At 47.6% G+C, this 72,089-nt stretch overlaps 1 protein-coding gene across 1 annotated transcript; it reads left to right on the top strand.

The window, feature by feature from the left end:
- The first annotated feature begins 20,574 nt into the window (after window positions 1-20,574).
- ECM1 (extracellular matrix protein 1) lies at window positions 20,575-45,449 on the top strand. The gene is made up of 9 exons (XM_075331213.1): window positions 20,575-20,689; window positions 26,020-26,097; window positions 27,952-28,017; window positions 28,673-28,735; window positions 30,631-30,971; window positions 32,478-32,945; window positions 33,512-33,732; window positions 34,725-34,812; window positions 44,835-45,449. The coding sequence occupies exons 1-9, from the start codon at window positions 20,626-20,628 to the stop codon at window positions 44,991-44,993; spliced, it is 1,548 nt and encodes a 515-aa protein (XP_075187328.1). The 5' UTR covers window positions 20,575-20,625; the 3' UTR covers window positions 44,994-45,449.
- The last annotated feature ends 26,640 nt before the right edge of the window (window positions 45,450-72,089 follow it).

The following is a 72,089-nucleotide window of genomic DNA, read 5'->3' on the forward strand; positions in this document are numbered from 1 at the left end:
ACTGTAAGGCTCAGGAGTGAGCTGTGATTAGAATGGATTTCTAGGCTCAGCCCATAAACAGGTGTACTGCTACTCACTGTCTGTAAAGAGGAGTACCGCTGCTCAGTGACTTCAAACAGGAGTATTGCCATTCGCAGACTGCAAACAGGAGTACTGTCGCTCAGTCACTGTAAACAGGAGTACTGTCGCTCAGTCACTGTAAACAGGAGTACTGCTGCTCAGTCACTGTAAACAAGAGTATTGTCACTTACTGACTGTAAAAAGGTGTGCTGCTGCTGCTCACTGGCTGCAAACAGGTGTACTGCCACCCACTGACTGCAAACAGGAGTATTGGCACTCGCTGACTGCAAACAGGAGTATTGCCATTCAGTGACTGCAAACAGGTGTACTGCCCCTCACTAACTGTAAATAGGAGTACTGCCGCTCAGTCACTGTAAACAAGACTATTGCCACTTATGACTGTAAAAAGGTGTACTGCTGCTCACTGGCTGCAAACAGGAGTACTGCCCCTCACTAACTATAAATAGGTGTATTGCCCCTCACTAACTGTAAACAGGAGTACTGCCCCTCACTAACTATAACTAGGTGTATTGCCCCTTACTAACTGTAAACAGGAGTACTGCCCCTCACTAACTATAAATAGGTGTATTGCCCCTCACTAACTGTAAACAGGAGTACTGCCCTTCACTGACTATAAATAGGTGTATTGCCCCTCACTAACTGTAAACAGGAGTACTGCCCTTCACTGACTATAAATAGGTGTATTGCCCCTCACTAACTGTAAACAGGAGTACTGCCCTTCACTGACTATAAATAGGTGTACTGGCAATTATTGACTGAAAACAGAAATCTTGAAAATAAGCAAGAAACTGGTACTTTTCATATTATAGTCCTATACAAGTTCTATGATTTTCTGGGGAGGACATCTTCGTGTTTATCTGTGAATGTCAGTGAGGAAGGAAACCTGTGCTCGCTGACAGCTGACACGATCTCCAGTCTTCAGCCAGGAAGCTTTACCACAACTATTCTGGTGTTGGATGTATAACTGTACAGCGGGCAGAGGTTTAAGGGGGGGCGCCTGTGCTACTTAGACACTGACAGATGCCGCCCCTAATTGTGGGGCTTCCCATCTTTTGGATGTCAAAATGCAAAATTTGGGAACAATTTTAAAGGGGTCATATGACATTATAAGAGGAACCCTGCAGCTCCAGATTTTGTTAATATCCTTACATCAGATTTAAATGTATTCTTTTTCATCATTTTAACAATTCTGGTTTTGATATATATTTTTTCCCATATTAACCCCTTCCCTGAATGGCCAATTTCAGGTTCTTTTCGCGTTTTTGTTCTCATCCTGCCCTTTTTCCAAGAGTCATCATTTTTTTTATTTTGCTGCCCACAGTGGGACGAGTTTTACTTTTGAAAGACATAATTCCTTTTCCCCCCATAACGTAGTAGAAAATGGGCGAAAAAAAAATCAACGTACAATTACAGCGACACGTTACTTATCAAGTTTTTTTTTTTTTTTAAGGGGTGAAAAACCAAAAATTTGGAACTTTTCTTTTTAATTGTGTCAGGATTTTCCGAGAGCGGTAACGTTCTAATTTTTTGCTTAATAGAACTGTGCAAAGGCTTATTTTCTGCGGGGAGAAATTACATTGAATTTCCATAATTTCAGGATACATATGATATTTGATTTTTTTCTTATAGCAATTTTTTTTTTTGGAGGGGTGACCAAAAAAATCCGCAATTTTGACATTTATTTTTTCCCCGTTTTACTGTGTTTACAGATTGGGTTAATTATATTGATCGGACTTTTCTGAATGCGGTGATACTTTATGTGAAAGTGATTTGATAATTTTTTTTTGTTTAACTTTTTATGGTATTTTTTAACTTTTGAAGCCCAGACTCATGGCTTTGCACTGGTGCCCCGCGGTTGCCTCATGGAGGCCCCATTCGGTGCATAAGAATGACTTACCTCCAGCCATATTCAACAGCTGTGCAGAGCTTCCTCCGTGGCTGTTGGAGGCAGATGCTGACTGTGTATCACATCCATTATCTGCCATGTATGAGGCCCCCTGAACCCGCTCCATATGCCCCCTATTGACTTGCACCAGTTAACGGCTGTCATCCACTTCTCAAACTCACACACAAACATGACAAGGGGGTACTAAAAACAACTATTTTGACAGAGGAGCCCCCCTGGCTTATCCAAAAGCCACCCCAGAAGGGCAGAGATTCTCAGGCCTCCTGATTAGCCGCAGATACTACTGGCTTGGACACTGGACCAAGGTCAAGCAGATCAAGCTCATTTATAACTCCAATGTTTCAAATGTTATGCTATTATCAAGGGAGATCACATATCCCATACCACATTGGACGTCCATGTTCTCAAATACTATTGCGGGATGGGCTATGTAGATCTAACATCAAGACTAGTGATGAGCGGGCACTACCATGCTCGGGTGCTCAGTACTCGTAACTAGTGATGAGCAGGTACTACCATGCTCGGGTGCTCTGTACTCGTAACTAGTGATGAGCGGGCACTACCATGCTCAGGTGCTTAGTACTCGTAACTAGTGATGAGTGAGCATTACTATGCTCATGTGCTCAGTACTGGTAACTAGTGATGAGTGGGCACTACCATGCTCGGGAGCTCAGTACTCGTAACTAGTGATGAGTGGGCACTACCATGCTCAGGTGCTCAGTACTCGTAACTAGTGATGAGCGGGCACTACCATGCTCGGGTGCTCAGTAGTTGTAACTAATGATGAGCGACTACTACCATGGTCGGATGTTCGGTACTTGTAACTAATGATGAGCGACTACTACCATGGTCGGATGTTCGGTACTTGTAACTAGTGATGAGCGGGCACTACCATGCTTGGGTGCTCTGTACTCGTAACTAGTGATGAGCGGGCACTACCATGTTCGATAATTGTAACGAGCAGTTGGATGCTCAGATGGGCACAACTTGAGTACCGAAGTATAATGGAAGCAGGCGGTTAACCTATGAGTCGCCGGGCCGTTTTGGGTCGGGTCAGGAAATGTCTCGGGGGTTCTGTTGCCCCGAGGCGTACAGTAAATGGTGGGGGCTGCAGGGTATTTGTGAAAGTTTGTCATGATGCCACCTGTGGTATGTGGCCAGTAGTAGCCGCCGCTGCAGGATTCCTCGCTGGGGCTGGTGTTATGGCAGCCAGGATGGTGTCGCTCCCCACAGGCGGAGCGGACCCCGGGTGGATGATGAAGGGTATTAGTAAGTGCAATGGCCGTTGGTGCCTAAGCGCTGGGCGGTGGTGCCGGTAATGAGGAGCCAACACAGTTTCTGGGAGTTCAGGGTGTAGTTTACTCACAACTTCAGCTGCCAGCCCGGTTACACTGGTCACTGCCGTGATGGGCTCTGGTCAATCCCAGATCTGGTAAGGGATCACCACCGGTGTTTTGAGAGAGAAGGAGTGAGAGTCCTATTTCTAGGGTGTCCCCCTCCGCAGTTAGGTACCCTGGCTGAGCTCCCGCTCCAAGCCCCTGGGCCCAGTAAAGTCCAAGTTTTCCAGATGTTTTTACCAGAACTATGGTCCTGACAGGTCTGTTTTCAATGTGAGTGTGTTGTGCCTATTTTCTACCCGAGGTGGAACCCGTCCCCCAGGTGGCTGGCTTCAGTGACCGGGAAGTCCCATGACCATTATGACCACCCCCTGCCTACCCTGAGCCAACCCACCCTGGGTGAAGGCTCCTAAGCTGTATGTAGTGTGTGTTTGTGGAACACTGGTGATTAACCCCTCCCTTACCTGAGATAGATACCGCACCTTAATTGAGGTGCAGGATCCTGTGGCGACCAGAGCCTCAGGGGTGCCACACAAGCACTACAATGCATGTCCTACGTCAATCGCGCAGCAAAGGCAATCTCTCTCCTGTGCAGGCGTACTTCCCTCTGTCTTGCTGAGAATAGAGCAAATTACAGTAATGCGCATGCGCCGGCTTTACTTTTAGACCATCGGCGCTCTTTGATCTCTTCCAACGCATGCGCATTAGAGTACTTTGCTCTACTCTCAACAGGGCAGAGGGAAGTTTGCCTGCACAAAGGTGAGATTCCAAGTGCTTGTTTGAATAATGTTGTAAACATCATCCACATCAAGGAAAGCAGGAGTACAGCTATTCCGAGCATAGAGGAGGTGCCAGCGATGCCCATAGGACTGGATTGCACATTATGGGAGGAATATAAAGGCTATTTTGGGATGTGGAGAGGGGGATAGGGACTTGCATACAGGGTACCAGACTGCTGGAAAAAGAGACATTAAAAATGGTAGCCTTTAGTTTATATTGAGAGAACCTGGTGACAGGTTCCCCATGAACAAAGGACATTGTAATCAATAGATCTTAGAAAAACAAGTCCCACAATTGTATGTTAAAAAAATGTTCTGGGTAATGACTGTGTATGAACATGGACTGAGCATACCACATATCATGGTCTAGGGAAAGGAAGCAAAAGCGAGTATACAGAGAGGGAAGCATGGGATTTCTTTCTGTGAGGTAAAACATATTTAAAAACAGGCAGGCTGTTTTACCTCACAGATGGCAGCAACTGCAATCTCATGCTGTGCTACGCTTTTCTACCAGTTTGACTGAAAAGGTCAGATACGCTTTAAAGTATTGATATCATATCATCATTCTAACATTTCAGTAGAAGGCAGCTTTGTTCTTGGGAGTGTTTCTCTAGTGTATTATGGTATTTGCCTTGCTCCCACATTGGCAGTCGGACAATATTTCATGCTGGATTGCCTTAAATCAAACATGCTCGCTCTCAGGATTGTTGACATTTCTTTCTCCTTTGAGTCGAGTGGTTTATCTTGTAGACATCAAAATTACAATCTGTTAATGTAAGCTAAATCCCTTAGGTACCATATTACCGCCCCTCACTCCATGATAAGGGTGTTCGTAATGGCCATTAGTGGGTTATATTCATCATACATATAGAGGTCAAGAAGAGACTGAGGCTGAAGAGACACTAACCGTCGAAAGAACTGCTAATTCCTGAAGTGGAGAAGTTGTCATTTGTGGTTGAAATCTGAACGACTGTATAGATATACACGGCACAGCGAGCACGGAGATTCTGGAAATGCAACTGTCTTCCTACAAGATCCACCACATCATCAGTAAGTCTTCATCCTACAAGGTCCACCACATCATCAGTCAGTCTTCATCCTATAAGGTCCACCACATCGTCAGTAAGTCTTCATCCTACAAGGTCCACCACATCATCAGTAAGTCTTCATCCTAAAAGATCCACCACATCATCAGTAAGTCTTCATCCTACAAGGTCCACCACATCATCAGTAAGTCTTCATCCTACAAGGTCCACCACATCATCAGTAAGTCTTCAGCCTACAAGGTCCACCACATCATCAGTAAGTCTTCATCCTACAAGGTCCACCACATCATCAGTAAGTCTTCATCCTACAAGGTTCACCACATCATCAGTAAGTCTTCATCCTACAAGATCCACCACATCATCAGTCAGTCTTCATCCTATAAGGTCCACCACATCGTCAGTAAGTCTTTGTGCCGCCCCCGTGTCAGCAGCCGGGCTGATGGGATCCAGATCCACGGTGGCTGGAGGGGCGTCCGGACCTGGGGGGGGGTCACGTGGCCACTCCAATTAAGGGGGTATTTACAGGGGATGGTGTATTTACAGTTCGTGACACCACCCATGGTGTGTGGTAAGGTGGCGAACCACCGCTGCAGCTGGGGAATACCCGGGGGCGATGGAGTGGGCAGCCAGGTGTTTAACCCTTCCACGGGTAGGGGGGAATACCCTGGGACTCTGTGATGGTGACAGGGATGTGCCGTTGGGGTGGTAAGGGTCACTTGAGTACTCACTCAGTCCAATAACCCTGTAGACTGTGAGCCCTCGCGGGCAGGGTCCTCTCTCCTCCTATACCAGTCTGTTTTGTACTGTTAATGATTGTTGTACCTATACCCTCTTTCACTTCTAAAGCGCCATGGAATAAATGGCGCTATAATAGTAAATAATAATAATAATAATAATGCTGACACTGACAACTTAGTAAACCAAAGTTCTGGACACTGCTGCTGCTGAGGGGGAGCACACCTGGGTCCCGTTTCTGCTGGTGTTGTCTGATGATCTGTGACCTTTCCCTTGGCACCTTGTTTCTTTCTGGTTGGTCCCTGTAGCCTAAAACTAGTCGGGTCCCGCTCCCCAGTATGGCTAACTGAGGGAGCTTGCTCTCAGGGTTCACGCTTGGGATTTCTTGGACCGTATTTGTGGAAAGTCCTATCCCTCTCGTTGCGGTAGTACCAAGATTTTGGAGCGGGTGGAGAGCGGATCTTGAAGGCTCCGTTCTCGTCAGGTCAATTGTCAGGTTGCCTGAAGCTACTCCCTGACCTACGGTCCACGTACCCCATCGTGCCCTGGTCCCAGCCCGGTGATGATACAAGGCCGCCGGCAGTCCTGGTGTGTCTGGTGCAAAGTGTTACTAGGATTTTGATTAGCGGTTTTTGGCAAGACCATTGGTTAAGGACAAGGTGGATATTGCACAGAAAAGCAGATTGCACAACGCCCTGTGAGGACCTGATAGGCCAAGGCATCACATCTTTATCTTACAAGGTCCACCACATCGTCAGTAAGTCTTCATCCTATAAGGTCCACCACATCGTCCTTAAGTCTTCATCCTGCAAGGTCCACCATCGTCAGTAAAGGGTGCTTTACACGCTGCGACATCGCTAACGATATATCGTCGGGGTCACGTCGTTAGTGACGCACATCTGGCGCCGTTAGCGAAATCGCAGCGTGTGACACAAATGAGCGACGATCAACGAGCGCAAAAACGTGAAAAATCGTTGCTCGTTGACACGTCGTTCATTTCCTTAATATCGTTGCTGCTGCAGGTACGATGTTGTTCGACGTTCCTGCGGCAGCACACATTGCTATGTGTGACACCGCAGGAACGACAAACATCTCCTTACCTGCGTCCACTGGCAATGAGGAAGGAAGGAGGTGGGCGGCATGTTCCGGCCGCTCATCTCTGCCCCTCCTCTGCTATTGGACGGCTGTTGTGTGACGTCGCTGTGACGCCGCACGAACCGCCCCCTTAGAAAAGAGGCGGATCGCCGGCCAGAGCGACGTCGCTGGGAAGGTAAGTACGTGTGACAGGTGTTAGCGATGTTGTGCGCCACGGGCAGCGATTTGCCCGTGTCGCACAACCGACGGGGGCGAGTACGCTTGCTAGCGATATTGATATCACTGCGTGTAAAGTACCTTTAAGTCTTCCTCCTACAAGGTCCACCACATCTTCATCCTACAAGATTCACCACATCATCAGTAAGTCTTCATCTTGCAAGGTCCACCACATCGTCAGTAAGTCTTCATCTTGCAAGGTCCACCACATCGTCAGTAAGTCTTCATCCTACAAGGTCCACCACGTCATCAGTAAGTCTTCATCTTGCAAGGTCCACCACATCGTCAGTAAGTCTTCATCTTGCAAGGTCCACCACATCGTCAGTAAGTCTTCATCCTACAAGGTCCACCACGTCATCAGTAAGTCTTCATCTTGCAAGGTCCACCACATCGTCAGTAAGTCTTCATCAAAAAAAATCAAACAATGCTTTAAGCCTAAATAACTACTGCAGTCAAAGATTCCAATCTTGGAGACCCTCCAATTACCGTATCCCAAGCCCCTACAACACTAGAACAGGAGGAAAGTCGTGTGAGCTATTCTGTGCAAAAAAGAGCCACCATAATTCAATAATTTCTAACTCTGAAGGCAAAAATGGGTGAAATATTAATCCAAAAATCTGTAATTCTGAAAAATTCTCTACATTTCTATTTCTTGGCAGTCACAGTTTTGAAGTTGAGATTTTTAAAGAACTCTAAGTACACTATAATAAGCAAAGCAAAAAATAGTCTAATAGATGGGAGGCACAGAGGGGGGATTTTATGGATAGATCGGGGGGTACAGGGGGTGCTTGTACTGATGGATGGGGGGCACAAAGGGGCGTTTATTGATAGATGGGGAAGGAGCACAGAGGGAGCTTTTATGGATAGATGGGGAGGAGTTCAGAGGGGGATTTATTGATGGGGAGCTCAGAGGGGGATTTATTCATGGATGTGGGGAGCACAAAGGGGCTTTTATTGACAGGATGGGGAGCACAGAGATTTTATTGATAGATTGGGAGGGAGCTTTTATGGATAGATGGGGGAACTCAAAGGGGGATTTTATTGATGGGGGGCACAGAGTGGGGTATTATTGATAGCTGGATGGGGGGAGCACAGATGGCACTTTTATTGATAAATGGGGGGGCACTCACTGGGGGATTTTATTGATGGGGGCACAGAGTGGGGTATTATTGATAGATAGATAGAGAGATAGCTAGATAGATAGATAGATAGAGGGATAGATAGATAGATAGAGGGATAGATAGATAGGGGGAGCACAGATGGCACTTTTATTGATAAATGGGGGCACTCAGAGGGGGATTTTATTGATGGGGGGCACAGAGTGGGGTATTATTGATAGATGGATGGGGGGAGCACAGATACCACTTATATTGATAAATGGGGGCACTCAGAAGGGAATTTTATTGATGGGACACAAAGTGGACTTTTCTTAATAGATGGAAGCACAGAGAGGGAATTAATATAAGAGGCAGAAAGGGGGCATGTATTAATATATGGGAGCATAGATGGGGATTTAGAAATAGATGAAGGAACAATTATTAATAGATGGCGCTCGGATCCGGGGGTGGTGTCAGTTTATGGCTCGAAGGTCTCCGGACCCGGGGGGCTTAGGGGCCACACTCTAAAGTAAAAGGGGGGTATTTACAGGGGAGTTATTGTTCGTGACGCCACCCGTGGTGTGCGGTAACTGGGAGTACCGCCGCTGCCGTTGGTAGTACCCGGGGTGATGAAGCGGGGCAGCAAAGTGTCGTTGCCCTCCACGGTTCGGGGAAGGCCCCGGGACTCTGGATGGTGCTACTGGGTGCCGTGAAGGGGGGGGGGGTCACTCAGGTACTCACTCAGCAAATAAGCGGACGCTGACAACCGGGTAAACAAGTCTCTAGGTGCCGCTGCCTCTCAAAGGGGAGCTCGTCTGGGTCCCGTCCCCTGCAGTGCTGCCTGGTGATCCGTGACCTGCCTCCTGGCACAAAGTTTAGATTTTCCATAGTAGCCCGGTAGCTTGAAACTTGCCCGGCCCCGCTCCCCACTGTGGCTAAGTGAAGGAGCTTGCTCTCAGGGCTCACACTTGGGATTTCAGTGGGCTGCTTGTATGGAAGGCCCTATCCCCCTCGTTGCGCTAGTGCCCTCGATTCTGGAGCTAGTGGGAACAGTCTATAAAGGCTCCGTTCTCCTCAGGCTAATTGCCGGGTTTCTTGAAGCTTCTCTCTGACCTAGGGTCCGTGTACCTTGCCGTACCTTCGGTCCCGGACCGGTGATAGGACCAGGCTGCTGATCGTCCTCTTTGACAGGTCTTAGGCACCTAGCCTCAATCCCCTGCGACCGGGGGTCCGACTCCTCTAGGTCCAGACCACCGTCTACAATCTAGTCAGCTTCCCCTGGGAGCCACTACTCCCAGCTTCCTCTGACCTACTCTCAGCTCGAGGGCTACCATGCTTCTCCTTTTCCACTTCTCTTCTACACTCTTTACCTCCCCTTTTCTGACCCTTAGGTGGGCGACCCTATTCCGCTTAAACCGTCCACAGGTGTGTCTTGTGGGTGTGGTGCAGGGTGTATCTAGGATTTGATTTGCTGTTGGAGGCAACACTGTAAGATGGGGACCCAGAACCATGAGGGACTTGAATATTGCACGGAAGGGCAGTTTGTGCAGTACCCTGTGATGACCTGAATAGTCCAGGGGCGTCACAAATGTTAGCAACGTTACTGGGGCATTGGAGTGACAAGCAAGTGCTGGGGTTTGTAAAGTTGCCCTGGAGACTAAAAGACTCTAGTTACAGTAAGAACAGATATTCCTGCCCTCAGTAGTGTTGTATGTGATGTCCTGGAATCCTATTCTGTAAGGATTTCTGGAAATGACAAGTATAGTCAGGTCTCGGTAAGAACCGGTTTTGCATATTTCTGGCGGTGTGTTCTGTTTGCATACAAGCTGGTGTATATGATGGGTCCGCTCATTGGCACATGTGTGGGCCCCACCTGCTGCGTGTGTAGAAAGAAGAGCGTGCGTGGGGCGGCTGGAGGGCGCTTTGTCTGCAGATTTGCTCTATGCTATGTGACCCACATGACCTGTCAGTTCTGGAATTCCTAAAACCTGGAAATGGGACCTGCGCGGTGTAACCCTTTCTCTGCCAGAACTGCACCTCTGGGATACTCTTCTATGTCTGAATATATAAAGGTGTGTGTGTGTGTGTGTGTGTGTGTGTGTGTGTGTGCGTAGGGGAGGGGGTGTCTAAAATGCCAAAATATGGCACCTTTTACAGCCAAAAGTTAAAGGGGTTCCTGAGTGTTGCTGACCTAGCTGGCTTTTCCTCCCGACATCTCTCATGTGCTTCGAGGTCTCGCCTTCCCATAGGTGATAATCCAGTGGGAAAGAGTGGAGAACATCATATCGTGGGCTCCTTGACCATCTATCCACAAGATAGGTGATAACCGCTAGATCAGAAAGGGTCTGACCCCTGTCTCCACCACTTAATGCCAAAAAAGAGGTCCAATGTTGCACATGTGCACTGCTGCTCCATTCATTCGCAACTGGACTGAGACATGGAGCCCCTATTCTGGATGTCGGTGTGGAGGTCTCGGTGTTGGCCCATGCTAATCTAGCAATGATCACCTTGTAAAAAGGTGTTGACTTCTATACATTGGCTAGGGGTTAACTTGCGGCTCGCTCAGGACCTCCAGTGATCTTGCGCTTGGAGTTTTGCAATTTCAAAGACAGGTCTCTGACTAGAGCAGAGCGTCACATTCACAACCTCAGATCCATTAAGTTTTTATGGACATGCCAAGTTTGGCGCTTGGCTATTACTGGCAGTCCCATATAGGATAGATGGAGCATATATAGCTTGTCTATTTCTGGCAGCCCCATACAGGATAGATGGAGCATATATAGCTTGTCTATTTCTGGCAGCCCCATACAGGATAGATGGAGCATATATAGCTTGTCTATTTCTGGCAGCCCCATACAGGATAGATGGAGCGTACAAAGCTTGGCTATTTCTGGCAGTCCCATAGGTGACAGATGAAATGTACAGAGCTTGGCTATTTCTGGCAGTCCCATAGGTGACAGATGAAATGTACAGAGCTTGGCTATTTCTGGCAGTCCCATAGGTGACAGATGAAATGTACAGAGCTTGGCTATTTCTGGCAGTCCCATAGGTGATAGATGGAGCGTACAGCGCTTGGCTATTTCTGGCAGTTCCATACAGGACAGATGGAGCGTACAGAGCTTGGCTATTTCTGGCAGTTCCATAAATGATGGATGGAGCGTACAAAGCTTGGCTATTTTTGTCAGTCCCATACAGGATAGATGGAGTGTACGAAGCTTGCCTATTTCTGGCAGTACCATACATGATAGATGGAGCGCACAGAGCTTGGCTATTTCTGGCAGTCCCATACATGATAGATGGAGCGCACAGAGCTTGGACATTTCTGGCAGTCCCATAGATGATAGATGGAGCGTACTGAGCTTGGCTATTTCTGGCAATCTCATACAGGATAAATGGAGTGTACGGAACTTGGCTATTTCTGGCAGTCCCATACATGATAGATGGAACATACAGAGCTTGGCTATTGCTGCAGTCGCATATAGGACAGATGGAGCGTACAGAGATTGGCTATTTCTGGCAGTCCCATAGGTGATAGATGGAGTGTACAGCGCTTGGCTATTTCTGGCAGTCCCATAGATGATAGATGGAGTGTACAGCGCTTGGCTATTTCTGGCAGTCCCATAGATGATAGATGGAGTGTACAGCGCTTGGCTATTTATGGCAGTCCCATAGATGATAGATGGAGCGTACTGAGCTTGGCTATTTCTGGCAATCTCATACAGGATAAATGGAGTGTACGGAACTTGGCTATTTCTGGCAGTCCCATACATGATAGATGGAACATACAGAGCTTGGCTATTGCTGCAGTCGCATATAGGATAGATGGAGCGTACAGAGATTGGCTATTTCTGGCAGTCCCATAGGTGATAGATGGAGTGTACAGCGCTTGGCTATTTCTGGCAGTCCCATAGATGATAGATGGAGTGTACAGCGCTTGGCTATTTATGGCAGTCCCATTCATGATAGATGGAGTGTACAGAGCTTGGCTATTTCTGGCAGTCTCATACATGATAGATGGAACGTACAGAGCTTGGCTATTGCTGCAGTCGCATATAGGATAGATGGAGCGTACAGAGATTGGCTATTTCTGGCAGTCCCATAGGTGATAGATGGAGTGTACAGCGCTTGGCTATTTCTGGCAGTCCCATAGATGATAGATGGAGTGTACAGCGCTTGGCTATTTATGGCAGTCCCATTCATGATAGATGGAGTGTACAGAGCTTGGCTATTTCTGGCAGTCTCATACATGATAGATGGAACGTACAGAGCTTGGCTATTGCTGCAGTCGCATATAGGATAGATGGAGTGTACAGCGCTTGGCTATTTCTGGCAGTCCCATACAGGATAGATGGAGTGGGGGGCCAGGCATAAGCACCTCAGCTCAATTTAGGATGGTGTTGCAACATTCTTTCTTGGAATCACTGGGTCATTAAGGTATTCCCTATCTGTTGGATAGAGGATACAAGGTTAATTTCCTAAGTTAGGGTACCTTCACACTTAGCGATGCAGCAGCGATCCGACCAGCGATCTGACCTGGTCAGGATCGCTGCTGCATCGCTACATGGTCGCTGGTGAGCTGTCAAACAGGCAGATCTCACCAGCGACCAGTGAACAGCCCCCAGCCAGCAGCGACGTGCAAGCGACGTTGCGCTTGCACGGAGCCGCCGTCTGGAAGCTGCGGAGACTGGTAACTAAGGTAAACATCGGGTATGGTTACCCGATGTTTACATTAGTTACCAGTGTGAGCAGGGAGCAGGGAGCCGCGCACACTAAGCGCTGGCTCCTTGCTCTCCTAGCTACAGTACACATCGGGTTAATTAACCCGATGTGTAATGCAGCTACATGTGCAGAGAGCAGGGAGCCTCGCACACTGAGCGCTGACTCCTTGCTCTCCTAGCTGCTGTACACATCGGGTTAATTAACCCGATGTGTACAGCAGCTACATGTGCAGAGAGCCGGAGCCGGCAGCACAGGCAGCGTGAGAGCTGCGGAGGCTGGTAACTAAGGTAAATATCGGGTAACCACCTTGGTTACCCGATGTTTATCTTGGATACAGCTTACCTCAGCTGTCAGACGCCGGCTCCTGCTCCCTGCTCGCTTCATTTGTCGCTCTCTCGCTGTCACACACAGCGATCTGTGTGTCACAGCAGGAGAGCGGCTTTGAAGAAAACGAACCAGGGCTGTGTGTAACGAGCAGCGATCTCGCAGCAGGGGCCAGATCGCTGCTCAGTGTCAAACACAGCGAGATCGCTAATGAGGTCACTGCTGCGTCACAAAAAGCGTGACTCAGCAGCGATCTCGGCAGCGAGCTCGCTGTGTGTGAAGCACCCCTAAACAAGTGTCTGGTTATCTTAAGTAATGCAAGATAAAGTAAGGAGGATAGAGGCAGAGGTTGCACTGCACTTCCTGTCAATCTCATTAATGGTGACAATGAGTCATCTTTGTCCTCCTTCACTTGTAATTAAGCATGGTACATAATACCCACCCGATAATTACAGAGTGTAAATGTTTCATAGGCAGGGTGCTGATTGCCTTGCTAGCTCTGATTTGCTACTAATTGTCCAGGATTTTTTTTTACCTGCCCCCTAATATCCCGTCCACACATGGGTCCTGGAAACTAAGATATGTGGAGCTGTTTGATGAGGTCTCCCCACTGTAAAGCTACATTAGTTGCTGACTCCGAGCTTTAGAGGCTATATATTGTCTGCTTGCAGCCACCACTAGGGGGAGCTTGTTATGTATGGCACCAATTGAACGCTATAATAAATCTGTCTACAGTTAGCTCCCCCTAGTGGCAGCTGAGGGTACAACACTTTAAAATTATTTCTCATATTCTTCCAATAAGTGATACAGCTGTTGCAATAATTCATTACTAATTCAAGTAGTCATGATGATGAGTAAGCAACTAGTTGTAATAAGTGAATGCAGGATGGTGTTCCCTAGAGAGGTTTCCTGTTGTGTGCGTCTCCATAAACAGTTTCTGTAGGTAACGTCTCACAAGCAATCCAGTATCTAGTTGTGTCTTTTTCAATACCTTTTTATGCCTATAGTCCTGACTCATTTTATAGAACGCAAAATGTCCCAAACAGACTACACATTCCGACTGCCTGTAGCCACCACTAGGGGGAGACTGACTTGTTTGAACTCTTTAGCTCCCTCTAGTGGTGGCTACATGCTCCTTATGATTAAACGAGAGGTACAAATACGTTATACTACCACTACAGAAGTTTTCTATAATCTGAGGTTTCTGTTTTGCATACTATATGCATGTATTCAATCAATGTTGCAGGAGGCTGCAAAGACTAAAGTTATCTAAAATTCTATCAAAATGGTCTATATTGTTGATAAAAAACTACATGAATCAAGAGCAAGAGTTGAATATACAAAAATTTGCAGGAACCCCTCATGTTTGTGTGTTACCTACAGACAGGAGAGCGGGAATCCCTCGTGTCTGTGTGTTACTGTAATACTATTGTATGAACTGAGGATTTCGATAGCGTTAGGTTAATGACAACCAGAGACGGAGTCTTGGTGCAAACAAGTTTTATATGTGCAACCAATAAATGTGTACACGGGATATAACAAAAACACGGTATATACCTGCCAGGTTCAGAGCAAGGGGAACTCCCGGGACCGCGCACCGGACTCCCCCAGGGAGACCACCAGGAGCGAACCCCTATACAGTGACTGTCTGGCAATCACCCCAGAAGGCCTAAATGCGCAGCAGCCTGGACACGAAAGGGCAACAGGTCACAGTCCAAACATGTACGTACGTGATGTGGAACGTGAGTCCTAGAGCGGATATGAACCGGGCAGAAGTGCCGACCAGTGACTGCAGACGGAGTCCGGGACCAGCGAGGGCACAGCTTGATGAGACCAGGTGGAGTCCAGAGCCGGTGTCGGGTGTTTCTACAGGATCCAAATACAATAAGGAACCAAGAGCAGCAGGGCCGGAGTAGACAGGAAGCAGTATACTCAAGAAACTAGACTAGGCTTAGGGGCGGGCTTTTAAACAGATGAACAGGAAGTAGGGCAACAGAACAGAAAACTCCATGTTAACAAAGGGCAAGATCCTTCAAAAGCAAACTGGAAATCCCGGAATACTGACAGTTACCTGCAGACAGGAAAGCGGGAATCCCTCATGTGTGTTACCTACAGACAGAAGAGCGGGAATCCCTCATGTGTGTTACCTACAGACAGGAGAGGGGGAATCCCTCGTGTTTGTTACCTACAGATAGGAAAGCTGGAATCCCTCATGTGTGTTACCTACAGACAGGAGAGCTGGAATCCCTCATGTCTGTGTGTGTTACCTACAGACAACAGAGCGGGAATCCCTCATGTCTGTGTGTGTTACCTACAGACAGGAGAGAGGGAATCCCTCATGGCTGTGTGTTACCTACAGACAGGAGAGCGGGAATCCCTCATTCGTGTGTTACCTACAGACAGGAGAGAGGGAATCCCTCATGGCTGTGTGTTACCTACAGACAGGAGAGCGGGAATCCCTCATGTGTGTGTGTTACCTACAGACAGGAGAGCGGGAATCCCTCATGTGTGTGTTACCTACAGACAGGAGAGCGGGAATCCCTCATGTCTGTGTGTGTTACCTACAGACAGGAGAGCGGGAATCCCTCATGTGTGTGTGTTACCTACAGACAGGAGAGCGGGAATCCCTCATGTGTGTGTGACCTACAGACAGGAGAGCGGGAATCCCTCATGTGTGTGTTACCTACAGACAGGAGAGCGGGAATCCCTCATGTGTGTGTTACCTACAGACAGGAGAGCGGGAATCCCTCATGTGTGTGTGACCTACAGACAGGAGAGCGGGAATCCCTCATTCGTGTGTTACCTACAGACAGGAGAGCGGGAATCCCTCATGTGTGTGTTACCTACAGACAGGAGAGCGGGAATCCCTCATGTGTGTGTTACCTACAGACAGGAGAGCGGGAATCCCTCATGTCTGTGTGTGTTACCTACAGACAGGAGAGCGGGAATCCCTCATGTGTGTGTGTTACCTACAGACAGGAGAGCGGGAATCCCTCATGTGTGTGTGACCTACAGACAGGAGAGCGGGAATCCCTCATGTGTGTGTTACCTACAGACAGGAGAGCGGGAATCCCTCATGTCTGTGTGTGTTACCTACAGACAGGAGAGAGGGAATCCCTCATGGCTGTGTGTTACCTACAGACAGGAGAGCGGGAATCCCTCATGGCTGTGTGTTACCTACAGACAGGAGAGCGGGAATCCCTCATGTCTGTGTGTGTTACTGTGAAGCCCCTCCAGTGTCGTGTCGGTGCATTACCTTCAGGGACTCCACTCGGCTGGATCTTGTCACAGGTAGGAGATCTTCTTCTAGGATTGTCGTGACGCCACTCTCAGAATTGCGGTCAGTGGGGACCGCCACTGCAGATTAAGGGATGCCTGGGGCTGATGGTGGGTGCAGTCAGTTGTAATAGCCTCCTGAGAGTGAGGCAAGCCCCAGGGCCCTGTGTAGGTGTGTGGAACCACAAGGCGCAGAATAACTCAACACAAGCAGAATGTCTTTCAGGGGTTTTACTCACTGTTGATGGCAGGGTGAGTAACCCGGGCGTAGCTGGGATGAACCAGGCTGGAACCAGGTGTCCTTCAGGCTGACTGATGAGGGTGGCTACCGACTCGCCTTCCTTAGCCCTTCTGTGGTTTGTGGTAACCCCGACTTTTAGTCCCTATGGGGGTCACCCAGGGAAGTAGCTGCTCCCCTCGTTTGTTTGCCGTTTGCTTGTCGCCTGGACCAGATCACTCCAGCTGCTTGCCTCCTGTGAACTATGGGCCCTAACTGTGGCTACGTGGCTGCGGCCTTTGGGGTGTTGTGGCGTGGGCTTTGAGGGCCCCACACCGGCAGGTTTAGCAAGGAAAGGTGGATCTATCCCCGCACCGGGATCTGCCGCCCGTTTGGGCCTGGTACTCCCTGACAGTCTCTGTACTTTCCACTACGCTGCTTTCTCTCTAGCTGTGTGTGGAGTTCGGGCAGCACTACCAGGTGACCGTTCTCCCCCGTCGGTAGTCACTGCGCGGACGCTGTTAGACTGCAACAGCTCCAGGGGTCTGCTCCTGACGTCTGCTCTCCCTGGACTCTGCACTAAACCGGCTCACTCGTGGGACCTGCACTGCTGCTCCTGTCTGAGCTCCACTTCATGCTCCTCACTCCTCCCCTCTCTGCTGCAGACTGTTTACTCCTCCTTCTCCCTCTTGTGCCTGCCTACGCCACCTAGCAACCAGGCTCTCTACCACACCCCTCAATTGGAGATGGAGGCTCTGCCCCCTCCACCCTTCCAGTGGAGGTGAAGGCTTTGCCCCCTCCTGGGATCCCCAGGGGTCCTCTCAAAGGTACATGTGTGAGACCTGATCACTATGCGCCTGTGTAGTCACACCTCGGTCAGCCTTCTGGATTACCTGTATTGTACTGTCCCCAGCATGGGTGCAGTACTCAGTGGTGCCTGACCAGGTCAGGGGCGCCACATTACCTACAGACAGGAGAGCGGGAATCCCTCATGTCTGTGTGTTACCTACAGACAGGAGAGCGGGAATCCCTCATGTCTGTGTGTGTTACCTACAGACAGGAGAGCGGGAATCCCTCATGTCTGTGTGTTACCTACAGACAGGAGAGCGGGAATCCCTCATGTCTGTGTGTGTTACCTACAGACAGGAGAGGGGGAATCCCTCATGGCTGTGTGTTACCTACAGACAGGAGAGAGGGAATCCCTCATGGCTGTGTGTTACCTACAGACAGGAGAGCGGGAATCCCTAATGTGTGTGTGTTACCTACAGACAGGAGAGCGGGAATCCCTCATGTGTGTGTGTTACCTACAGACAGGAGAGCGGGAATCCCTCATGTGTGTGTGTTACCTACAGACAGGAGAGCGGGAATCCCTCATGTGTGTGTTACCTACAGACAGGAGAGCGGGAATCCCTCATGTGTGTGTTACCTACAGACAGGAGAGCGGGAATCCCTCATGTCTGTGTGTTACCTACAGACAGGAGAGCGGGAATCCCTCATGTCTGTGTGTTACCTACAGACAGGAGAGCGGCAATCCCTCATGTCTGTGTGTGTTACCTACAGACAGGAGAGGGGGAATCCCTCATGTCTGTGTGTTACCTACAGACAGGAGAGCGGGAATCCCTCATGGCTGTGTGTTACCTACAGACAGGAGAGCGGGAATCCCTCATGTCTGTGTGTGTTACCTACAGACAGGAGAGGGGGAATCCCTCATGGCTGTGTGTTACCTACAGACAGGAGAGAGGGAATCCCTCATGGCTGTGTGTTACCTACAGACAGGAGAGCGGGAATCCCTCATGTGTGTGTGTTACCTACAGACAGGAGAGCGGGAATCCCTCATGTGTGTGTGTTACCTACAGACAGGAGAGCGGGAATCCCTCATGTGTGTGTTACCTACAGACAGGAGAGCGGGAATCCCTCATGTGTGTGTTACCTACAGACAGGAGAGCGGGAATCCCTCATGTCTGTGTGTGTTACCTACAGACAGGAGAGCGGGAATCCCTCATGTGTGTGTGACCTACAGACAGGAGAGCGGGAATCCCTCATGTGTGTGTTACCTACAGACAGAAGAGCGGGAATCCCTCATGTGTGTGTGACCTACAGACAGGAGAGCGGGAATCCCTCATGTGTGTGTTACCTACAGACAGGAGAGCGGGAATCCCTCATGTGTGTGTTACCTACAGACAGGAGAGCGGGAATCCCTCATGTCTGTGTGTGTTACCTACAGACAGGAGAGCGGGAATCCCTCATGTCTGTGTGTTACCTACAGACAGAAGAGCGGGAATCCCTCATGGCTGTGTGTTACCTACAGACAGAAGAGCGGGAATCCCTCGTGTGTGTTACCTACAGACAGGAGAGCGGGAATCCCTCATGTGTGTGTGTGTTACCTACAGACAGGAGAGCGGGAATCCCTCGTGTGTGTTACCTACAGACAGGAGAGCGGGAATCCCTCATGGCTGTGTGTTACCTACAGACAGGAGAGCGGGAATCCCTCATTCATGTGTTACCTACAGACAGGAGAGCGGGAATCCCTCATGTGTGTGTGTTACCTACAGACAGAAGAGCGGGAATCCCTCATGTCTGTGTGTTACCTACAGACAGGAGAGCGGGAATCCCTCATTTGTGTGTTACCTACAGACAGGAGAGCGGGAATCCCTCATTCATGTGTTACCTACAGACAGAAGAGCGTGAATCCCTCATTTGTGTGTTACCTACAGACAGGAGAGTGGGAATCCCTCATGTCTGTGTGTTACCTACAGACAGGAGAGCGGGAATCCCTCATTTGTGTGTTACCTACAGACAGGAGAGCGGGAATCCCTCATTCATGTGTTACCTACAGACAGAAGAGCGGGAATCCCTCATTTGTGTGTTACCTACAGACAGGAGAGTGGGAATCCCTCATGTCTGTGTGTTACCTACAGACAGAAGAGCGGGAATCCCTCATGTCTGTGTGTTACCTACAGACAGGAGAGCGGGAATCCCTCATGTGTGTGTGACCTACAGACAGGAGAGCGGGAATCCCTCATTCGTGTGTTACCTACAGACAGAAGAGCGGGAATCCCTCGTGTGTGTTACCTACAGACAGGAGAGCGGGAATCCCTCGTGTGTGTGTTACTTACAGACAGAAGAGCGGGAATCCCTCATTCGTGTGTTACCTACAGACAGAAGAGCGGGAATCCCTCATTTGTGTGTTACCTACAGACAGGAGAGTGGGAATCCCTCGTGTGTGTGTGTGTTACCTACAGACAGGAGAGCGGGAATCCCTCGTGTGTGTGTGTGTTAGCTACAGACAGAAGAGCGGGAATCCCTCATTCGTGTGTTACCTACAGACAGAAGAGTGGGAATCCCTCATGTCTTTACATGCTGTGTATGGTTATAGGTCGAGAGCCTACAGAGGGGAAAGTGCAGGCTACAAGTCACATTATGACCAGAAATGGTCTTATTCCTCAAGAACACACAGGTCAGCCTAATACGTGACATGTCACCCCTCTGTTTAGACGTCTTTATCAGTTTGCACAGAGCCCTCCTGTAAATGGAGGAGGAGGGAACCCGTCAGCATGCTGCAATACCCACCACAGGTCCATGAGTCACTCAGGATCTGTCATTACACCTATACATTGTCAAGCAGCAGAAGCCAAACACCAGAAAGTGCTGCTGCAGCTGAGATCACAAGACCAGGCGGGCAGTGGCCCAGCAGCAGGCGTGACTCACTGACACATGGGTGTGGGGCTGCTCCTCATATACCAGAGAGGCTGCACTCCCTGCTCATTCAGGAGCACAGACACCAACAGACTGCAACCATGAGACGCCCAGTGCTGGGGGTAGCGGCACCACTGCTGCTGCTAATCTGCTCTGTGCGCACAGGTAAGACCAAAGGCTCTACTAGTGTAGGCATAGATGTTGGGAATTGTACATTTTATATATCTGCTATATCCTTTCACCCATTTATGTAATATTTGGTGGTGAGCGGGCACTACCATGCTCGGGTGCTCAGTACTGGTAACTAGTGATGAGCGGGCACTACCATGCTCAGGTGCTCAGTACTGGTAACTAGTGATGAGCGGGCACTACCATGCTCAGGTACTCAGTACTGGTAACTAGTGATGAGCGGGCACTACCATGCTCAGGTGCTCAGTACTGGTAACTAGTGATGAGCGGGCACTACCATGCTCGGATGCTCAGTACTGGTAACTAGTGATGAGCGGGCACTACCATGCTTAGGTGCTCTGTACTCGTAACTAGTGATGAGCGGGCACTACCATGCTCAGGTGCTCAGTACTCGTAACTAGTGATGAGCGGGCACTACCATGCTCGGGTGCTCTGTACTCGTAACTAGTGATGAGCGGGCACTACCATGCTCAGGTGCTCTGTACTCGTAACTAGTGATGAGCGGGTACTACCATGCTCGGGTGTTCAGTACTCGTAACTAGTGATGAGCGGGTACTACCATGCTCAGGTGCTCAGTACTCGTAACTAGTGATGAGCGGGCACTACCATGCTCGGGTGTTCAGTACTCGTAACTAGTGATGAGCGGGTACTACCATGCTCGGGTGCTCTGTACTCGTAACTAGTGATGAGCGGGTACTACCATGCTCAGGTACTCAGTACTGGTAACTAGTGATGAGCGGGCACTACCATGCTCAGGTGCTCAGTACTCGTAACTAGTGATGAGCGGGCACTACCATGCTCAGGTGCTCAGTACTCGTAACTAGTGATGAGTGAGCACTACCATGCTCAGGTGCTCAGTACTCGTAACTAGTGATGAGCGGGCACTACCATGCTCGGGTGCTCAGTACTCGTAACTAGTGATGAGCGGGCACTACCATGCTCGGGTGCTCAGTACTGGTAACTAGTGATGAGCGGGCACTACCATGCTCGGGTGCTCAGTACTGGTAACTAGTGATGAGCGGGCACTACCGTGCTCAGGTGCTCAGTACTGGTAACTAGTGATGAGCGGGCACTACCATGCTCAGGTGCTCAGTACTCGTAACTAGTGATGAGCGGGCACTACCATGCTTAGGTGCTCAGTACTGGTAATTAGTGATGAGCGGGCACTACCATGCTCGGGTGCTCAGTATTCATAACTAGTGATGAGCAAGCACTAGCATGTTCGGTAATCGTAACGAGCAGTTGGATGCTCAGATGGGCACAACTTGAGTACCGAAGTATAATGGAAGTCAATGGGGAACTCTTCCGTAAAAATGCTTGCGCCCCCCATTGACTTCCATTATACTCGGGTACTCGAGTTGCACCCCCCTGAACATCCAACTGCTCGTTACGAGTACCAACTTAGCTCCGGAGTAGCCGATGATTGCCCGGTCCGATAGAGGCTCTCGAAAGCCTCTATTGGCCCAATTTTGGAGATTTTCCATTTGAGCCTAACCGATTGCAAGGTATAGCCCCCTCATTGATCAAATTTGATCGGCAATGCTACCCAACTGCAAGTTTTCATCTTGACTGCAGTGCCCCCCACAGGAGATATGAGGTATTACAAGGCAGCAATAGAAATACATGGTTGTCCAATTTGGAGCCCACCAGATACCTAAAATATTTTCTTCCCGTCTATATACTTTGGCGTCGGTCCTTTCTCATTTACAGGTTTCTCGGCATGAATGGAATTTTAATGATTTAATTCGCCATCCTAAAACTTGACCTACCTTATTAAGGCCACACGCCCATTCGTTACTGGCCCCGTCTTTGATACTGATGACGTCCCAAAAAGTTATTGTAAAATCTTTACGCTGTGTTTTAATTACCGGTATTCGTAGGAGATGGGAGGGCGGGGAATTCCTTTTTTATAAGATTCTTAATCGTTTTTATTATGGAATGTTGGGTAATATTTGGTTACACTTTATTTGACTTTTGTATAGCTATTATTTGGTGTTCCTTTGTCCTTTTACACCACCTGGGGACAACACTTAAGTCTGTGACGTAACCACAGCCCTACTGAAGGGGTCAGGCTGAGGTTATACTTGTCATTTCGTACCCAGGGATTCACTATTAATGGAAATTCTATGACTGTCTTGCTGTTTTAAAAAGAACCTGTCACTTACTATAAATATGTCATTTTATTTTTCCCTGGTGTAAAAGCCGCCGTTCTCCTGAATCCGGCGATGTTTTTCTTTTCTTCCTGCGCCTCTCCGTTCCCGAGATATGGCCCTCTCTTCCTTTTACATAAATCTTTGAATAATTATCCAAGTGAGTGTGGCCTGCATCTCTTCTGTGGGCGTTTCCTTTATAACAACGCCCACTTGGCTAAAAAGACTACATTTGTAAATAGAAGGAAGAATGGTCCATATCTCGGGAACGGAGAGGCGCAGGAAAAAAAGAAAAACACCGTCGGATTCAGGAGAACAACGGCATTTACATTGGGTAACAAAAAGGGCATTTGTCCAGGAATTTAGGGTGCCAACCTCTGTGGCAAGGTAGGGTGCTGGATTTTTAAACTCGGTCAGCTCTTTCAAAGTATCCTCCCTATTAGCTAGTACTGACTCTAGTTCCCGGGATATGGACCATTCTTCCTTCTGGTCTTTTTAGCCAAGTGGGCGTAGTTAAAAATGAAAGATATGCAGACCACACTCACTTCATATTTCAAGATTTATGCCCAAGGAAGAGGAGTGGACTGCCACTCCTCGTCCTTGGGCATAAATCTTGAATTATCAAGTGAGTGTGGTCTGCATCTCTTTCATTTTTAACTACGCCCACTTGGCTAAAAAGACCAGAAGGAAGAATGGTTCATATCTCGGGAACGGAGAGGCACAGGAAAAAAATAAAAACATCGTTGGATTCAGAAGAACAACGACATTTACACTGGGGAACAAAAAATATATTTATGGCAAGTGACAGGTACACTTATGTAAATAAGCTTTCTCTGAATTTTAGTGCACAATGTAAAAAAAAACAAAAGTTCACCGCCGCTGATCCAGTCTCTGGAATTTTCTGATACGTAAAGTTGCTCCTAACTGGGGCACAAACATGAAGCTTTGTACAATAGTCAGATGATGTCTCCTCTGTGATCTGCAGGCTTCCTGCAGACCATCACAACATTCCAGAGCAGGGGGAAATCTGCGCACACGTGGTCTCCCATTGGAAACCAGCAAGTGCTGTTGTTCTGTAGCCACCTGCAAACAGCTGTGGAAAAGCCCAGTGTTTATATACTCAGCAATTCTGTGTTATGTGACAGCAGGAAAGCTCGCCAATGGTTAACGAAAGCCCGACAGTAACAGATCAAAGGGTAAAAAGTCTATAACTTCATTATATGACCCTGACCACACTGTAGCCGAGATGTCACCCCCCCCCAGTAGTCAGAACAAAGCTCACAGCCATGACTCTCATAGATGGGACTCATTCACGCAAGGCTGGTAACCCCCAAAAGGCCCCCATCACCCCAAGTAGTAACAGCACATCCCCTAATCCAATAGTCGCAGCATGACCAATTTTAGGAGTCACTGTCTCCACCTTTACGGCGCTAAAGATAGGAATGTGTTTTGCAGTTTCAAGACAATCAGTGTTTTATCAGCAGGAGATTATCACTACAGGACTAGCTTCTTTGTGCTTCTTAGTCCAACCACGCCCCCACTACACCGAAAGCAACCAATCAGTGTTGTGGGTGGGGTTGCACAGCGCTTAACAACTGAGCTCTGCAGCAGAGAAAAGTGATTCCGTGGCACCCAGTAAACTAAGGGCCGTTTCACACATCTGGCATGTTGCCGGATCCGGCACATTCCAGTACAGTGTTAATACTGTACAGTGGCATCGCGGGAAAGCTATGGTCACATGACAGCATGTGACCGGAGGTTGCCGGGATGCCATTGTACTGTATTGGAGTGTGCCGGATCCGGCAAAATGACGAATGTGTGAAACGGGCCTAAGTGATACTTTGCTGGAATCAGGCTCTCTGTCCCTACCTCGTGGTGCTCTCAGATTACATAGCAAAAACCTGCTGACTGATTCCCTTTAGTGCAAGAGCTGCAGGCACTCGGAAGAATTCAAAACACTGGACCACCCCTTTAAATGTGAACAATCTCTCCTTATGACCACACTGTGGTCCATACTCAATGGAAGAATGTGTGAAACCAGCATTACTCTACTTTTATTGGCTTACATCACATTAGTAAATGGGTAGCATGGCGTGCACAAACATTTGGGTTCACTTTGCAAAAGTATTCACATACCAGTGCATTTGGAGCATTAACGAAGATGCCTTGAAGGTGATGTCTTCCAGGATTCCGACGGCGTCCTGTTGTGTAATGAGATATTCGGAAGAGATGACTCACTTAGGGATAATTGGCAATTACTACAGACGGTGTAGATAATTGTTTTATAAGTGACCTAGATAGCTCCGCGCACTCACACGCCTACTTGTAATGAATTTTTATTGGTTCTCCTTATTTTTTCCTTACCATAGAATGGCATTTTCCAGATTTTAACCAATACTTGTAACCCAAAATAAGGCAATTGCAAAAGTTAACACCCCCCCTCAATCAAATTGATAGCGTCTCTTATGCGGCAGTTCGTAATATGACAAATAGGAGAAATCCTAAACATGCCGACTTGACAAAATAAAGAGGAACCGAGTGGTGAGTTGGTCCTTCTGCTGCACGTTTTGGGGAAGTTTCCCGGGAACATCTGTTTGGTATTGTATATTACACGATGATTCATAGCTAGTGTGGTGACGATGGACAATCCTTGAGTGTTTTTAGGGTTATTGCGTAAGTCTACAAGTAAATGAGAAAAACAAAAACAAACTATGCAGCGTATCGCTCGTACCTGAGTGATACGCTGCGTGAGATTTCATTTTTCGGTTATCTGCAGACTTACTCCTTATTACACGATAACCTTAAAGATACTCAAGGATTTTACATTTGGACAGCGTGGCATTTATTCTTTTACAGTGATAGTGGTATAGAGGGGGGAGCCAAAAATAATTTTGGGTGTAAAGTTAAACTGTGTTGTCGCTAGCTAAAGGCAATGTATATGTTTGGGGGCGAGCACCACTTTGACCTGTATTGGCATCAACTATTGATTTGTATGGTGTCGTTTGTTGTGATCTACAAGCCTTGAAGGGGGGCACTAATGTCCCTTTCTCCAGACACTGGCATCCCATTGGTGGAAGTAGATATTTTGATAAATTTTCTATGGTAAGACTGTGAACGCTGTATGGCATCTCAACCATACATCCTTGATGTTTGCAGATGATGAGATCCCGATAGCTGATGACCATGACATGATTCAGAGACAGGTGCCCAGGCACCAGATGTTACAACGTATAGGTAAGACCTATTTCTTAACTTTTGGAAACAGTATTGAATAACTTTCATTTCTTGGGTACTTCATTGGGGGACACAGTAACCACTGGAGCAGGCACTTCCAGCATGACAGAGCGTTCCAGTCAAAGAGGGATCCCTGTGGGTGTGTCCCATCATGTGGAGGAGAACCTGTTGCTTCCAGTACATGTGAACTTGGTGGGCTGGTTGCATGTACACCAGGAAGGAGTCCGGAAAACTGCTCCAGTGGTTCCTCTTTCTCGTCAACTTCATTGGGGGACACAGGAACCACTGGAGTAGGCACTTCCCAAATAAGACAGCCTCCCACCTAAAGAGGAAACCCTGTGGGGGTGTCCGATCATGTGGAGGAGAACCTGTTGCTTCCAGTACGTGAGAACATGGTGGGCTGGATGCGTGTACACCAAGAAGGAGTCCAGAAGACTGCTCCAGTGGTTCCTCTTTCTCATAGCGTTCATTGGAGAACGCAGGAATCACTGGAGTAGGCACTTCCCAGATGAACAGCCTCCCACCCAAAGAGAAATCTCTGTGGGGGTGTCTCATCACTTGGAGAACCTGCTGCTTCCGGAACATAAAAACTTGGTGAGCTGGTTGTGTGTACAGAAGACTGCCCCAATGTTTTTTCTTTCTCGTAACCTTCATTGGGGTTCACAGGAACCTTTGGAGTAGTCTTCTGGTCTTCTTCCTGGTGTACACACAAGCAGCCCACGAAGGTCTCACGTACTAGAAACAACAGGTTCTCCTAGACATGATGGGTCACCCCCACAGAGATTCCTCTTTGGGTGGAAGGCTGTCTCATCTGGGAAGTGCCTACTCCAGTGGTTCCTGTGTTCCCCAAATGAAGGCTATAAGAAAGAGGAACCACCGGAGCAGTCTTCTGGACTCCTTCCTGGTGTACACACAAGCAGCCCACCAAGTTCTCACGTACTGGAAACAACAGGTTTTCCTGACACCCCCCTGGGATCCCTCTTTGGGTGAGTGGCTGTCTCATCCGAGAAGTGTCATGTTTGCAAGATATCACCTATCCACATGATTGGTGGTGACTCCTGGCATCTCAGCCAATCTCAAGAATGGTGTCATGTCTGGCATGTGACCTATTTTTCAATTCTATGTTTAGGACGCTTGGCAATCTCATAGACAATTAATGGAGCGGGGTCATGAATGCCGGCTGCCACTCAATTCCAGCTATGTTTTCGGTATAGGAGGCAATAGGCTATCCTGCATTCACTTTAATGTCTTATATTCAAGTCACAACCAGAGCTGCAATCACAAATCTGTTGGCTGTCACTAGGAATGTATAAGTACACAATTATTAGAGATCAGGAGGTTTTTAAGAATTAAGAAGCAACTCTTTCTTTAGGAAAAGGGAACAAAAAACAATAGGAGAAAGTCTACAGCCACCACTAGGGGGAGCTCCTTACATGCAAATGTATACTGAAGCTAGTGAGCTGCTCCTAGTCGTGACCGCAAGTAGACTGGATGTTATCCTCCAATTTCTTCACTATGCAGGAGATTTTGAGCTCTACATGTGAAAAAAAAGCAGTATAAAGGCCTTAGATCAATGTAGATGATACTATTGTCCACAAATATTACATAATCCACCCAAACCTCCAAATATAATGATACTTATGCTTCCTGCAGTCAAAATAAAAGGATTAATGAAAGCCAGTTCATTTCAGTGTCTCACCATAGAGATCAGCTGCAATCAGAGGAAGGTGTTTGATTTCCCTACAGCACTACTAGTGGAGAAATAAAGAATGACACCAGGCCTATTAAAATCAACAGACTTGTGAAATATGTTGTAGGAGTTTCTTCACCTTCTGAATATTGTGCCATTTTCAGTGGATGACTACGATGACGTCTTCCAGACGGAGGTGCTGCCAGAGTTTCCAGTGCAACAACGTGAAAGTAAGATTTACTTAAAGGGTTATTCCTATCTTGGCAAGATATTGTCTATCCATAGGATAGGTAACAACTAACTGACAGCTGAAAGGCTCTAAATTGCGCATGCAGTATTTAGAAACAATTCTGCCTCTAGTGAAGTACAAGCTAGAAAAAAACAATATCTGCAGCCCCCACTAGGGGGAGCTAATTGCAACCCATTAATACTGAGATTAAAGGGGGTTGTCCAGGCTTGGGGCTAAAGTCTGCAGTCACTATGTAACTCCTGACTTGTCAATCCTCACAGTGCGCACTGTCAGGATTCTCTGCTGTCGGAAGGGGGCAGTCATGTGACCTGCATACTTCCGGCCACATTCCAACTAGTCGTGTCTGGCATCTCTCAATTCACCGAGGCTGTGCACGTCTAGTTGGCATGTGATTGCATGTATGCAAATTGTATGACAGTCTACACTCTGTAAGGATTCACAAGTCTACAGTCACATAATGTTCAGGCTTTGGGTTAACCTCTTGAGTGGGAGCTTTATAAATCTGAATGTGGTGAGCTCCCACTAGTCTGGTCTCAATTTCTAGGAGATCTTTTGAGCTCTGTATCAGGAAGAAAAAAAATAAACCAATTTCATCAACTATCGTTGAACTGCTAACAATAATATTCTGCTTTCAGTTGACCACCGTGACATCTTCCAGAGAATTGTGGAGCCCCGGTTTGAAGTAGAACAACGTGAAAGTAAGACCCGTTTTCTCTTTAGGAGACTTTACTTTTGAACACCATCTTACAAAATTTCACTTATTATATAGTAATGGAGATAAGCGAATTGGAAAATAAAAATTAGATTCACCTGTCCTAGACTTTGCCCCCTCACATGTCTTGCTGGTGCAGCTCCCTGCCAAAGTTCTCCACTCAATGGTATTTTTTTTTCTTCTGTATATATCTTAAGACATGGAATATCTGGATTGAAGAGAAGAATGATGAGGGGAGAAATTTTGGTACTCCACCAAAATGAGCAAAGGAATTCTTGGAGAAATTTTGATACTCCATCAAAATGAGTGGAGGGGTCCTCAGAGGAATTTTGGAACTTCACCAAAATTAGTGGAGGAATCCTTGAAGGAAGTTTGGAACTTCACCAAAATGAGTGGAGGAATCCTCAGAGGAATTTTGATACTCCACCAAATTGAGTGGAGGAATTTTGGTACTCTACCAAAATGAGTGGATGAATCCTCAGTGGAATTTTGATACTCCACCAAAATGAGTGAAGGAATTCTTGGAGAAATTTTGATACTCCACCAAAATGAGTGGTGGAATCCTTGGAGGAATTTTTGTACTCCACCAAATTAAATGGAAGGATTCTCGGAGGAATTTTGATACTCCATCAAAATGAGTGGAGGAATCCTTGGAGGAATTTTGGAACTCCACCAAAATGAGTGGAGGAATCCTTGGAGGAATTTTGGTACTCTTCCAAAATGAGTGAAGGAATTCTCAAAGGAATTTTGGTACTTCCCCACAATGAGTGGCGGAATCCTTGGAGGAATTTTGGTACTCCACCAAATTGAATGGAGGAGTTTTTGTACTCCACCAAAATGAGTGGAGGAATCCTCAGTGGAATTTTGTTACTCCACGAAAATGAGTGGAGGAATCCTTAGAGGAATTTTGGTACTCCACCAAAATTAGTGTAGGAATACTGGTACTCCGCAGACAAGTGTGCAGTATCAGATGAGGGGCTGAGGTGGTAGGACATGCTACTTATGGACACCAAGGGAAATCGAGGGCGCTTGTACAAAAGATAATGTAGTGCACGAAGCTCTATACTTTATATGCTCTGTATAAATCATAGTATATAAAACCCGCGGCTCTGGAAGGCTGCCCTGAGCTTTTATTTGGAAAGTTCACCACCAGATACGCTCGGCAGGAGAACGGGATTCTGCAAATCTGTTGATACAAGTCAATTATCAATCTTGCCCAGTATTATGTGCTCTTGGTTCCTGGCTGCCCACAGTATGCCCTGTGCTATAACAGCTTCGATTTAGTATGTCAGCTTTCATCGTGTAATACCACAGCACACATGGCTTTGTTTACCCTGTAGGCGGGCACCGTGGTGAGATCTCCGCATGCGATTAGTGGTTTCAATCCCATAGTAATTTAACAGACATATCCCCTTGGAAAGGAAAGCCATCATCAGAAAATGACCTATTGTTAAAATTCAGGTTTTTGTGTCAAATGTTTTTGTTTTTGCATTTGTGAATTTTTAAATCTTTCATAAGAATTAAAATGAAACCTCTTGCAATTCTCCTTCTGGCCACTGGGGCTTTGTTTAGACTAGAACTTCCTGTGACAGGAAACAACACCTGTACATTGTCATAGTGGTCAGATTAAAGTGATGACTCTCCATTGCTCCTCTTGACATGTGAAATTGTTTGCAGCACTGACGTCACATTGACAGTGCTGCAAACAATCGCTCTGATTGGCTAACACAGTCTATGCAGGCACTGATTGGCTGCAGTGCTGGATTCAGGAAGGGTGGTCAAAGCACTTTTTTGGCACGGGACAGAGGTTTTCCAAAATGTCAAGGCTTTGAAGGATGGATTTAGGATCAAGGTGGTTAACTCCGTATTTTCTTTTTATAGTTGAGCTGCCTTTTGGGATTGCAGGAGAACCTATGCTTAGCCCACGTGGGAGAAAACCTGTCTCTGCTTGCGATGGAAGCCCGCCGTGTCCTTTGGATGAGATGATGGATTCCTCCACCAAAAACTTGTACACTTTCCCACCAGGACGACCAAACGGTGACAATATTGAAAATATCTGCAGGAAGAATCGCCCTAAGACATCATACGGGTTCCACAACCTTCCTAGTACGGGGTACTCTTATCTCAGCAGACAAGGAAATGCTATTAATGAGCTCGAAAAAGGGTTCAGCGCATGTTGTGAGAATGAGAAACTTGCTAAACTCTGGTGTGCAGTGGACCTGGTAAGCACATGACTCACTACATATCATGATAGTCCAAAAATGATGGTGGTGGAAGAAAATTGGGCCTCCTACTGGTAGTTATCCTCTAAGTCCAGGGGTCGGGAACCTATGGCTCGCGAACCAGATTTGGCTCTTTTGATGGCTGCATCTGGCTCGCAGACAAATCTTTAATAAAAAACGGAAACTATGGTATTTTTTTTTTAAGATACACTTTTTCACCCGAAAAGTGGGGAAAAAATAAGGGTGCATCTTACAAACCGCATATGGCTTAACAGAGCAACAGTAGTGGCACAGGGTCGACGGCACTGCGGACTCAAGGGGTGTCACGGCGGTGGGCGCCATTGATCTGTGGGCTTCTTTGAATCTCCCGCAGTTGATGGGATTGACTTCAAGAAAATGGCAGCGCATGTGCAGACATGGCCATTTTCTTGAAGTCAATTGCATTGATCTGAGCATGCACCGCGGCCATTTTCTTGAAGTCGATCTCGTCAACTGTGCGAGATTCAAAGCAGCCCGCCGGCAGATCAATGGCGCCTGCTGCCGTGACACCCCAAGAGCCTGCAGCAGTATCGCCGACACTCCAAACATTGACGCTCTTGAGCCGCGACACCCCCTCCTCCAAGCCTGTAGCATTGCCTGCCCTGCCTCCTGGGACCTTCTGAACCGCTCCACCATAACCTCTCCCCCCTAAGGAGTATGGCTCTCACGGAATTACATTTTAAAATATGTGCTCTTCATGGCTCTCTCAACCAAAAAGGTTCCCCGGCCCCTGCTCTAAGTCCCTGCCCACTAGGTCCTTCAGCCAAATTGGCAAGGCTTAACCCCTTCCCTCCATAGCCAATTATTGTTTTTATTCCTGCTGTTCTTACAGCTTTGGATTAAAAATGATCTCCCTGGAAGCCCATCTAGCTCTGATCACTGCTAATAGAGCCAGGTGCCGTCTGTATAAAACGGCTAGCACATCCATTATGTGGAGCAGGCTCAGGAGCTGAGCCTGCTCCATATGACCAGGATATATAAGTCATGGACCAAGAAGGGATTAGTTTTTGGATACAGACCTACAGGGTGGCTACCATAGAGTAAGACTATCTCTGGGCTCTGGAGCTTGTGCCTGGCCCTTATTCTTAAACCGTTTTGTGTATACAGCTCCAACGCAGACCTATGCAGTGGCATAACTTAAGATTTCTGGGCCCCCCCATCCAAATCTCATACAGGGTGCCAAACTATCTCAACACTTTAATGGTATTGGATTTTGTGTAGTGAACGTCAGACCTTTTGGGGCTCACCTAGATTCCAGGGTTATGTGCGATTGCACCCACTATAGTGAGACCCATCATGGCTAACTCCCCTACATGCAGGTTAGACTGCTTAAATGTTTTGGGTGTAGTCTGTAGCTAAAGATTCACATAAATCTGCATAGGAGCTGCGTACGAAAAAACGAAAGCAATAATAAAAAGGGTTCTTCGGGATGCTGTACAAGATCCATTATTTTTTGTTCTCTCCTAGTGGAAGAAGACATTAGAGGATTTCTGTGAGACAGAGTTCTCGGTGAAAACGCGACATTTCCATTGCTGTATGAAAACTGGATCTCAGAGAGAAACCTGCTTCAGCGATGAGGCCCCCAACCCGGACTACGTCACCTCGGCCGCCCTGCAGCAGATCAGAGATGAGCACGTTGCCCCTGTGATGGGTCGTCGGCAGATGAAGGGCTGCCCTCCCAACAATCCTAAGTGCCAGGAAAACGCGAACAGCAAGTTCCAGCTGTCAGACCTCTCCTTCCCTCCCGGAGAACCCAAATCTGGCAACATCCAGAACATCTGCAAGCTGAGGAAATACCGCCCACTCTACACCGACGAGATGCTGCCTGACAATGGATACGGCCATTACGCGCGCCGCGCCAAAGCCATCCAGCGCATGGAGGGAGAGTTCAAGAGATGCTGCAAGACAGAGGACGTGGCCTGCGCTCATTCTGGGGTCAGTAACACCATAGTCACAAACAACCACCCCCCCATCTATCTGATATTGATCGGAAAAACATGGCTGCTTATGGAAACAGCGCCACCTCTGACCATAGGCGATCTTTAGCACTGCAGCTCAGCTCCATTCACTTTTAGCTAGGCAATATGCTTCTTTTTTTTTTTTAATGTTGGTTTTACCGTGACTGTTTAAGTAATTTTTACTTCAATTTACAGTTTCTGGGATTCATTGTATGGCGCTGGTAAAAATTAAGGAAATATACAGGCATGTGATTTATAGAGCTCTCCAAAATATTAATGAGAATGAGATCTTATAGTGCTCAGAAATATGGTCATGCCATGCATAAATGTAAGCGTTCCTTATAGAATTGCAAATAGTAAAAGACATAACTGCATAGTAAATGCAGACACTCCCAGCATCCACTTAGCTAACCAAACACCCCAAGCAGTTCTTTGTCTAAAGAATGGACTCTCATCCCCCTATAAACAGGCTTTGACAAGTTTGAAGATTTTTTGTAACTCATTTCTTACTTTAACACTGACATTTCTTTTTTTATTAAACAGTGGAAGAAAATTCTTGGAAAGTTTTGCAGCAAAGAGCATTTGGTGAAGACCAAACACCACGAATGCTGCAGGAAGAGGGATCAGAGCAGCGTGTTCAGCTGCTTCGCCAGCGAGGCTCCGTTCCCAGAATACGACAGAGAGGTGGAGGTCCTGGACCTGGGGAACGTAACGGAGGACGGGCTGCAGAAGCTGTGCTCCGAGTCCAAGCTCCTAACTAAGCAGTAAGTACCACTCCCTAAGGTGCGACAATCCCAATCTGATTTTTCAGACCATAGCTGGTGTGATCGGAGTTAGATCCAGTTGAAAGCAGTTGGACACGGGTGCTGTCTGTACAACACAGCTGGCACCCATGCTGTATGGAGGGGATTCAGTTCCTAAGCCCACGCCATACATGTATGCGCTATCAAAGCAGCGTTTCCCCAGTCACGTAGGCCCTGGCACTCGCCCACTACACACCCATCTACAGTATCCTGCCCATTATTTCAATGCATATGGTTGGAGTCTAGATTTTTCGGGGGTTTTTTATGCACCATTACTCCACCATTCCTACCCCTTCACCCCCCTTTAAGAACTTAATTGACCTGAGTGAAAGATCGTTTGTAATAAGGAGTGCGGTAGCTAGCGCCATCTAGTGGAACTCTCAGGTATTGCAGTGATTGGTCAAAGAATGAATATATATTAGTACACACAAAGCCACATATCCCACACCTGCCTAAAACTTTTGCAATGTAAGAATACTTTAAAAAATAAAATGTAGCTTTTGATCAATGCAAAGTGAAGGAACAAAGGAGAAATCTAAATCCCATCAGTATTTGGCCGCCTCCGTCACGTCTTCATGGTCATAGATTTTGACGTTGTTCCAAACATCTTATAGACCTGACTCCAGATCTTCTGTGTATGAGGCTTGTGCGGATCCTCACTGACCGGATGATGTGAGATCAGGGCTCCGCAGGGGACGGATCTTCACTTCCAGGACTCCTCCTTCTTAACGACATTGGCTGCAAATGTAGTCATCCAACCAATCAGATTCCTCTCTGATCTTAATGACTTTAAGAGCTCCTTCAAAAACTGTACAAGAAGTAAAGACAACGGTCGGCCACTAAATACTGATTTTCTCATTTATTCTTTCAATTTTACCAATTAACACTTCTGTTTTGAACATCACTCGATTACACCACTTCCCGCCTGACTAATTTTTCCCTTTCTCTCTCAGAAAACAGCTGCCATTATTGGTGTCCAGTCTCAGAGAAATGTGCTGTTCCCTCCCCCAGGAAGAGCAGCTGCTGTGCGCCGCAGAACAGGTACGAGTCCGGCTAAGACAAGATTGATAAAATAACACAAGCCATGGAAAAACTACAAGTCCCAGCATGCCCTGAGGTGTATTGCCCACAATTCTAGTTTTTATGATTGGGCAGAAAGCAATTATCACTGAGCTGCAATGACTTAAGTCGTCCACTAGATGGCAGTGCAGCCCTGCTGTGCCCAGGAATTCACTTATGACTAGTGATGAGCGAGTACTAAAAAGCTCGGGTGCTCGAAGCTCGGGCCGAGCCTCCCAAGATACTCGTGTACTCGGCCCGAGCAACGAGCCCAATGTTATCCTATGGGAGACCCGAGTATTTTTGTGAAATGACCTCCCGGCAGCATGGAGAAACCCTAAAAATGTCACAAAAGTCTCAGAAGAGTGCTCAAATGACATGGCAACAGCATGGGGAAGACCCCTTGAAGCATTTATCACTCAAAAGTCACAGCTGTGAACAATTTTGTCCGCGTTTTACGCCATTTTTACGGACTCACCAGAAAACCTTCAAAAATGACACCAAAATGAATTTTCATGGCGGAAATGTTAAGGGCACATACCCAATAGTGAGATAGAGCTAATGTATGTTACTTTGTGAGATTAATACATGAAAGATTTTACGTAAAACATTGTGTGGCACTCCGATGTCCCTGAGAAGAGACGGACATAAAGGCCTCTGAGTCTAATGTGCCCATTTTGAGGAAGTGAGTCTTTGTAGTATTTTCCTTTGCCAGGGCAGTCCAAAATTGTGAGGTTCACCAATGCCCCTGCATACAGACGTGCATGAGGGCCTGTAAACCTGAAGTGCCCATTGTAAGGAAGTGGGTCTATTGTAGTATAGCCCTTAGGCAGGGCAGCCAAAAATTGTGAGGCTCCACGTTGTCCCTGGATAGAGACGTGCATGAGGGCCTGTAAACCTGAAGTGCCTATTGTAAGGAAGTGGGTCTATTGTAGTATAGCCCTTTGGCAGGGCAGCCAAAAATTGGGAGGCTCCACGTTGTCCCTGGATAGAGACGTGCATGAGGGCCTCAAAACATTAAGTGCCTATTGTAAGGAAGTGGGTCTATTGTAGTATAGCCCTTTGGCAGGGCAGCCTAAAATTGGGAGGCTCCACGTTGTCCCTGGATAGAGACGTGCATGAGGGCCTCAAAACATTAAGTGCCTATTGTTAGGAAGTGGGTCTATTGTAGTATAGCCCTTTGGCAGGGCAGCCAAAAATTGGGAGGCTCCACATTGTCCCTGGATAGAGACGTGCATGATGGCCTTTAAACCTGAAGTGCCCATTGTAAGGAAGTGGGTCTATTTCAGTATAGCCCTTTGCCAGGGCAGCCAAAAATTGGGAGGCTCCACATTGTCCCTGGGTAGAGACGTGCATGAGGGCCTCAAAACATTAAGTGTCCATTTTAAGGAAGTGGGTGTATTTCAGTATAGCCCTTAGGCAGGGCAGCCAAAAATTGGGAGGCTCCACATTGTCCCTGGATAGAGACGTGCATGATGGCCTTTAAACCTGAAGTGCCCATTGTAAGGAAGTGGGTCTATTTCAGTATAGCCCTTTGCCAGGGCAGCCAAAAATTGGGAGGCTCCACATTGTCCCTGGGTAGAGACGTGCATGAGGGCCTCAAAACATTAAGTGTCCATTTTAAGGAAGTGGGTGTATTTCAGTATAGCCCTTAGGCAGGGCAGCCAAAAATTGGGAGGCTACACGTTGTCCCTGGGTAGAGACGTGCATGAGGGCCTCAAAACATTAAGTGTCCATTTTAAGGAAGTGGGTGTATTTCAGTATAGCCCTTAGGCAGGGCAGCCAAAAATTGGGAGGCTCCACATTGTCCCTGGGTAGAGACGTGCATGATGGCCTTTAAACCTGAAGTGCCCATTGTAAGGAAGTGGGTCTATTTCAGTATAGCCCTTTGCCAGGGCAGCCAAAAATTGGGAGGCTCCACATTGTCCCTGGGTAGAGACGTGCATGAGGGCCTCAAAACATTAAGTGTCCATTGTCAGGAAGTGGGTGTATTATAGTATAGCCCTTAGGCAGGGCAGCCAAAAATTGGGAGGCTCCACATTGTCCCTGGGTAGAGACGTGCATGATGGCCTTTAAACCTGAAGTGCCCATTGTAAGGAAGTGGGTCTATTTCAGTATAGCCCTTTGCCAGGGCAGCCAAAAATTGGGAGGCTCCACATTGTCCCTGGGTAGAGACGTGCATGAGGGCCTCAAAACATTAAGTGTCCATTTTAAGGAAGTGGGTGTATTTCAGTATAGCCCTTAGGCAGGGCAGCCAAAAATTGGGAGGCTACACGTTGTCCCTGGGTAGAGACGTGCATGAGGGCCTCAAAACATTGTTCCCATTGCAAAGGAGCGGGTCTCCTGTCGTTGTAATGTCCATTCTGCAAAGAATGGGCGAAAAAATTTACCACTGGGGGTATACCTGAAACAAAGACCTAACTATTGTAACGGTCATCATGATGGCGCATGAGGAGAAGGAGGAGCAGTCCAGCGATTATCCAAAGTCGAGAAGTGTACCCATGGGTGAGTGGAGGTACATGGCAAACTTTAAATTCCGCTCTCATTTGCTGGTGGTGTGGTGAAGTCTGGCCCAATCCAACCCTTGTTCATCTTTATCAGAGTCAGCCTGTCAGCATTTTCAGTTGACAGGCGGGTGCGTTTATCTGTAATGATTCCACCTGCGGCACTAAAAACACGCTCTGACAAAACGCTAGCAGCAGGGCAGGCCAGGACTTCCAAGGCGTAGAGAGCCAATTCATGCCACGTGTCCAGCTTGGATACCCAATAATTGTAAGGCACAGAGGAATGTCGGAGTACAGTTGTTCGATCTGCAAGGTACTCCTTCAGCATCTGGGCAAACTTAGGATTTCTTGTGGCACTACCCCGCACCTCAGGGGCTGTGGTACGTGAGGGGCTGAGAAAACTGTCCCACATCTTAAAGACTGTTCCCCTACCTCTGGCGGATTGGACTTGTGCCTCTCTCGGCTGTACGCCTCGGTTGTCCACTGATTCCTGACCTATGCCGCTAGCGTTTTGTGAGGGGAATGCTTTGCCTACTTCCGTGAGTATGGCCTTCCGAAACTGCTGCATTTTGGTTGACCTCTCATCCACGGGAATAAGAGACAAAAAGTTCTCCTTGTAGCGTGGGTCTAACAGTGTTACCAACCAGTAATGATTGTCGGCCAAGATGTTCTTAACGCGAGGGTCACGAGACAGGCAGCTTACCATAAAGTCAGCCATGTGCGCCAGACTCTTAACAGCCAGGACTTCAGTAGCCTGACCAACAAGATGACTGAACATGCTGTCCTCCTCCTCCTCCTCCTCCTCCTCCTCCTCATCTACCCTGTCCTCTGGCCAGCCACGCTGAATCGAGGATATGACTGGTGTGCATGTCATATCCTCAATTTGGCCGGAGAGTTGCTCCATGTCTTCATCCTCCTCCTCGTCATAGTCCTCCACTGCACGTTGTGATGAGACGAGGCTGGGCTGTGTGTTATCACCCACACCCACTACTGTTTCTTGCTGCAACTCATCGCGCTCCGCCTGCAATGCATCATGTTTGTTTTTCAAAAGGGACCGTTTTAGAAGGCAGAGTAGCGGTATGGTGACGCTAATAATGGCGTCATCACCACTCACCATCTTGGTGGAGTCCTCAAAGTTTTGGAGGATGGTACATAGGTCTGACATCCATCTCCACTCCTCAGGTGTTATGTGTGGAGTTTGACCCATTTCCCGACGGCTTAGGTGATGCAGGTACTCAACAACTGCCCTCTTCTGCTCACATATCCTGACCAACATGTGCAGAGTTGAATTCCAACGCGTGGGGACATCACACACCAGTCTGTGAGCCGGAAGATGCAAACGGCGCTGAAAGCCGGCAAGGCCGGCTGAAGCAGTAGGTGACTTTCGAAAATGTGCAGACAGGCGGCGAACTTTTACCAGCAGATCAGACAGCTCTGGGTATGACTTTATAAACCGCTGAACCACGAGGTTGAGCACATGGGCCACGCATGGAACATGTGTCAGCTGGCCTCGCCTCAAAGCCGCCACCAGGTTCCGGCCATTGTCACAAACGACCTTTCCTGGCTTTAGGTTCAGAGGTGTGAGCCAGTGATCTGCCTGCTGTTTCAGAGCTGTCCACAGCTCTTCTGCATTGTGGGGTTTGTCACCTATGCAGATTAGCTTCAGCACAGCCTGTTGCCGCTTCGCCGAGGCAGTGCTGCAGTGCTTCCAGCTTGTGACTGGTGTGGAGGGCACAGTGGATGAGGATGCGCAGGAGGAGGAGGAGGCTGAAGAGCATGACATTCCGGAGCTGTAGAGTGTGGGTGAAACACTGACTGAGGTAGGGCCTGCAAACCTTGGTGTGGGAAGGACGTGTTCCGTCCCTCGCTCAGACTGGGTCCCAGCTTCCACAATATTAACCCAGTGTGCCGTCAACGAGATGTAGCGGCCTTGCCCACAAGCACTTGTCCACGTGTCTGTGGTTAGGTGGACTTTGGGTGAAACAGCGTTGTTCAGGGCACGTGTGATGTTTTGTGACACGTGGTTATGCAACGCGGGGACGGCACACCGGGAGAAATAGTGGCGGCTGGGGACCGAGTAACGTGGGACAGCTGCCGCCATCAGGTCACGGAATGCTTCTGTCTCCACCAGCCTAAAAGGCAACATTTCCAGCGCAAGCAGTCGCGAAATGTTAGCATTTAGAACTGTGGCATGTGGGGTGTTGGCAGTGTATTTGCGCCTGCGTTCAAAGGTTTGCTGAATGGATAACTGAACGCTGCGCTGGGACAAGGACGTGCTTGATGATGGTGTTCTTTCTGCGTAGGCAACTGCAGGTGCAGGAGTGGAGGAGGCTTGTTCGCAGGCAGCATGGACAGAGGATTGGCTCGCATGCACAACCAGCGAAGACGTAGCAGTGACATCAGCAAGCACTGCTCCTCGACTCTGTTGTACTTCCCACAAAGTCGGGTGCTTGGCTGACATGTGCCTGATCATGCTGGTGGTGGTCAGGCTGCTAGTTTTGGTACCCCTGCTGATGCTGGCACGGCAGGTGTTGCAAATGGCCTTTTTTGAATCATCTGGATCCAACTTAAAAAACTGCCAGACTCGTGAAGACCTAACATTTGTACAGGCACCTTGTGTCGTCGTGTTGTTACGGGGAACGGTTGCCTGACTTCTGCCTGGGACCACCACCCTGCTTCTTACTGCCTGTTGTGATGCTACGCCTCCCTCCCCCTGTGCACTGCTGTCCTCGCTCTGCATATCCTCCTGCCAGGTTGGGTCAGTTACTGGATCATCCACCACGTCGTCTTCCTCTTCCGCACCCTGCTCCTCCTCCTGACTTGCTGACAATTGTGTCTCATCATCGTCCACCACTTGTTGAGACACGTTGCCAACTTCGTGAGAACGTGGCTGCTCAAATATTTGGCTATCTGTACAGACGATCTCCTCATGACCCACTTCAATATGAGCTGGCGAGAGGCCAGAATGTGTGAATGGAAACGTGAACAGCTCTTCCGAGTGTCCAAGTGTGGGATCATTAATGTCCGAGGAGGACGTGTACTCAGCCTGGTGGTAGGAAGGAGGATCAGGTTCAGAAATGTGCGGTGCAGTATCACGGCTACTGACACTTGACCGTGTGGAAGACAGAGTGTTTGTGGTGGTGCCAATCTGACTGGAAGCATTATCCGCTATCCAACTAACAACCTGTTGACACTGGTCTTGGTTCAAGAGCGGTGTACTGCTGCGGTCCCCAAGAATTTGGGACAGGACGTGCGAGCGACTAGATGTGGCCCTTTGTTGTGGCGAAATTAGAGCTTGCCCACGACCTCGGCCTCTGCCTGCACCACCATCACGTCCACTTCCTTGTTCCTTGCCAATGCCCTTGCGCATTTTGCAATGCTGTGCACTGCTGACGTGTATATTCACTACTTGTGCGTTATATCAAAGTTTCTGGAAATTGCACACCAGTGCACCTGTACGCTGCCACCAACAGGCACACACGTGCGGTTTTAAAAACCAAGCACGGACGCAATAATAACCTAACACAGGTTTTAGGAGCAAAAATTAAGAACTCTGACACTATCAGCCACTGCTGACTGACGTGTATTATACACTACACTTGTGCGTTATATAATAGTTTGGTAAACGCACACCAGTGCACCTGTACGCTGCCACCAACAGGCACACACGTGCGGTTTTAAAAACCAAGCACGGACGCAATAATAACCTAACACAGGTTTTAGGAGCAAAAATTAAGAACTCTGACACTATCAGCCACTGCTGACTGACGTGTATTATACACTACACTTGTGCGTTATATAATAGTTTGGTAAACGCACACCAGTGCACCTGTACGCTGCCACCAACAGGCACACACGTGCGGTTTTAAAAACCAAGCACGGACGCAATAATAACCTAACACAGGTTTTAGGAGCAAAAATTAAGAACTCTGACACTATCAGCCACTGCTGACTGACGTGTATTATACACTACACTTGTGCGTTATATAATAGTTTGGTAAACGCACACCAGTGCACCTGTACGCTGCCACCAACAGGCACACACGTGCGGTTTTAAAAACCAAGCACGGACGCAATAATAACCTAACACAGGTTTTAGGAGCAAAAATTAAGAACTCTGACACTATCAGCCACTGCTGACTGACGTGTATTATACACTACACTTGTGCGTTATATAATAGTTTGGTAAACGCACACCAGTGCACCTGTACGCTGCCACCAACAGGCACACACGTGCGGTTTTAAAAACCAAGCACGGACGCAATAATAACCTACTAACAGGTTTTTTTGGGGAGCGACAATTACAGTACAGACAAGTCAGACACTATCTGGACTGTTTTACACTGTGTACACCAGCCCCAGATATGAAGGCTGGTATACGGTCACCACTACCCTGCCTGCCTGCCTGCCTGTATACTGCTACAATAGTCCTGACAAGGACTCTTTTGGTCACTAGCCTGTATTCAGACCTGGCTATACCCTGCCTGTATATAGCAACAATAGTCCTGAGAAGGACTCTGCTACTGTACTCCGACCTGGCTATACCCTGCCTGCCTGTATACAACTAGAATAGTCCTGAGAAGGACTTTTGGTCACACTGTTTGCAGCCCTGCAACTGAAAAAGCTATAAAGGGCCGCAAAGCTTTCCCTGAATCAGCGACACTCTCCCTACACTCACTGTCAGAATAGCTGTGAGCAGAGCACAGCGCGCCGGCCGATATAAAGGCTCGGTGACGCTGTGCAGGCCGGCCAATCACTGCAATTCCACAACTAACAGGGCTGTGGCATTGCAGTGGTCTGCCAGCCAATCCCTGCATGAGGGCTGGCTCTCAAAAGAGCGCCAACATGCAGAAATGAAGACCACGAGTAAAGCACGAGTATCGCGAGATTACTCGGTCCCCGCCGAGCAGCCCGAGTACAGTGATACTCGTGCGAGTACCGAGTAGTGACAAGCATGCTCGCTCATCACTACTTATGACATTGCAGCAAAACCAATGGAAACGTTTATATCTCTATATAAAAAGGAAAAAGCTGTCCCCCCATTAGTGGTATAATAAATCCACTCCCTCCCTTTTAACCAGTCCCTTTCCTATTGTAAACAGTAAAAGTTAGCCTTATTATACCATAATTATATTATATATTACATAATTTTTTTTTTTTTTAAACCATAATTACACTTCTCCAGAGAGATTTTAGATGCCATGAATGTGTGTGTGTGTGTGTGTGTATATATATATATATATATATATATATATATATATATATATAATCTTCTGGGCCTGGAATGAGTAGGTTGGTGACATATTGCAACGTCTTTTTTCTCCATGCCTCGAGAACAAGTTCTTCTAGGGTCTGGTTGCCGGATAGTATTTGGTTGGGATAAAATTAGAAGACATTTGGCCAATTAACAGGTTGAAAGTGATTAAAAAATGGAGAAGATGTGTTTTATTGGATCATTATGTTGGAAAAATGCACATCTACCAAGAGCACAGAGTGATGGAAGCATTTTCTCCATTACTGCAGAGCGGTACACCTGTGAAGTCCTGATCCCAACAAAATAATTTAGCCCACTCATACCGACACCAGAAGCATTCATGCAGCCCCACATAAGGACACTGTCACCAGCATATTTCACTGTAGGTACCATGTATTTTTCTAAATTCACTTTTCTAAGTGTATGGTGCCTACAGAGAAGCATGGTGGTGGCCGTATTCCTATGTGGAGCTGGAGCTGAGTGCTGCTGGTGTCGGAAGCTACCATATTTTTCGGATTATAAGATGCACTTTTCCTCCCAAAAATTTGAGAGGAAAATGAGGGGAGCGTCTTAAAATCCGAATATAGCTTACCGGGGGGACTGTCTGTGCAGCTGTGTGCGGGCGGCCGGGAGCCTGTCGCTCTGTGCAGGCAGCCGGGTGCCTGTCGGTGGCGGCGGCCGGCTGCCTCTCTGTCCCGGCTGCCTCGCTGTGCTGGTGGCTGGCCTGCTGGCTGCCACTCTGTGCGGGCGGGCAAGTGGCTGTGCGGACTGCGGTGGCTGTGTGGTGAGTGTCCCAATCTGCGGTTCCGGTTTCAAATGATGGCACCGGGAGTAAGCACGTGCGCAGATGGAGCTCTTGGATGAGAGTTCCATCTGCGCACATGCCGCTTCGGACGCCATCATTTGAACCGGGACCGCGGACAGACTGGGAGACTCACCGCACCGGCCTGCTCCACCACTGACCCGCCGCTGCCACCACTGACCCGCCACCATCGCTGCCAGCACAACCTCTGCCTCATGTGACCAGCTTCACCACCGCTGGGCCCCCCTCTGGTGAGATAACACCAGAGTATAAGACGGATCCCATTTTTATTTCTTTTTACCTTTTTTTTTATCTCTAAATTTGGAGTGCATTTTATATTCCGGTGCGTCTTATAAAACGAAAAATACGGTATGTTTCATTGATGGAATCATTAATTCACAGGAGTACTGCTCTGTTTTGGAACAGAAGATGCCGCCATCACTTCGCCATCACTTTGTAGATGTGCACATTTTCTAAATGAAGCCTGGTGGTGGCATTGTACTTATGTGGAGCTACATGAGTGCTGCTGGTGTTGGGGCTACATTTCACTCATGGGATCATGAATTCACAGGAGTACTGCTCTATATTGATAGAGAGATGCTACCATCACTCTGTGCTCTTGGTGGATGTGCATTTTTTTCTAAATTCATGGTGCCAAGAGTGAAGCCTGGTGGTGGCAATGTCCTTTTGGAGCTACATGAGTGCTGCATTTCATTGATGGGATCATGAATTCACAGGTGTACTGCTCTATATTGATAGAGAGATGCTGCCATTACTCTGTGCTCTTGGTAAACATGCACTTTTCCCACGTTTACAATGATCCAAAACACACATTTGCTTAATCTCTAAAGAACAGGGTGAACATAATTAAATGTTCAAGTATCTCCTGATCTGACCCCAATCGAACATCTATGGGGAATTCTGAAGAGACAAGTTGTCATTATAATCCATCCAGGATCCAGACTCTAAAGCAGGTAGTTCTGGAACAATGGAAAAATATAGATAATGCAATTGTGAGCAAAATACCCTTCTCTTATGCCATGTGAACTCAAAATTAATAAGATTTGTTTTACGAGCGCTCGAGAAATCAATACAGCGCACGTCCTTGTAGTGAACTGGAGGCTTCTGCTTTATTAGCATGTGACCAGTTTAAATAGGGTGTCAGAACAAAGAACAAGGTTCCTCTGAACTTTGCATCACAAAGAGCAATAGGGGGCGTGAATATAATGATGAAAGACACTGGGTAACTAGTTGCCCAAGGGTTTCATAAACCTTGAGCCAGACCTCAATGTGTCCCCAATATCAATAGTGCCAACAGTAGACCCTAAAAACAACCGGCTCAAACGTGAAGCTCCCAATGGTCCCCAGGCTCAGTGCCTAAAAACACTAAGAATTTTTTTTTTTTTTTTTTAATTTAAATATTTTTTTAATTTCCCTTTAACAGAGAGGGAAGTTCATGAAGACTTTGTGCGGAGCCAAGAAGAGCTCCTGGAAAGACACGCAGGACTGCTGTAGCCGAGACGAGCCGGAGCGGGAGCAATGCTTCACATACTACCTGCAGAGTGTGTCCATGGCCGTCGCACACAGAACCAGGAGGGATTAGGGCAGTCCCATTGCAACGAGTACTGGACAGATTTGTAACCCAGCCTGCCCCATTCTGACCCACCCGCGACACATATATATATTTTTGCAATTTTTGTCTACAGTTTTGATATTCTCTCTATAGCAATGTAGGGTGATGTGTGATTATAGCTGTAGAACAGCGTTACTGGGCGGAGCTGAGAATGAGTGGGCGGGGTTAGGTGATTAGTGGCACAATGGGCGTGGCTTATTTTATCACACTATATGATAAAAAAAGACTTTAGCGCCGGTAGCTTTGCAAGTCTCACAGACTAATGCTCAACTGGATATAAAAGTTGGAAAAGAATCGGATATCAAGGGCTCATTTTTTATAACCACTTTTTGTCTAGCGCTTAAGGATTCACATTTTCCAGTGAAGATCGAGATATAATTAAAAGATAAGTGTTGTCAAGGTACAATAAAGCTCATATTTTGTAAACACAGTTGTCATAAAGAAATTTAATAAAACACTTTGATGTAGCCGTATGTTATATATACAGTGACTGAAAACCCCGCCCCCGAGGAGCACAAAAGTAGTTAATTCCACTTCCTGCAGCAGAAAAGCCTTTATTTCAGCATAAGCTTCATTCACTGTTTAGTGCAATGTGTCTAGACTCTGAGACTTGTAGTTCAACAACAGATCTGCACTTTTAGGTCGGGGAACACTGAATTCAGAACATATTTAAAGGGACATTTTCAAGGCTGGAAGTTATTCCCTATCCAAATGTATCATGCATGTTCGTGTAGGGGGAGGGATAGCGAGTACTCCCCTTATAGCTGTCTAAAATGTATTTCCGGTGCCAAAACTTGCCAATTTTGGCAAAACTGGCCACCCTTCTAATGTTTATGGGGGTTTCCCATATCTACCCCAGCAGATAATGTTGTAGGGCTTCACAGAAAATGTGCAGGCTGATAAGAGGTGCCCAATGATTAAAGGGGTGTCTGATTTGGAAAGCCCTTAGCTCACACAGGGTCATGGCTGTATTATATACTGTATATCCCTACAGGGCTCTTCACAGATACAGTTGGGCTATGGCTTCAAAGAGTTAAAGGGATTTTTTTTGCATCTATAAAAATGGGTATTTTCAGATAGAACTCATAAGTACAAGCAATTTTGTAACTTAGTGTTTATTAAAATTTTTAGGCCTTCTTGAGATATTAACACTTTTATCCACAGCTCGTTGCCTTGGAGACCGACTGTAAACAAAAGAATAATGTTTAATATCTCATAAACGGCTGCAAATTTCAACAAACCGTAAATTGCAAAAATACTTGTTATTATGAGCACTATCTGCTAATATCCATTTATGAAGAACGGCAATAACCCTTTAATCCCCAAATGTTTGGATCCAGATCTCATACCAGCTAAAATGGAATAGTAAGAAGAGCAAATTGCGCAAATACTTATCATCCCTCGCGAATAAACAAGTCTTGTGTATGTTATCTAGCTGTCATCTTCTGGACCTCGGTTTCCCGTCATGTGGCTTGGAACCAGACGGTTATTGATGTGTTTGGCTGTCACAACATCCCTTTTATTGCTAAGCAAACTCTTCACTTTTGTTTCCCCAACTCATTCTCTTCTGGAAGATCTCGAAATATGTTCTACAAACTTTCCACGACATGAAAACATCCCCATGGGAAGGTTTGAACAAGCCAGATATGTTGTGTCCAATTATAACCCGGCTGCGTGCATCGTTCATATCTGTCACCCCGGGCCCGTGACAAGTCACCAAGGCCTAAAATAACCCCAGAAACCAAGTAGAGGTTACTCATCTGGTGCTATTTAAATGCAAAACTGAGATTTGGGACCCAACCCAAATACATAGAAAATCTCTGCTTGGGTACTTGGTGCCCTCACGGAAGGCCATAAAGCGAAATTATACTGTTAACATGGGGCCCTTATCAGGTTGACTACGGTCTTTTATGTATGGCGCAAACAGGTCCTGATAGTTACGAAAAGCTTCCTTCCACCTTTTGGCAACCTAAACTCCTCCGTAGATTAGTCAGTCAAAAGGTGGTACTGGATCAATGATGATTGCACGTACAAAGCAGAAGATCACGATGGCAGGGGTCTGATGGGGCGCCCAATGTATCTAATACCAAGTGGTGTAACTACAGTCTTATGGACTCCCCATCCTGGGCCACTTCCTGGTAAATATGTCCACATCATGGCCACATCCTGGTGTATGACCCCATAATGCTTATATCCTGGTATATATGGCCCCATCCTGGTATATAGCCCCCCATCGCGCCGCACACAGTACAATCGTTTATTTTTTTACTACGTGTTCACTTTCATAATAAGCATATGGAATTTTGTATAGATAAATTTGATGGATGGATAGATAGGATGTACAGACAGACAGCTACATATTGCACACTATACAGGACAAACATGCGGCGCAGCATCTGCTGTTTGCCGGAAGAAGCCCTATGCGATTGGTGGTCATGGTACTCACCTACCCTGCGCTCACCCGGCATCCTCCTGCGACGCTGGCAACTGACCGGCGTGTAAGCGGCGCAGCACATGACGTCAGTGTGATGCGCGGCCACTTATGGCAGCGTCAGCTATCAGCATATTCTCTGCTCCGTATGCCCAGGTTCATGTGTGTGGGTAGCAATATTCATGGCCTTAATTGGCGGCTGGCACATCGCAGTGCAGGGACCGATGGATCTCTGTGCTGCGATCTATTTCAGCTGGATGCGCAGCCTCCGACACACATCTACCTGAATCAGGGGCTGGGGCCAGCGGACCCCCTGCACCCCTGGGCCCGGTCGCAGTGGCAACCTCTGCGACCGCGGTAGTTACGCCCCTGCTAATACCCCAGAATCCCAGAGCATTGAAAGACCTAGTGTCTACCAAGACAAATGTCGAGGATTCCTCTAAAGCTCTACAGCCCAAGAAAGAACCAACAAAATACTAAAAGATATGAAGATAATGAAGCAGTACTATAATACTTGGGGGGACAGGAGCATCTCATGGGGGACAAGAGCATCTATATATTACACAAGGAACTACGTAGGGGACAAAAGCAACACATGCTCAGAGGCAGGACCATCACTATATTACTCGGGGGACAGGACCAGTACTAGAATACTTGGGGATAGGAGCGGTACGGATACAAATGGAATAGAAGTGAACAACTCCAATTATGTGTATTAATCCATTTTATAGTCAGTAAAAGTTTTATTTATTTTATCGCGATATGTTCTTTGTCTCTATCTGGGGTCTTGGCTCAATAAACCTCTCCTGGGGACCCCCAAACTTGTCTTAAGGGCCATGTCAGATGTTTTCCACCACCCTGTGCCGGAACCCTAGTTACGCCTCTGGGATGGACATTTCGGCAGGCAAAGTATGCAGGTCCCTTCCCATTCTTCGGCATTTTACGAGCTCTTTGATTGCTAAAAGTGTCCCATGCTGAGGTGCACAAGAATGTCACGGTACCCGAATACACATGATCCTGGCAGATAAGGACACAGAGCCGCTGTGTATATTAATAGAAATCAGGAAGGAAAATCATGACGATGGCTGGAAACAATGCTTGTTGCTTATGTTCTGATGATGGAACGGGTTCAAGTACTGTGGGCACTGGGCTGGGCATCTATTCTGAGACCATTAAATATTTATATATGAACTATGCAACCTAACAGGAGTCAAAAATCTCCAAAATAACTAGTGAGTTTTAAAGAGATACAAGCATCAGGTTTTTTTTATATAAGCCCCTACAAACATTACATAGCTGTTGGCCGGCTATCCTGTAGACAAGAAGGCTTGGCTCGGCACTGTGCTCCTGTACTCTCTACGAGAGAGCCGCTCCCGAACTCCTCTGGCTGTAGCTTGTCTCTTGGAAAAACCAAAGGATTGGCCATATTCAAACGCAACATATCGGACCCTTCTTTCCCCCAACATCAACTTTTGGAGGAAGAGTCAAGAGGCCCCAAAAATATTGAGCATTGCCTGATCTCACCGCAATGTGTATGGAGGGCTTTTAGGCTCCACGTAAAGTCTAGCTAACTGGCTCAACAGTAAGAGCAGCTAAAACATTCTTGGGTACAGATTTCTCAAGGGTAAAAAATGGACTCTGATCATAGAGAACTGGGATATTACGGCTAATTCGAAACCTAAGTTGACTTAAGCCAATGTTCAGAGCCCTTAATCCCCGGGACAGGTTTTCAAGACTTTATAAGTTCGCTCCATTTGTAAGAAGAATCCAAACAAGTTACCAGTTCCATATTTCTACTTGTATTAGCCACCATTTATTCATGACACAAGCTGGTGGCTGTTTATCATCACTAGGCTAATGTATAACCCTAGTTAGGCCCTCACCCGTCTACCCAAAAGTTGCCAAAATAACATAGATTTGGGTTCCATGCTGTGATGCTAGTCACTACTTACAGATGGTAGAAACGGTAGAGTAGTCAGGATAGCCGGGGTCTGGTAACAGAAGTTCACATATGGACACAGGGAGTATACAGAGACGTAGTCAGGTCACGATCTGAGGGTCAGAATTCCGGGAAGTCACGTAATGGATTCAGGGAATAAATTGAAATGTGGTCAGGTAACGGTCTGAGGTCAAAAGCCAGGAGTCGCGACAGGAACAGGGAGCCGGCAGAGAAGAGTCAAACAACAGTCCGGGGTCAAGACACAAAGATAAGAACACATGCAGGAACTCAGGCCAACAGCAAAACTACAGAACCAGAATGTACAACTGGCAAGGTTCTGGGAGAGCATGCTCAGTAAAGAAGCAGATCAATGACTCAGAAGATGAAACACCTGAGCAATCAGCACCTCCCAGAACCAGTATGTTAGCTTGTGCTGTCAATCAACCTGCCAGCCCAGGAAAACAGAGCAGAGCCTCTCATAGTTGTGCGAGACGCTCTGCACAGAGGAATCGTGACACATGCATTATATTACTCATGCCCCTGACCTTAATAGATATTGTTCCCAAAATGTCCTTCTCAAACAGTGATAGCAAAGTGCATATTGGTCAGAGGAGGCATCTATTAATTCTGCTTGCTTACACCTAGTAAGCCTCAAAAGAATGAGGTATTTCACAAGACTGTCTAAGGGCAGATCTACAGAGAAGGTCCAGATATGAGGCTTCTAACATTAACAAATTGAAATATGATGTGACGGCCAAGCATCACAACCTTTTTTGGTACCTAAACATTAGTGGACTAGGAACAGGAGTATGTTTAGGGGGCACTGCTACTCCTTGTGGAGACCACCAACTGACTTAGAAAGTCTTAGAGGCTAGGCACTGCTGCTTGATAAAGGGAACAAATGGATCTTCTCCCATAACAAAGGCTCTCAAATACCACAAATACCACCCATTAGAGGTAGTTTTATTAATGTCAGACTGGTTACTGGGACTTGCAGCACTTAACCAAATCAATGTCTGGGTAAGAAACTCCCATCTGTAGACAGCTGTTCCAGAAGATCCTGAAACTACTGTCTGCAGGTGGGTGGATAATAGTGGTTGGCGGAGGTACATGGACGGTATGGTGAGTCCGTGCCTACTTATGTCATAGGTTGAAATTGTACCAGAGGTAAAATGAGTTTTAATCTAAGTATTATCCTAAAAACAAAAAGAGGCCAATGAGATTCTTACCAAATCATAGAGATTGGGAATTTTATTATCTCCACACCCATGAGATAAATAGGAGTGCATTCTTTGTAGACATCAGTATATGCTATATTGCCAATGATATTAAAGACGGCAGTCCAAGAGACTATACAGTGCCTTGCGAAAGTATTCGGCCCCTTTGAATTTTTCAACCTTTTCCCACATTTCAGGCTTCAAACATAAAGATAAAAATGTTAATGTTCTGGTGAAGAATCAACAAGTGGGGCACAATTGTGAAGCTGAACGATATTTATTGCTTATTTTAAAGTTTTGTTAAAGTTAAAAAACTGAAAATTGGGGCGTGCAATATTATTCATCCCCTTTAAGTTAATACTTTGTAGCGCCCCCTTTTGCTGCGATTACACCTGCTGTCGCTTGGGGAATGTGTCTATCAGTTTTGCACATCGAGAGACTGAAATTCTCGCCCATTCTTCCTTTGTAAACAGCTGGAGCTGAGTGAGGTTGGATGGAGAGCGTTTGTGAACAGCAGTTTTCAGCTCTTTCCACAGATTCTCGATTGGGTTCAGGTCTGGACTGTGACTTGGCCATTCTAACACCTGGATACGTTTATTTGTGAACCATTCCATTGTAGATTTTGCTTTATGTTTGGGATCATTGTCTTGTTGGAAGACAAATCTCCGTCCCAGTCTCAGGTCTTTTGCAGACTCCGGTCTGGTCGTGTATTTGGCTCCATCCATCTTCCCATCAATTTTAACCATCTTCCCTGTCCCTGCTGAAGAAAAGCAGGTCCAAACCATGATGCTGCCACCACCCTGTTTGACAGTGGGGATGGTGTGTTCAGGGGGATGAGCTGTGTTGCTTTTACCACAAACATATCGTTTGGCATTGTGCCCAAAAAGTTTGATTTTGGTTTCATCTGACCAGAGCACCTTCTTCCACATGTTTGGTGTCTCCCAGGTGGCTTTTGCCAAACTTTAAACAACATTTTTCATGGATATCTTTGAGAAATTGCTTTCTTTTTGCCACTCTTCCATTAAGGCCAGATTTGTGCAGTGTATGACTGATTGTTGTCCTATGGACAGACTCTCCCCCCTCAGCTATAGATCTCTGCAGTTCATCCAGAGTGATGATGGGCCTCTTGGCTGCATCTCTGATCAGTCTTCTCCTTGTTTGAGATGACATTTTTGAGTGACGGCTGGGTCTTGGTAGATTTGCAGTGGTATGATACTCCTTCCATTTCAATATGATCGCTTGCACAGTGCTTCTTGGGATTTTTAAAGTTTTGGAAATCTTTTTGTAACCAAATCCAGCTTTAAACTTCTCCACAACAGTATCATGGACCTGCCTGTTGTGTTCCTTGGTCTTCATGATGCTCTCTGTGCTTTAAACAGAACACTGAGACTATCACAGAGCAGGGACCTTTATACGGAGACTTGATTACACACAGGGGATTATATTTATCATCAGTCATTTAGGACATCAGATCATTCAGAGATCCTCAATGAACTTCTGGAGTGAGTTTGCTGCACTGAAAGTAAAGGGGATGAATAATATTGCACGCCCCAATTTTCAGTTTTTTAATTTTAACAAAAGTTTAAAATAAGCAATAAATTTCGTTCACCTTCACAATTGTGTCCACTTGTTGTTGATTCTTCACCAGAACATTAAAATTTTTTATCTTTATGTTTGAAGTCTGAAATGTGGGAAAAGGTTAAAAAATTCAAGGGGGCCGAATACTTTCGCAAGGCACTGTATGTGTGGTAGAGAAAACTTTCATCTCTGAAATTCCTCACCTGCCCTTACTCAAAAAAATGTCATAATAACTTCTTCCTTTCCATTCACTAACCTCCAAAAATAAAGGGAGTGGGTAGGTGGTGGAGACATTCTCGTACATAATCTAATTTATTTATTAAAAAAATGTGAGTCTCAGGGGGTCTATGCAGATGCGACCCATTAATGGACATCTGCTCCCTATTATCTGCTTGCCTGGACCATCTGGATGAAAAACCTGCGATAGGCAAACCAGGTATCGTTAGGGTTAGAGGACAGTAAATGTATAGCTAAACATACACTCTTACATTTCAATGACTTGTAGTGAGATCTTCCAGAGCTGGGAGTCTGCAGAGTATATGGGAAACTTAATTTTTGTCTTTTTTTTACCCTTGTGGATCGGGATGGTGCACTCTTATGAAGAGTTCATGAATGCTCAGTTTTCCAAACACATTGCAAAATAATATGCACACTTTGATGAGAACTTGGTCACCTAGGGTTCCACCATGGCAGGGAGTCATTGGCCAAGATGGTGGCTACCCTGTCCTAAAGGGGGCTTTACACGGTAGCGATATCGCTAGCAATTTGTAGCGATAGCGAGCGTGTAAGTACCCGCCCCCGTCGCGCATGCGATTGTTTGTGATCGCTGCCGTAGCAAACATTATCGCTACGGCAGCGTCACACATACTTACCTGGTCGTCGTCGTCGTCGCTGTTACTGCCGAACAACCCCTCCTTCAAGGGGGAGGGACGTTCGGCATCACAGCGACGTCAGCGCAACGTCACTAAGCAGCCGGCCAATCAAAGCGGAGGGGCGGAGATGAGCAGGATGTAATATCCCGCCCACCTCCTTCCTTCCGCATTGTGGCTGGCGGCAGGTAAGGAGACGTTCCTCGCTCCTGCGGTGTCACACATAGCGATGTGTGCTGCCGCATGAGCGATGAACCACCTGGATAAACAACCTTTACCGATTTTTGAGTTTGGGACGACCTCTCCATGGTGAACGATTTTCACCATTTTTGAGGTCGCTTAAGGTCGCTGGTCAGTGTCACACGCTGCGATATCGTTAATGACGCCGGATGTGCGTCACTAACAACTTGACCCTGACGACAAAACATTAACGATATCGTAGCGTGTAAAGCCCCCTTAAATCTAACCACAACTTGCTTGGTGTTTTTGTGTGTGACGCCCCTGCGGTAACCAGGCGTCACAAAAACAAGGTAACAACAAGGTAACAGCTTGGGTCCTACATGACTGTGCCAGTCACTACATGCACACTAGCACACCAGGACATTTACACTCGCTGTACCCGGCTGGGAGCATCACCTAGCCAGATGACAGGGCTGGGCACTGTTAGATAACAGGCAGCCTACTGGGAGGAAGAGACCAGACCTGGGGGAGGAGAAAGTGACCTGGGGAGTGTGACAGTGGGACAGTCAGAAGAGTTTAGGAGGAGGAAGTAGTAGGTTGTGAGGAGAAGAGTAATAAGAAAGGTGTCAAGACAGACCAGAGACTCTTGAGACACAGAGAGAAAGTGGAAGGAACCAGAAAGGAAAGTGAGGAGTAAGAAAGTTGGCGGAGTGGTAGCAAAGACACTGCAAAGACCTGAGGAGAAAGATCAGCCACTTAGAGGAGGAAAGTAGCTGCAAATCAAGAGAGCAAGCTCCAAGGACAGAGAGATCCTGTAGGGTGGACATCCGGGGCTCACAGTACTTTGCACATGTGACGCCCTGGACTAGCAAGGTAGACCCCCGCACTACACCTGTCCCCTAAAAAGAAGTCATCGGCCAACCACGAAAACCCTAGTCACCTCCCTCAGTGCTTGATGGACACACCAGGGGCGGAGCCAGGCGGTTGGCCACGCCCACCAAGGAGTTCATAGAGCCTGAGGCAGGAAACAGAAAACAGATCAGTTTGAGAGTGCAGTGGAGGAGGACAGGCCTGTGTGACAGGCCTGTGACAGTCTGACAGGTGCCAGGGTTGGAGCCTGGGTACCTTTGGCTAGGAGGCAGACGGTGGCCTTAGCCTGCAGGAGCCAGGAAAATGGCTCGGTGGAACCGTGGTGAACCGGGACAGGGTAGTGGCCCGCCGGTAGCGACCCGGGGAACCGACTGGAAACCGGAGCACACAGGGGGTACTCAGACCCTGAAACGAGGTCCAGAATCCACTGGACTGAGTTAATTCACTGATTGCGGTCTGGACTATAGGTCCTTTCCCACCCAAGTCCCGACTGAAGACAACAGCCCACCGAGGGGGATAGAAAGCCACCGCACAGGCAGAGAGATCCCACAGGCCAGCATCTGCTGGCAAACAGGCTCTCCAGACATATACACAGCCGGGGAATGGACTCCCGTCACTGAAGCGCAGGCAGTCTACATCTACACAACACGGTGCAGGAGAAAGGCAGAGACCACCATCTGGGTGGGGGACCCGACTGCAACCAGCTGCGGGCACCGACCACCATCAACTTGGTTTACCAGTGACTTGTGTGTGTCAATAACAGTGAGTACAACAGTGCCCTCCGGCCGCGCACATTGCCCTGCACCAACCAGCTATCCCCAACGGGTCCCGGGGGCCATCATCCCTGCCCACTGAGGGGTGAACATCTGGCTGCACTACCATCTCCCCCGGGTGCCCCGCAACTGCAGCGGTGGTGTCTACACCTTCACCACATCCCGTGGGTGGCGTCACGAACTCAAGCGCGGCTCCAGCCGTGCACCTACCTAACCCCCCACCGAAAGCGCCAGCATCCCCTTTCAGAGCGACGTGACCCCGGGTCCGGAGGCGCTCGAGCCACCCACCAACGAGCCCGGATCCGAGCAGCTCGGCTGCGGCCGAGCGTGGGGCGGTACACACGCACGAGTTGCAGATCCCAGAACAGACCAGGACTTCAAGCCATCTGTTAACTCTGCCATGTGGGTGGTTTTCCAGGACTCATCTGCCTTCACTAACGTTCGAGGCATCAGCAGCAAAGAGGGGACCGGGACATATTCCCTTAAATAGTCCAAGCTGCCTGCGGCAGGACCCAGACACCAGGCGGACGTTTAAGTGCTCCACACCAGGGAGGACCCACATACACCAGAGTGCACAGGTGGAGATTGGCACCAGGTTGGCTGACACAGTCATCAAGACATGGGCGTACCTGGGATTCAGTACGTCCCCAGGGCGTGAATACAGTGAGTAAAAACCATCAAACTGCACTCTCTGTCTGGACTGCTTCATTGCACTGCGACTCCACGTTAACCCTTCACCTACCCCTAGGGAAAAGCCCTGCTCGCGGAGGGCGCCACCATCCACGCTGCCCCCCATCCATCATCCCTGGTGGGAACCCGCAGCGGCGGCCCTACTATCCCTGGCTGCAAACCGCGAGTGGCGTAGTCGGACTTTATTTTTATTTTCATTTAAAATTGTTCAGCGGTGCCCTGGGGTCCGGGACCCCTTGAGCAATGGACCACCCGGATCCGAGCAGCTCGGCTGCCCCGGGGCGCGACATATGTTCTTCTCAAGTAACCTGAACATTCTTCCCTAATTAACAATATTGCTGTTGGTACAAATGGGACCGCCGGGGGGGGGGGGGGGGGGGTAAACTCTGCCCCAGATTTCAGTTTTCAACCTTGTATGTGTGTGGCAGATATGTGTATTGGCTGAATGCAATGAGTTCAGAAACTGAGCCATATCCATACAGTCTGGGTACCAGCTGTGTTATTCAGCTGGCACCCAAGTCTAACTAGCTATGATCACAGCAGTTTAACCTCTTAGATATCACGGTCAATTGGGGCCGCAGCATTTAGGAGGTTGGAAATGAGGAGGGAAGTATTTATTATGAACTCCTTCATCCTGCTTCTTCCAAGATGACTGCGGGGTACATAGGTATGGCTGTCTTGGGGCTCACTCAGTGGCGCACACAGACAGTAAAGGGCACCTGTGCAAGAATAGTACAGTCATATGAAAAAGTTTGGGCACCCCTATTAATGTTAACCTTTTTTCTTTATAACAATTTGGGTTTTTGCTATTTCAGTTTCATATATCTAATAACTGATGGACTGAGTAATATTTCTGGATTGAAATGAGGTTTATTGTACCAACAGAAAATGTGCAATCCGCATTTTATCAAAATTTTTCCAGTACAAAAGTATGGGCACCCTTATCAATTTCTTGATTTGAACACTCCTAACTACTTTTTACTGACTTACTAAAGCACTAAATTGGTTTTGTAACCTCATTGAGCTTTGAACTTCATAGGCAGGTGTATCCAATCATGAGAAAAGGTATTTAAGGTGGCCACTTGCAAGTTGTTCTCCTATTTGAATATCCTATGAAGAGTGGCATCATGGGCTCCTCAAAACAACTCTCAAATGATGTGAAAACAAAGATTATTCAACATAGTTGTTCAGGGGAAGGTACAAAAAGTTGTCTCAGAGATTTAAACTGTCAGTTTCCACTGTGAGGAACATAGTAAGGAAATGGAAGAACACAGGTACAGTTCTTGTTAAGCCCAGAAGTGGCAGGTCAAGAAAAATATCAGAAAGGCAGAGAAGAAGAATGGTGAGAACAGTCAAGGACAATCCACAGACCACCTCCAAAGACCTGCAGCATCATCTTGCTGCAGATGGTGTCAATGTGCATCGGTCAACAATACAACACACGTTGCACAAGGAGAAGCTGTATGGGAGAGTGATGCGAAAGAAGCCGTTTCTGCAAGCACGCCACAAACAGAGTCGCCTGAGGTATGCAAAAGCACATTTGGACAAGCCAGTTACATTTTGGAAGAAGCTCCTGTGGATTGATGAAACAAAGATTGAGTTGTTTGGTCATACAAAAAGGCGTTATCCAAATCTACTCAGGCATTCATGCAGAGGAACAATTACAATGTTCTGGAATGGCCATCCCAGTCCCCAGACCTGAATATCATTGAACATCTGTGGGATGATGTGAAGCGGCTGTCCATGCTCGGCGACCATCAAACTTAACTGAACTGGAATTGTTTTGTAAACAGGAATGGTCAAATATACCTTCATCCAGGATCCAGGAACTCATTAAGAGCTACAGGAAGCGACTAGAGGCTGTTATTTTTGCAAAAGGAGGATCTACAAAATATTAATGTCACTTTTATGTTGAGGTGCCCATACTTTTGCACCAGTCATATTTTGTTTAAATGCGGATTGCACATTTTCTGTTAGTACAATAAACCTCATTTCAATCCAGAAATATTACTCAGTCCATCAGTTATTAGATATATGAAACTGAAATAGCTGCTGCAAAAACCCAAATTGTTATAAAGAAAAAAGGTTAACATTAATAGGGGTGCCCAAACCTTTTCATATGACTGTATATGGGCCATTTGCAGTACAATAGTAATATTATCTTTTGGAAGGTGAGATGGAAAAACTGAAAGTGGAGAGAGGCCTAATGGCACTCTGTTGCCCAATGGCCTGCGTAAATGTCGCGGGCGGAGGGGCTACGCTCGGGTCCGCGGCTGCTGCTGCTGCTCGGTGGCTCGAGCGGTGGGCCGGACCCGGGGACTCGAGCAGCGCTCCTTGCCCACGAGTGAAAAGGGGTGGTTTGTTTTGGGAGATAGTTCGTGACGCCACCCACGGGTCGTGGTGATAATGGGCACCACCGCTGCTGGTGACGGGGATCCCGGGAGCGATGGCAGGGAGCAGCTAGGATGTTGTCCCCTCCGTGGGTAGGGGTTGGTGATCCTGGGGCCCGCTTGCGGAACGGGGAGGCTGGATGGCTGAGGTGCAGGGTTGCAGGGGCAGCACGGCGCGGTGCCGGATGGCACTGTGGTATTCACTCAGACACAGAAGCACAGAGTTTCTGGTAAACCAAACGGCTGGATGGATGGGTCCCACAGCCGGCTGCAGTGTTTGTGCTCTCCCCGGACAGGGTGATGCTGGCTGTCTTTCCCTGCACCTTGTTAGAATGTTCTGACTCCTGTGGTTGCCCACCGGTAGTCCGCTCCCCGGCGTATAGGTGCCGAAGGAGCCCGTTTTGCCTGCAGGCGCTGGCCCTTGGATCTCTAGCCTATGACGGTGGCTGTGTATCCTCACGGTGTGGACTGTTGCCTTCTGTCGGGTCTTGGTTGTTAGGAAACCCCTGGGGTTCCGGTCACTTTCGGATTTGACCGTTGTCGGCGGCTCCAAGCCTAGTCGGGGTCCGATGGCCCTGCTTAGCTTCACTCCGCTCCCCGGTGGTCAACTGATCACCAAGGGTTTTAGGATGTTTGCTTGAGCCACACACAACTCCTTTTTACTCTAGTATTCTAAGTACATTGTTAAAAATAGTATAATTTTTTTTTATTTTTCAGTTGTTGCCTGGGTCATTTTTTGCCTTTTTTTCCTACATTGTCTCCTTTTGTGACTGGATCAACAAGGCCTAACCTCCGGCCTCATCCTCCTAAGCCTGGCCATGTGCTGAGTATTATTTGGTTTGACACGTGAGCCTATTGTAGTGGCAGCGGGATTAGGACACAGGAAATAACTGGTTTTAAGACTCGATACGCTAATTGTGTCCGCTGAGGTACAGGGAATATTGGTTGTCCCACCTCAATCCTTAATGTGCTCTTCGAGTTGGTGGCTGACCTGGGAGTCAGCAGTCAGGCATGACTGATCAACAGTTGATAACCACTTTTCCCCCCTCTCTGCTGATTACTCGGTGACCTGAAAAGACCCTTAGTTCAAGGTACTAACCCGCTTTGACCCCACATCTACAAGTATGGATGCCAAAGGAAAATCCAGGCTATTTTGATGCCATTCCTCAGGCACAACAGATATAGGAAAAAGTTGCCACATTTTCTAGTCAAAAAGTCAATATGACGGGCATGTGTTACCACAAAAGAGTTAAAAAAACATGAGTTTTCAAGCAGAAACTGCTGCAGGAAACCCTCCTTTTTGGGGGAGTTTAAGAACTTTTTCTCTTAAGGGTGCTTTACACGCTGCGATATCGGTAACGATATATCGTCAGGGTCACGTCGTTAGTGACACACATCCGGCGCCGTTACCGACATCGCAGCGTGTGAAACCAAGGAGCGACGATCAACGAGCACAAAAACGTGAAAAATCGTTGCTTGTTGACACGTCGCTCCTTTCCTTAATATTGTTGTTTGGGCACTAGCGATGTTGTTTGTCGTTCCTGCGGCAGCAGACATTGCTACGTGTGACACCGCAGGAGCGACGAACATCTCTTAACCTGTGTCCACCGGCAATGAAGAAGGAAGGAGGTGGGCGGAATATTCCAGCCGCTGATCTCCGCCCCTCCTCTGCTATTGGACAGCCGTTTTGTGACGTCGCTGTGACGCCAACGCACCTCCCCCTTGAAGGAAGAATTGTTCGGCATCAACAGTGACGTTGCAGAACAGGTATATGCGTGTGACGCTGACGTAGCGATAATGTTTGCTACGGCAGCGATCACCACATATCGCACCAACAACAGGGGCGGGTGCTATCGCTCACGACATCGCTAGCAATCGCTAGCGATGTCGCAGCATGTAAAGCACCCTTTACTGGAGTGGTTTTGAATAGTTTAGGAACAATTTGCTTTCATGAAAAGTTTTTTTGCAGTCTTCTGATTGCACAGTGCCTAGTTTGGAGAGGTTTTTGTCACGCTAGATAGAGGGAAGTGCCAAGCAAGCGGCGAAAGGGAAGGGAAGGGGACTCCTGCGTCTTGGGAAGGGGGAGATTGTCACCCATGACCAAACCTACTACTGGTCCCTGGAGTCCCTCACCACCCTAGAAGCCGGATACCTGACCCTTTGTATCCCTAGTGCTGAGCCCTAAATAGGGAATGGGTGGGATGAGCTCTTCGTCGTCCCCACTAAACACTAGAGAAGACGCAAGGAGGACACACAGGGGGAAAAGCATGAAGCACTTATCTACAGATGACTCAGATAGAAGTTCAGCAAAGCTTCAGCAATGATACTACAGATACGTACAAGCCATCTGCTTGCATCCAGAGCTAGAATCAACTGAATAATATCACCAGCACCAGTCCAGGGAAGAAGGGAGTATTTAAGCACCAAAAGAATATTAATGATCAGCAGCTGGGTGGAAGGCGAGCTCCTGCTGGGTCCAAAAGGGGGAGAGAAGAATCCAGCAGGAAAGATACCTATACCAATGAATACTGACAGCAGGAACAATGGCAAGTCAGGGAGCATCTGTGCAGCCAAACGCTGTGACCTTCTATTGCCAGAAACCACATGACTGTCACCCGTGCTAGTTTTCTTCAGGATCCACTTAAAAGAAGTGACAATACACATTTTTTCCCCCCATGAGTTTTCTTTCAAAATTTCTTCAACAGCAAAAAAATCTCCTCCAAAAATGTATGAAGCTTTTTACAAGAGGAGTTTGGAGCATTTTAAGTGAACAAAAACACCTGAAAAAAACAAGTGTTAACATTGCCTTAGTGTGCTTTTTTTTGCTTAGTTTTAGATGCAGAAACTGTCCAAAAACTATAAAAAGATCACAAAACCATGAGTTTTGACTAGGGAGTTGTTAGAGTGTCTGCTTTGAAGACTCAGCAAAAAACCTTACCCTTAAGGTCCATTTACACGCTGTGACATCGCTTACGACTTATCGTCGGGGTCACGGTGTTTGTGACGCACATCCGGCATCGTTAGCGACATCGCAGCATGTGAGACCTATGAGCGACCTTAAACGATCGCAAAAGAGACAAATATCATTTGTCTGTGAGAGGTTGATCACTTACCATTTATCGTTGTCTGGTCAGTAGCGATGTTGTTTGTCGCTCCTGAGGCAGCACACATCGCTATGTGTGACACCGCAGGAACGAGGAACAACATCACACCTGCGGCCGCCGGTACTGAGGAAGGAAGGAATGTTAGTTCCGCTCATCTCCGCCCCTCCGCTTCTATTGGACGGCCGCATAGTGACGTCGCTGTGACGACGAACGAACCGTCCCCTTAGAAAGGAGGCGGTTCACCGGCAACAGCGACGTCGCTAGGCAGGTAAGTATGTGACGCCCTGGCAAAACCAGGTTGTCACACAATAGGCCTCCGCATAACACCTTCCCTCGCCTAGGTCACATACAGCCGACCTGAAACCCTAGTTACCCCCTTCAGGGCAAGACAGGCACACCAGTGGGCGGGATCAGGTGGTTGGGGAACGCCCACCTAGGGGTCTAGACAGCCCAGGGCAGGAAAACAGTCAGTTAAGCAGTTAAGCAAACAGATTAAGTTGGAGTTTAAGTTGAGAGGAAATAAAGCAACATTAATTTTAAGCTTACATGATCCGCTGGTCATTGGCGCGGCTGTGAAACCCTTCTCTACTACTCTCTGTTATCTGCCTTATGGGGACCGCTGCCGTGACTGGAGTTACATGCTATTATAGGAGTTGTGACCCCCTATTGCTCATTGTCTCACCCTGTATATATTGGGGTAAGACCCTATTGCGCTTCTTTTTCCACAGTATTTACTCTGATTCATCTCCTGACAGACACGGACCACCGTCTGCCACCTAGCCAGCACGCTGGGGCTCCAACCCCGACGCCTTTTCTTTCTGTTTCAGCCTTCACTTTCTCCTCCTCAACTACTCCACTCCACTCCACTCCACTTGAGCTACAACTTCAACTCTCCACTCTTAACTGTCAACTGCCTCTTTTTTCCCGCCCTGGGTTCTCCAGACCCCTAGGTGGGCGTTCTCCATCCGCCTGGTCCCGCCCACTGGTGTGCCTTTCCTACCCGGGGGGGGTGACTTGGGTTTCTGGTCGGCTGTGTGTAACCCTGTGTGGGAAGGTGTTATGCGGGGGCCTACACTGTGAGACTACCTGGTTTTGCCAGGGCGTCACATTCCACCTTGGTTAAATACAGACCGTCCGCGGGCTGTCCGACCACCAACATTTATTAAACTGGAACTGGAAAAAGGGGGTAACAAGAACAATAACATTTGAAACAAGTAAAAAAATTTCTTCCCTTTACGGGACGCACAATTCTTAAACGTTGCAAAACCGGGACGGGACGGAATGGACCACCTTCTTATTGCGCCCCCACCCAAAACAACCTGTTCCCTGGTGCCACCGCTAACACTGGTGCACACCCCTTTTCCCAAGTCCAGGAACGGGTGCGGGTGACGCCCACACGGGCCGGGTAAAAAATTCTTTACCCGACAGTCCTTGACACGGACCACCGTCTGCCACCTAGCCAGCACGCTGGGACGCCAACCCCGACGCCTTTTCTTTCTGTCTCAGCCTTCACTTTCTCCTCCTCAACTACTCCACTCCACTTGAGCTACAACTTCGACTCTCCACTCTTAACTGTCAACTGCCTCTTTTTTCTCGCCCCGGGTTCTCCAGACCCCTAGGTGGGCATTCTCCATCCACCTGGTCCCGCCCACTGGTGTGCCTTTCCTACCCTGGGGGGGCGACTAGGGTTTTTTGGTCGGCTGTGTGTAACCCTGTGTGGGAAGGTGTTATGCGGGGGCCTACACTGTGTGACTACCTGGTTTTGCCAGGGCGTCACATGTTCACCTAGAGGTGTAGATATGGAAGCCAGTTGGGGCATGTGTCTCCGTGGTATGGACTTTTTGGGTGGGAGGGGAACAACAAGTGTTGATGCCTTAGCCAGAGTATGGTAATAAGCTACAGTATTAGGCTGTGACAGCAAATTAAAACTTGGCCTCAAGTGAAAGAATCGAAAGATTTCAAGGTTCTCCATGGTAAAACCAAGTAAAATCTTGCACCCTGGATTTCAAATTGGTTGTTTTCCATGGGAAAACCAAGTCAAGTGCATTTTGCACCATGGATACCAAATTAGAGGTTGTCTTGTATGTTCAAAGTCAGACAAGAAATTCTGTGAAAAAGATCCAGGACCACTACATTTGAAAGAAGTATGTAAGATTCTTGTTCAAACCATTTTCCAACCATGTCAGGATTAACATGCTTTCTCCTATTCGGCAGCTTCCTGACATTGAGCGTTTGTGTAAATATATATTTTTATAGGTTATAAATCCTGGAGTCTATAAAGTCAGACTTAGAGTTCTGTCTGTTTTCACAGGCACACATTCACAGAAGGATCCGGAGCTCATTTTGGATAAACACATCGACCTGGCAGAAGATTTGGTGGTGGGGAAATTCGTCAAGGGTATGAATAAGGAAGGACAACAGTGTTAATAATAATGTGCCAGCTGCCAGCGCATTCCGATTGGTGTGGTTTTGTGGTTGTTTAGTGGTTGACCACAGTTAGGCCCTCCAATCCCCCCACTCAAGGCCAGCAGAACAGAAACCAACTGTGAGTTCAGGCCCCAGACAGGACAACTCCCCTGCTCTTTATGCCTAACTCTACCGGCAGACTCTGCAACCCGAGAACCTAGAGCTGTCAAAGTACAGAATATTTTCTTCAGTATTTCCTTTGAGGACAGTCCAGTTCTAAAATTTGTTTTAAAATACCAAAATTTGAACTTGAAATTCAAAACTTTTTTTAATACACATGACTAAAATACGATTGCCGAGTCTAGCAATGCGCAAATAACATATTTCCTAGGTCTTGGGTAGATAGATTACAATCTATTTACAAGATTCAAAATTATTTAAGGAGGTTTCTCACAAATTTCTAAAAGAAAATGATTGAGAAACTTCTTATATTAGGAGGGTTTTATTCTTTAGCCTGGTGGTCCAGTCCTACTCTATGAAGTGTTAAAAGATTAACCAGAGGAATAAACTATTGTCGAATACTTTTCAGGTAAGTGACATCAATGTTATGACAGGGGACCTACTACAACTTGTCCATACATTGGGAGATGCATGGACAATCTGACGCCCTGGGCAAGCCAGGGGTCACAGGTCATTACACCACCACACCCTACACTCCAGTTAGGAACACCAAAAGCTAACCCAAAATCCTTGTTGCCTTCCTCCAGAGGCTGATGATTCACACCAGGGGGTGGGCCAGGCGGTTGGCTCCACCCACCGAGGAGTTCACAGCTCTGGAGGCGGGAAGAACCAGGCAGGTTAGCTCAGGGGGAGCTTGAGTGAGGAGCTAAGTGGAGGAGTAAACAAGTAGTGAAGTGAAGGAAGTAAAGTGGTAAAGGAGGACAGTAAGAGTGGCGACAGGAAAGAAAGAGTGTGAAAAGCCTGAAGTTAGTCCAGCTGTGTGCAGGACAGAGTCAGCAAGGTCAGCAACGGCGGTGATTGTCCGGAGGGGTGACCGTTTGGAAGTTCCTGGAAGGACCGCGGATGGGTGGTGACCCGGCGGTCTGGAGCAGTGTACAAAGGACAGTCAGCACCAGGGCAGGGGCCTCTCGGTCCCCGGCAAGGCTAGGAGTCGCCATAATTTGCCAAATCCGTCAGTGAAGGGGACGTAGATCCCCCAACAACCAAGTCCCGATTGAAGGCAACAGGCCAGCCATTACAGTAGAGACACCGCCACCACCAGGGCACCAGTTTCTAAGGGCCAGCGCCTGCGGGCAAAGAGTAGAGCTCCTCCGGTCCAGCTTGAAGCCGGGGAGCGGGTTACCGGTGGGAACTCATCGCAACCATAAACAACATCAGGTGCAGGGAAAAGGGACATCACCGTCACCTACTGGGAAAAGCAAGTGCAGCCGTCCGTGGGAACCGTCTTCCCAGCCGTATGTTTTACCGAGAACTGTGTCATCGTCTCAGGCTGAGTGAGTACCACAGTGCCGCAAGGCACAGCGCTGCCCCCGCGTCCCTGCGCCCACCAGGCCCTGCATCTCCCATCTCATCACCGGGCCCCGGGATCACCAACCCCTACCCACGGAGGGGCAACACAACAACTTGCTGCTACACACCATCACTCCCGGGATCCCCATCCATAGCAGTGGTGGTGCCAACAAATCACCACAACCGTGGGTGGCGTCACGGACAATAGACTTTATCCCAAAACCCAATCCCCTTTCACTCACGGGCGAGGAGTGCCGCTCGAGACCCCCGGGATCCGGCCCACCGCTCGAGCCACCACTGAGCAGCAACGGCCGGACCCGAGCAGAGGGGTGAGCGCAGTGCTGACACCCTCCTCCCCGCCCGCGACAACAACACCTCCTCAGTAGCAGGTTTTCATTTGAGGGAACTTCAGTTTCATAGTTTCTACAGTGGAAGGTAGACAAAACTCCATCGAGTTCAACCAATAGCCTAACATGTTGATCCAGAAGAAGGCAAAAACTCCTTAAGACAGATGATAATTGCCCCAGAGTAGATGAAAAATTATTTCCCGGCTCCACGTATGGCAATTAAACTAGTTCCCTTTATCAACGGCACATCACAGAATTTAGCACCCATCACTTTCTTATGAGCAGGTCCCCATTTGAGGGAATTTCAGTTGTCCATTCATGAACATCGCTCCAATTTTTATTTGTTAGTGATAAGGTCAACTTCAATGGTCCATACATGAACATCTCTTAATCAGTAGCAGGTCCCTATTTGAGGCAACGTACACCAGTTGGGGACCGTCAGTTCTCCACACATAGACATCACCTTCTCAGAATCAGGTCCCCATTTGAGGGAACTAAAGGGTGCTTTACACGCTGCGACATCGCTAACGATATATCGTCGGGGTCACGTCGTTTGTGACGCACATCCAGCGCCGTTAGCGACATCGCAGCGTGTGACACCAAGGAGCGACGATCAACGATCGCAAAAATGTCAAAAATCGTTGATCGTTGACACGTCGCTCCTTTTCATATTATCATTGGTGGTACATGCCGCTGGTTGTTCGTCGTTCCTGCGGCATCACACATCGCTATGTGTGACACCGCAGGAACTACAAACATCTCCTTACCTGCGTCCACCGGCAATGAGGAAGGAAGGAGGTGGGCGGCATGTTCCGGCCGCTCATCTCCGCCCCTCCTCTGCTATTGGGCGGCCCCTTAGTGACGCCGCTATGACGCCAAACGCACCTCCCGCTTAAAGGAGGGATTGTTTGGCGGTCACAGCGACGTCGCTGAAAAGGTATGTGCGTGTGATGCTGCCATATCGATAATGTTCGCTACGGCAGCGATCACCAAATGTTGCACGAACGACAGGGGGCGGGTGCTATCGCTAGCGATGTCGCAGCGTGTAAAGCACCCTTAACACTAGGTGGGGACCTTCAGTTGAACATACATGAATGTCACCTTTTCAGTAGCAGGTCCTCACCTGAGGGAACTAATTTTAGTAGTCCACACATATACATCACCTTCTCAGTTGCAGGTCCCCATTTGAGGTACTTCACATCAAGTGGGGACCTTCAGTGTCCACAGATGAACTTCACCTTCTAAGCAGAAGGTCCCTATCTGAGAGAACTTACACCAGATGAGGACCTTCAGTTGTACATACATGGACAGAACCTTCTCAGTAGCAGGTGCTCAAATCTGCTAAGGTTTCCAGACTTGTTTAGTCAGCTCATTTATAATGGAGGGCAAGGAAACAAATGGGACCAATACATTTCACTTTTTCCACACTTGCGGGAACGTACATATTGTATGTGAGAGAAGAATGGAGTAGTCCACACATGGGCAAATAAATCATGTTCTGACCAGCAGACATCCAAATATGACAAAATCTTGTAGAATTTCTTAAAGACTATGTTTGGTGGACATAAAGGTAAAATATCTAAATTGGGCAATGTAATTTCTGAGCTGTAGAGAGATATATTTAGGGCATTCCGAAAAAAAATGAAAAACATAAGAAGGTGTAAGTAGTGACCAGAGAGATACACAGGAAACATTATCCACTTTTCTGCAAGGAGTGCTGTTTATCTGCTTTTTAAGTGAGTACAACACCTTTCGAAGGAAGTTATTCCTGGCCGGGTACAAAACATTTTTGGAAAAAGTTTCTTGTCAGTGCTTTATAAACAGGATTTGAGAAAGGGGCCTCACTGTGACTCATTAATAACCTGCTCACAGGGCCTGATATAGATCTGGGAAGAATAGTCACCCTCACCCCAGGATAGCAATAGAAAACACAGAAACTATAAATTGGTCGATGTAGTAGTGATATTTCCATTGTGCACAAGCCTGAGCTGGAAGAAATACCAAGAAATGCTCTGCTATCCATTTTATTTCACATACCAATCTGTAACAATAACATTAATAGGCGTTTAATAACCTAAAAAATAGAATAACCACTCAAAAATAAATATAAAGACAATTTTATTGAATATACAATATAAAAAAAATCATAAAAATACGTGGGGCGCAATACAGAAATGAGGTTCATGAAAAAAGCCTCAGATAAGAGGATAAGCATTCATGGCCAGTGTATTGAAAACAGAAATTATGCATAGAAAGTACAAGTACAATACAGCTCATATTAAATGAAGAAGGTGACACAACTAAATAATAACAATGTCAATGTAAACATACCATAGACCATAGAAATAACCAGACTGACCAAGAAGCTCCAAAAACTCCAACAAATGTTTTGCCTTGGCTCCCTCATATACTGTATATACAGATAGAGAGCGAGAGAGAGCGATAGAAATAAAGAAAGAAAAAAAAGAAAGAAAAAAAGAAAAAAAAGAAAGAAAGAAAGAAAAAAAGAAAAAAAAGAAAGAAAGAGAAAGAAAAAGAGAAAGAGAGACTATATACTGGCCATGAATAGTTGTCCCCTTATCTGATCCTTTTTTTCATGAACCTTGAGTCTGTGTTGCCCCCATGTGTTTTCATGAACCCTTATATGTTATATCAGGGGTACCCAACCCGTCGCTCGCGAGCCACATGAGGATCGCCTTCTCCTGACATATGGCTCGCCATCAGTCCACAGAAATGTAGCATTATATGGCCACGGGCCGTCTGTTTCTCAGGGCCGGTGTTTCTTGGTGGGCAGACTGGGAAGCGGATTCAGGGCCCCCACGCTCTGAGGGGCCCCCAGCCTTTAAATCATAAACTTCAGTGACCGTACAAGTTCTGTACAATCACTGAAGCTTCCACAGTTGCAGAATGACCTTTGGTGACATCACAGTCACTTTTTCTTTCTGATATCAATATGGGGAAGATTGTTTATGTCCAATTGTTGTTTCCTATTTTCTACTGTTAAATTGCCTTTGATTAGGTCTTCATCTCTACAGTGTGGCTCTCGACCAACTTTCAAGGTCGAATGTGGCTCTCAAGGTGAAAGAGGTTGGGGACCCCTGCTTTAAAGGGAACCTGTTGTCGCGGGCGGAGGAGGGGACACTGTGCTCTCTCACTGCTCGGGTCCGGCTGCCGCTGCTGCTGCGGCCTCTGCTGCTCGGTGGCTCGAGCGATGGGCCGGATCCCGGGGACTCGAGCGGCTCTCCTCGCCCGTGAGTGAAAAGGGGTTTGGTTTTGGGGATTTATTGTCCGTGACGCCACCCACGGTTGTGGTGATTTTTGGTAACACCACCGCTGCTCTGTATGGGGATCCCGGGAGCGATGACAGGGAGCAGCAAAGTTGTTAGTTCTCCCCTCCGTGGGTAGGGGGTGGTTGTCCCGGGGCCCAGTGATGAGGTGGAGGATGAGGGATGGCAGGCCCGGTGCGGGGCTTGGTGAGGTGCAGGGTCACGGTGGTACTCACTCAGCCTGAGACGATGACACAGTTCTCGGTAAAACACACGGCTGGAAAGACGGTTCCCACGGACGGCTGCTGTTGCTTTTCCCCGGTAGTTAACGGTGACTGTCTCTTTCCCTGCACCTATGTTCAATGTTGGTAGCGATGGATTCCCACCGGTAACCCGCTCCCCGACTTGGATATGGGCCGGAGGAGCCCCTCTTTGCCCGCAGGCGCTGGCCCTGAGAAACTGGTGCCTTGGCGTTGGCGGTGTCTCTCTCATACGGTTGGACGGTTGCCTTCAATCGGGACTTAGTTGTTTGGAAACCCGGAGGTCCCCTTCACTGACGGATTTGGCAAATTCACGGCGACTCCTAGCCTTGCCGGGATCCGAAAGGCCCCTGCCAATGGTGCCGGCTTCTCCTTGTGTACCGGTCCGGTACCGCCGGGCCACCACTCGTCCGCGGTCCTTACGGTAACTCCGATCAGCCTCCACTGCAGACGGTCACCGCCGTCTGCCAACCTTGCTGTCTCGGTCTGGGGCACACACCCGGACCAACTTCAGGCTTTTAAACTGTCACTTTCCTCTTTTTACTTCCTCCTCCAAACTCTGTCTCTCCTCTCACTTCCCTAGCTTCACTCTAACTCTCACTCTAAAGGTCCAGTCACACTAAGCAACTTACCAGCGATCCCAACAACGATAGGGATCGCTGGTAAGTTGCTAGGAGGTTGCTGGTGAGATGTCACACTGCGACGCTCCAGCGATCCCACCAGCAACCTGACCTGGCAGGGATCGCTGGAGCGTGGCTACACGAGTTGCTGGTGAGCTCACCAGCAACCAGTGTCCAGCCCCCAGCGCCGCGTGGAAGATGCTGCGCTTGGTAACTAAGGTAAATATCGGGTAACCAACCCGATATTTACCTTGGTTACCAGTGCACGCAGCTACACGTGCAGAGAGCAGGGAGCAGCGCACACTGAGCGCTGGCTCCCTGCTCTCCTAGTTACAGCACACATCGGGTTAATTACCCGATGTGTGCTGCAGCTACATGTGCACAGAGCAGGGAGCAGCGCACAATGCTTAGCGCTGGCTCCCTGCTCTCCTAGCTACAGCACACATCGGGTTAATTACCCGATGTGTGCTGCAGCTAAATGTGCACAGAGCAGGGAGCAGCGCACAATGCTTAGCGCTGGCTCCTTGCTCTCCTAGTTACAGCACACATCGGGTTAATTACCCGATGTGTGCTGCAGCTAAATGTGCACAGAGCAGGGAGCAGCGCACAATGCTTAGCGCTGGCTCCCTGCTCTCCTAGCTACAGCACACATCGGGTTAATTAACCCGATGTGTCCTGCAGCTACATGTGCACAGAGCAGGAGCCGGCACTGACAGTGAGAGCGGCGGAGGCTGGTAACAAAGGTAAATATCGGGTAACCAAGGACAGGGCTTCTTTGTTACCCGATGTTTACATTGGTTACCAGCCTCCGCAGAAGCCGGCTCCTGGTGCCTGCACATTCAGTTGTTGCTGTCTCGCTGTCACACACAGCGATCTGTGCTTCACAGCGGGACAGCAACAACTAAAAAATGGCCCAGGACATTCAGCAACAACCAACGACCTCACAGCAGGGGCCAGGGTGTTGCTGGATGTCACACACAGCAACATCGCTAGCAACGTCACAAAAGTTGTTCGTTAGCAGCGATGTTGCTAGCGATGTTGCTTAGTGTGACGGGGCCTTTACTCTAACTGCCTGTGTTTTCCTTCCTCCAGGGCTGTGAACTCCTTGGTGGGTGGAGACCAACCGCCTGGCTCCACCCCCTGGTGTGGACATCAGCCCCTGGAGGAAGGCAACAAGGATTTCAGGTCTAGCTTAGGTGTACCTATCTGGGGTGTAGGGTGTGGTGATGTCATTACCTGTGACCCCTGGCTTGCCCAGGGCGTCACATTGTCATCAGATTTTTCCCTATTAAACTAAAAGAATCACCTTCTGCAGCTCCTGGGATGCATTCTATGAGCCCAGGAGTTCACAGAATGCGTCAGCTAGGGCAGCTATGTTTTCTGCCCGCGATATGGCAGAGCAAACTGCGCCTGTGCGAGCTGACCTAACTGCACAGGCGCGAGATTTGAAAAGGCCCAATCAGCCCCTGCTAACAGCGAGCCTGCGCTCCCCCTACAATCCATCCCACCAACCAAAGTCCTGTGGCCTTCCCTACCTGTGGGGGGTAACATCATCTGGCTGCCCCACTCCATCACCCCGGATACTCCCATCGGCGGTACTCCCTATTACCACACACCAAGGGTGGTGTCACAAACTATCTAATCCCCTGTAAATAACCCCCCTTCTACAAGTGACCCCGAGCCCCCCGGGTCTGGAGACCCACGAGTAGCGATACCCAGATCCAAGTGGTTCGACCGCTGCTGGGGGTGGTACATACACACACACACATATATATCTTGATATATGGCCCCTCTAGTCATTTTAGACAAGTAGGTGTAGTCACCATGCCTGCCTTGTCAAAAAAAGGTTTGATTTCTATACGTTAAAAAAAATACATTTCAAAATAATTTTGTAGGTATGCAAAGAAAAAAAAAAGAACTGTATAAATATTGCATTGCAAGTTCCAAAAAAACCAGACACCCCATCGCCATATCTCAACTGATGCAAATGTGATTTTTTTTTTACCACCTGCTACTTTAAGTTCCGCACAAATAATCCTTACATTACGTTTGCATTCTGCCTGTGCTGAAGACCGCACTCATTTCTACAGTCTACTTACTTGGCATGTTGAGATGTATCACCTTTGCATCCCCCTGTAAGCCCCCCATGTCCTGTCCTGAAGAGGTTTATCTTGGCATGGAGCCAAATGTCTTAAGGTCCTCGGCGAGCTCCTAAGAGACGAATTCTGGCACCGCCAAGCACGTTGCATGCATTATAACGAGAGATAGCGCAATAACAAGGTATGCCGACTCGCATTACCAAACAGCCTCACTGAAACACTACATTTATTTTTTTAAAACACGTCTGGATCGCATTTTTTGCATTATTACTATTATTTTTTTGCCTTACGAATACTATTAGTAATTCTCATTATTAAATTAATGATAATTTAAACACAAAAATGTAAAGTATTGATAAAGCTTTAAAATAAAAAATAGTTACTGTTTTATTATATTTTTATGATGTACTTTATATTTTTTTTATTATATTTATATTTGTACTATTAACTATGAAACTTTTATATCAGTAAAATAACAGTCTAAATTGTCCTACTAT

Source organism: Anomaloglossus baeobatrachus, chromosome 12 (assembly GCF_048569485.1).
Source record: "Anomaloglossus baeobatrachus isolate aAnoBae1 chromosome 12, aAnoBae1.hap1, whole genome shotgun sequence".
Lineage (NCBI taxonomy): Eukaryota > Metazoa > Chordata > Amphibia > Anura > Aromobatidae > Anomaloglossus > Anomaloglossus baeobatrachus.

Excerpts from the sequence above, each read along its gene's own strand:
- ECM1 (XM_075331213.1), top strand. The coding sequence starts at position 20,626 with ATGAGACGCCCAGTGCTGGGGGTAGCGGCACCACTGCTGCTGCTAATC. Across the intron at positions 32,946-33,511 it reads TGGCCTGCGCTCATTCTGGG|TGGAAGAAAATTCTTGGAAA; the intron begins GTCAGTAACACC and ends TTTATTAAACAG. Across the intron at positions 34,813-44,834 it reads TGCTGTGCGCCGCAGAACAG|AGAGGGAAGTTCATGAAGAC; the intron begins GTACGAGTCCGG and ends TCCCTTTAACAG.